The 72,089-nt window shown below is 38.5% G+C and overlaps 6 protein-coding genes and 1 long non-coding RNA gene across 8 annotated transcripts; 2 read left to right on the forward strand and 5 right to left on the reverse strand.

Annotated features, from left to right (window-relative positions):
• The first annotated feature begins 2,097 nt into the window (after positions 1 to 2,097).
• On the forward strand, positions 2,098 to 2,721 carry LOC149395025 (uncharacterized). Its single transcript, XM_089614186.1, has one exon. It carries the CDS (start codon positions 2,098 to 2,100, stop codon positions 2,719 to 2,721), a length of 624 nt encoding a protein of 207 aa, XP_089470312.1.
• Positions 2,722 to 12,464: 9,743 nt separating this feature from the next.
• LOC149395026 (uncharacterized) lies at positions 12,465 to 13,648 on the reverse strand. The gene is made up of 3 exons (XR_016297259.1): positions 13,057 to 13,648; positions 12,899 to 12,948; positions 12,465 to 12,562 (listed from the first exon to the last, which is right to left on the reverse strand). It is a non-coding gene; the product is annotated as an uncharacterized LOC149395026 (long non-coding RNA).
• An 8,994-nt stretch (positions 13,649 to 22,642) lies between these two features.
• On the reverse strand, positions 22,643 to 23,760 carry LOC149395027 (uncharacterized). Its single transcript, XM_089614083.1, has one exon. The coding sequence runs from the start codon at positions 23,667 to 23,669 to the stop codon at positions 22,692 to 22,694; it is 978 nt and encodes a 325-aa protein (XP_089470209.1). The 5' UTR covers positions 23,670 to 23,760; the 3' UTR covers positions 22,643 to 22,691.
• Positions 23,761 to 26,564: 2,804 nt separating this feature from the next.
• LOC149395028 (RING-H2 finger protein ATL56-like) lies at positions 26,565 to 29,046 on the reverse strand. Of its 2 annotated transcripts, none has more exons than XR_016296992.1 (2): positions 28,348 to 29,046; positions 26,565 to 26,877 (listed from the first exon to the last, which is right to left on the reverse strand). XR_016296992.1 is itself a non-coding variant. In XM_089614679.1 (2 exons), the coding sequence occupies exons 1-2, from the start codon at positions 28,867 to 28,869 to the stop codon at positions 26,844 to 26,846; spliced, it is 531 nt and encodes a 176-aa protein (XP_089470805.1). In that variant the 5' UTR covers positions 28,870 to 29,046; the 3' UTR covers positions 26,565 to 26,843. The 2 variants fall into 2 exon arrangements, 1 of the variants encoding a protein (XP_089470805.1); XM_089614679.1 differs by having other exon boundaries at positions 28,373 to 29,046.
• Positions 29,047 to 39,595: 10,549 nt separating this feature from the next.
• LOC149395029 ((R)-mandelonitrile lyase 1-like) lies at positions 39,596 to 41,021 on the reverse strand. The gene is made up of 4 exons (XM_089614187.1): positions 40,905 to 41,021; positions 40,326 to 40,330; positions 39,905 to 40,156; positions 39,596 to 39,824 (listed from the first exon to the last, which is right to left on the reverse strand). The coding sequence occupies exons 1-4, from the start codon at positions 41,019 to 41,021 to the stop codon at positions 39,596 to 39,598; spliced, it is 603 nt and encodes a 200-aa protein (XP_089470313.1).
• A 12,795-nt stretch (positions 41,022 to 53,816) lies between these two features.
• Positions 53,817 to 56,302, forward strand: LOC149395030 (uncharacterized). Its single transcript, XM_089614188.1, has 2 exons — positions 53,817 to 54,376; positions 56,251 to 56,302. The coding sequence occupies exons 1-2, from the start codon at positions 53,817 to 53,819 to the stop codon at positions 56,300 to 56,302; spliced, it is 612 nt and encodes a 203-aa protein (XP_089470314.1).
• Positions 56,303 to 57,861: 1,559 nt separating this feature from the next.
• LOC149395031 (uncharacterized) lies at positions 57,862 to 58,233 on the reverse strand. The gene has a single exon (XM_089614189.1). It carries the CDS (start codon positions 58,231 to 58,233, stop codon positions 57,862 to 57,864), a length of 372 nt encoding a protein of 123 aa, XP_089470315.1.
• Positions 58,234 to 72,089: the final 13,856 nt, after the last annotated feature.

Consider the following 72,089-nt stretch of genomic DNA (forward strand, 5'->3'; position numbering starts at 1 on the left):
CATATGTTCGTGACAAGTTCCAGAATCAGCCTCAACGGCAATTCAATAGACCAACCAGGTCTAATGTCAACAAACCTCGTTGGGTCTGCCATTAATGTGGGCGTATAGGTCACATTTTCCTATTTTGTTATCGTCTGTATGTGAGGAATCTTCAACGACATTAATCCTCCCACAAGCATCCTCTACCACGGCACATCCTCCCACCTCGAATGGAGTGGAGAGTGAAAAATACAACCTATCGCGCCAACATTGCGTATACCTCCATCCGTGCCTCCACTGGTAATGACTGGTATTTTGACAGTGGTTGTTCTCGTCACATGATAGGTGTCAAGGCTTTCTTATCCAACATAAAAATTTACTCTAATTGCCATGTCACTTTTGGTGATGGAGTCAAGGCCAAGATTATTGGTAAAAGTCAGCTTAACTATCCTGGATTATCTTGTTTAAATGAGGCGCTGTTGGTTGAAGGTCACACTGCTAATCTCATTAGTATTAGCCAACTCTGTCATTTGAACTTACGTGTTAACTTTACTCGTGATGAGTGTGTTGTGATAAACAAGGAACGTGATAAGCTTATGAAAGGAACTAGATCCTAGGACAACTACTACATGTGGTCTCCTATCAAAGATTCCCAGCTCACCAAATGTCTCCTCTCTAAAGCTAATGAAGCAAAGCTATGGCACCAAAAACTCGGTCATCTAAACCTCAGAAGCATGCACAAGATTGTCTGTAAAAAAGGTTATTGTCGGGCTCCCTGATCTTAAGATTATTGAAGGAAAAATCTGTGGTGATTGTCAAGTAGGAAAACAGGTCGAGAAGTCTCACAAGATGGTGCAACATCTTACTACCTCTCGTGTTCTTGAACTTCTACACATGGATTTGATGGGGCCGATGCAGATTGAGAGCCTTGGTGGAAAGAGATATGTGTTTGTGTTGCATCGATGACTTCTCCAGGTACACTTGGGTTGATTTTATTCGTGAGAAATCTGACACTTTTGCTGTTTTTGAAGCCCTATGCAAGCAAGTACAAAGAGAAAAGGGAGAAAGCATTGACAAAGCGATCAGAATCCGAAGTGATCATGAGAGAGAATTTGAAAATATGAGTTTTGCTAACTTTTGTACGGCAGAAGAAATTTCCCATGAATTTTCTGCTCCCATTACCTCACAGCAAAATGGGATTGTTGAAAGGAAAAAATCGCACTCTCCGGGAAATGGGTACATCCGTGGTGGAGTAGAGAAAACTCTATTCATAAAGAAAGCTCATGATTGCACAAATCTATGTTGATGACACTGTCTTTGGCGGAATGTCAGACAAGATGGTGGATCTTTTTGTGCGACAATGCAATCTGAGTTCGAAATGAGCATGGTTGGAGAGTTCAACTTCTTTTTGGGTTTTCAAATCAGACAGATGGATGATGGTATATTTATCTCTCAAAGTAAGTACGCTAAGAATATTGTGAAAAAAGTTTGGTCTGGAAAAATCGTCTCACAAATAAACTCCTGCTGCCACTCACGTGAAACTCACAAAAGATGATCTTGGTGAATCTGTTGATCAAAGTCTGTACAGAAGCAATATTGGCAGTCTTCTATACCTCACTGCCAGTCGCCATGACATTGGTTACTCAATTGGGGTGTGTGCTCGATATCAAGCCAATCCCAAAGTTAGCCATCTTTCTCAGGCTAAGCGCATTGTGAGGTACATTTCAGGAACTGCTGATTTTGGGCTTTTATATACCTTTGACACTTCCTCCACTCTTGTGGGGTACTGTGATGTTGACTGGGCAGGAAGTGCTGTTGATAGAAGAAGCACATCTGGTGGATGTTTTTATCTTGGAAACTGTAGAAAATAAGTAATTATTTTATCTACGTGTATATATAAATATATAGAGAGAGAGAGGATATACATAATATCAAATATTTTAGGTGGTTAGTTAGTTCCTTATTCTTCTCCAAGTAATCAGTAGTAGTTAGCATTATTTGTTATTTTGTTTTGTACTCTATATATTGCCAATTAATGGCTTAATGAGAATGATCGAATTCCAGTTTCTGAAACTTTCATGGTATCAGAGCTCTAGGCAAAAAAAAAAAAAAACTCCCATGGAAATTTCAGCAACCAGTACAAAATCCTCATCCTCTGTCACTCAGGCTAACGACATGGAGGTCACTCATTCCTCTGTTCACTCATCTATGATCATCACAGGATATAGACTGAATGGAAGAAATTTCTTAGAGTGGTCCCAGTCCGTAAAGCTTGCAATAAATGGGAGAGGAAAGCTGGGCTTCTTGACTGGCCAAGTGAAAGCACGGAAGGAAGGAGAAGAGGGCTACGCTACCCGGAGACCGGAGAATTCGCTCATCACCGCATGGCTGCTCAACTCGATGGAAGCATCTATAGCCAAACCCCACATGTTCATGAACAGCGCTAAAGAGGTCTGGGACTCTGTCCGAGAAACATACTCGGATTTGGAAAATCCATCACAAATCTTCGAGCTGAAGACAAAGCTATGGCAGTCCAAGCAAGGGGATCGAGACGTGACGAGATACTACAACGAAAAGGTGGCACTCTGGCAGGAACTGGATCAATGTCACGAAGACATCTGGGAGAGCCCGACCGACTGCGCTCGACAAAAGAAGCGAGAGGAAAATGACCGTATTTTCATGTTTCTAGCAGGTGTCAATCGCGATCTTGACGAAGTCAAAGGAAGAATCCTTGGGAGATGACCACTACCATCAATACGGGAGGTTTTTTCGGAGGTCAGGATTGAGGAGAATCGGCGGAAAATCATGCGAAGCAATGAAGAACCGGTTGACTCTACTCAAGAAACATCTGCCATGATTGTTCGAGGCAACGAAGATGGGAGAAAGAAACCCCGGCGTGATCACTGCAAAAAGTTGTGGCATACCAGGGAAACTTGCTGAAAAATTCATGGCAAACCAGCAGGACCCAAGAAGAAGTTAGAGAAAGCTTACCAGGCAACCACGACTGAGACTCCACAAGAGCAACAAGTCAAATCCGGACAGCTTCCTTTCACAAAGGAGCAGATGGAGCAACTTCTAAAAATACTTCAAACCACTCAACCTAGCCATGATATCCCAATCTGTTCATTTGCTCAAGATGGTAAAATAGCCTCAATTTTCTCTTATCCGTGTTCCAAAGCCAATAGCAACAACATCTGGATTATAGATTCTGGTGCTTCCGACCATATGACAGGAAACTCGAGCCTATTTTATTCTTATAAACCATGTGCAGAAAATAGGAAAGTAAAAATAGCCGATGGTTCATTCTCTGCGATTGCTGGAATAGGTGAAATAAAAATCTCAAATTCTTTAATCTTATCCAAAGTCCTTCATGTTCCGAAACTATCCTGTAACCTACTGCCAATCAGCAAAATAACGATCTCAACTGTAGTGCTAATTTTCTTCCTACTCATTATGTTTTTCAGGAACTAATCTCGGGGAAGACGATTGGCAGTGCTAAGGAACACGATGGACTCTATGTCTTAGAAGAAGGATCACCCTCAAATAAAAGAGGTCAAAAGAACTCTTGTCTACAGATTGTTTCTTTCCCTAGCAATAACGAAATTTACTTGTTGCATTTTAGACTAGGACATCCTAGCTTTCATTATCTTAAAAAGTTGTATCCTGCATTGTTCAATAATAAAGATCCTTCTTCGTTTCAATGTGACATTTGTGTGTTGGCTAAACATCACAAAAATAGCTACCCCACCCGACCATACACACCAACCTCACCATTTACACTCATACATAGTGACATTTTGGGAGCATCTAGGGTGTCTACGTTGAATGGAAAAAGATGGTTTATGACCATAATAGATGATCACACTAGACTTAGTTGGGTATTTTTACTAAAAGAGAAAAGTGAGGTCGAAACTATTTTCAGGAATTTTTTTAACATGGTTTTAACTCACTACAAAATTCATATTAAAATGGTTAGAAGTGATAATGGTCGTGAGTAGTTTTCTAATACTTTGAATAATTTTTTTTGCTGAAAGAGGGGTTATTCACCAAAGCTCATGTGTTGAAACACCATCTCAAAATGGTATAGCAGAAAGAAAAAATAGACACCTTCTAGAAGTCACCCGCTCACTAATGTTTTCTGCAAAAATTCCAAAATACCTTTGGGGGGATGCACTTCTTCATGCCATATATTTAATCAATCGCATGCCCTCAAAAGTTTTGAGTTTTAAAACACCTATCAGCATTTTTGAAAAGTATTTTTCTGACTCACGACCTATTCGATCAATACCATTAAAAATCTTTGGTTGTACTGTTTTTATAAGAAATTCTGATCGTTTTGCAAGTAAACTTGATCCTAAAGGCAAAAAATGTGTTTTTTTTTTAGGAATTTCCCCAACTCAAAGAGGTTATAAATGCTTTGACCCACATACAAAGAAACTTTTTATCACTATGGATACTATTTTCTTTGAAAATCATGCATACTTTGATTCACAGGGGGGAATATTGTTGAAGACTCGCATAATAATAACCTTGACAATCATCTAGATTTCTTAGAAACAAATGGGATAGGATCAAGAACCTGAGTTAGAACAAGAACATGACATGCATAATTCTGTGTCTAATACTCTAGAACCTGAGTTAGAACAAGAACATGACATGCATAATTCTGTGTCTAATACTCTAGAACGTGAGTTAGAAAAAGAACCTAAGTTAGAACAAGAATTTGACATAGTCACAAATGAAACAAATAAGCCTTGTGAATTGCAAAAGGAAAGAAGTAAACTGCAGCTAACTATTCCACATGACCAATTTTACAAGAGGGTGTTCCCAAAACGAAGAGAAGAGAAAGTCAGTGGATCCTCAGCACACCAAGAATCTGAGCTTGATTCAGTTCATGAACAAAGTTAGTTTCCTAGTGACCCTGAACTTCCAATAGCCTTAAGAAAAGAAAAAAGGTCTTGTGCAAAATATCCTATCTCATCTTATGTCTCACAAACTCGTTTATCACCAGCTTTCTCATATCTTACCACAAACATTTCTGCCATTACTATTCCCACAAGTATACAGGAAGCTCTATCTAAACCCAAGTGGAAAAAAGCTGTTTTGGAGGAGATGGATGCACTTGAAAAGAATCAGACCTGGACAGTGGAAAAGCTACTTCGAGACAAGCATATGGTTGATGCAGATGGGTGTTCACCCAAATTCAAAGCCGATGGACATCTTGAACGTTACAAGGCCAGACTCTTGGCAAAAGGGTATACACAAACCTACGGGATTGACTACACAGAGACATTCGCTCCAGTGGAAAAACTAAATATTGTAAGAATCCTATTATCAGTTGCAGCGAATTTGGATTGGCCTCTCAAACAGTTTGACGTGAAGAATGCATTCTTGAACGAAAAGTTAGAAGAAGAAGTCTACATGTGTCCACCTCCAGGTTTTGAAAACAGATATGGAACTAAAGTCTGTAAGTTAGAGAAAGCTTTGTACGGACTAAAGCTATCACCAAGAGAATGGTTTGATAGATTCACTCAATTTGTGAAGAAACAAGGCTATAAGCAAGCTCAATCCGATCATACTATCTTCACGAAACATTCAGAAAATGGAAAGATCGCAATTCTGATCGTATACGTGGATGATATCATTCTCACGGGTAACGATCGAGAAGAGCTTGGAGGGTTGAAAGACAAGCTTGCATCTAAATTCGAAGTGAAGGACCTGGGAGAGATGAAATACTTTCTGGGAATGGAGGTTGCGAGGTCAAAGAACGGGATTGTCGTTTCGCAGCGAAAATACATCCTCGACCTTCTGAAAGACACAGAGATGAGTGATAGTAAACATGCTGACACACCCGTGGATCCGAATCAGAAACTCGAAAATATCAACGACGGAGTTCCTGTCAATAAGCAACACTATCAACGCCTAGTAGGAAGATTGATTTACTTGTCACATACTAGGCCAGACATCGCATTTGCTGTGAGCATGGTGAGCCAGTTTATGCATTGTCCATATGAAGAACATCTTCAAGCTGCTTACAGAATTCTCAGGTACCTAAAGAGTTGTCCCGGTAAAGGCCTTATGTTCAAGAAGAGTAACAATAGAACAGTAGAGGCATTCACTGATGCAGATTATACAGGATCGGTCGTGGACAGAAAATCTACTTCCGGTTACTGTACATATGTATGGGGAAACTTAGTTACTTGGAGAAGTAAAAAGCAAAATGTGGTGTCTAGAAGCAGCGCAGAGGCTTAGTACCGATCAATGGCCAATGGAGTGTGCGAGCTGCTGTGGATAAGAAGAATTCTCAAAGATTTGAAGCTGGAAGAATTGTTGCCAATGAAAATGTTCTATGATAATAAGGCAGCAATGAGCATAGCCCATAATCTGGTTCAACATGACCGGACCAAGCATATAGAGGTCGATAGGCATTTCATAAAGGAAAATTTGGAAGCTGGGATCATTTGCATTCCATTTGTCTCAACTACAGATCAGACTGCAGATATTCTAACTAAGGGACTATTTCGACCGGTATTCGAGTCACTTATTATCAAGTTGGGCATGGATGATATATATGTGCCAACTTGAGGGGGCGTGTAAAAAATAAGTAATTATTTAATTTATCTACATGTATATATAAATATATATATAGATAGAGAGGATATAGATAATATCAAATATTTTAGGTGGTTAGTTAGTTCCTTATTCTTCTCCAAGCAATCAGTAGTAGTTAGCATTATTTTTTATTCTGTTTTGTACTCTATATATTGCCGATTAATGGCTTAATGAGAATGATCGAATTCTAGTTTCTGAAACTTTCAGAAACAATCTTATTTCCTGGTTCAGCAAGAGCAGAATTGTATTTCCATATCCACTGCTGAGTCCGAATATATTGCAGCTAGAAGTAGCTGTACGCAGTTGCTGTGGATGAAACAAATGCTTACTGAGTATGGTGTCGGACAAGATGTCATGACTTTGTTCTGCGACAACATCAGCACCATCAATATTTCTAAAAATCATGTCCAACACAGCAAGACAAAGCACATTGAAATCACACACCACTCTCGTGATTTTGTGGAGGATAAGAAGATTAAACTCGAATACATCCATACAGAAAGACAACTCGTTGACATGTTTACCAAGGCGTTAGATGCAAATCGTTTTGAGAGTCTCCGATCCTCTCTAGGTTTATGTGTTATTGATCAATAGCAATTACATGACTATTGTCAGTTGTTTTCCCATGAATCATATCTTCATTGTGGTAGTCTTCGTCCTCTGATTCATGTCTCTATTTGTTACAAATGTTCTCTTTCATGGGCCCATATTTTTGGTTGGCTCATTCGTCATGCTTACAGGGTTATAAGACCTTTATGTTCTCATTTGGGTTGGGAATTGATTACGGCCCACTTGGCTATACGTCGTCGTTGTGCTCTTCATCAGCTCCTAAAGCATGCAAGAGACAGTTTTTTTTTAAGAAAGTTTGGGAAGTTACTAATCTTTTTCCAAATTTGCTGAAGCTCTGATTTCCTATTTTTCTCGGCCTCTCTCTCACACAATTTCTTTGATTTGTGTAACCACCTCTCTTGACGGTTATTTTTGTGGTAGTTATCTTGGTATTTTCATCACAATGGTGGGAACAAGGAGTGGAATTAGTACCACAATCTCTGCAAAGAAAGAAAAGACGAAGATGAAGACGAAGGATGTCAAGAAGAAAGGGCATGTGCCGGAAAGCAACAAGCATGGTGTTCGAGTTCGTGAAATGCGACCTAGTAATCGCCGATGGTAAGTCCAAAGGTGTTATTGTTAGGTCGTCAATTCCGCATGCAAACCCTTCCCTCGTCGCCGCCAAAAAATCTATGCTCGAGAAATCTGCTCTCACCATCGCCTACATCAATGGAGATGTTAGCTCGAGCAGTTCCTCAGAAGAAAGGACCGATGATCTTATTGATGTCGCTAAAGAAGTTCTCACGGATGTCTCTCCCCTTGAAAGCCCGCATATCTTGATTCAAGGTAACCCTGTTCCTCTCACACACCCTGATCTTGTAGAGGAGAACCTAAAAGATAGTGAGAATCTGGAATAACTTCTTGTGGATCATGAACCCCCGCATGTGGATGATCTTATTGCTGTTGCTAAAGAAGTTCTCACGGATGTCTCTCCCCTTGAAAGCCCGCATATCTTGATTCAAGGTAACCTTGTGCCTCTCACACACCCTGATCTTGTAGAGGAGTACCTAAAAGATAGTGAGAATCTGGAATCACTTCTTATGGATCATGAACCCCCGCATGTGGATGTGATCGGTGGAATTTTAGGCTTGGGTCAACATGTCGAAAGTGTTGTTCCAACATCTTATGCCCCTGCCTCTGAAGTGGTCAACGACTGTGCTGACATTGAAGAGGAGATTCCTTCGTTGCCTCCCTCTCTTGAGAACAGAAGGTTTGTGGGAGGACAGAAGCTCCCCAAAAATGTCCCAGCTGCTCCCCTGGACAATCTCTCATTTCACAAGGAAGATGGGGTTCTTAAGTGGCGGTTTGTGTATCATCGTGCGATCTTTCCCGAGAAAGAGCTGTCTAGTGAAGCTCTAAAGACTGGAATCATCATGGAACTCCTGCATGATGCTGAGATGATCAAGACGGTCACTGACATATGGGTCTACTACTCACACTACTACATAAAGCACATTTTAAGACATCAAAATGGTGACTTAAAATACCTTCCGAGTCGTACCAGAAAACGACCTCTACGTGAGTGACTTAAAAAGTCTATAGTTTTTAAGACGTTTTTTTAAATGTCTTTAAATCACCTAAAAAAATGACTTAATATTTGAATAGAACGACTTAGAAAAGTGTCCACGTAGGCAAAGAAATACTGACGTGGAGGTGTCTTTAAAGACATTTTTTTATGTCTTTGTAGAATTTTAAAAAATGACTTAAATCTCTTTATAAAACACCTTGAAATGGTTCCACGTCATCAATAAAAGATGACGTGGACAAGTTATGAAGACGTTTTATAAGAGTCTTTATAATTCTTTAAAAAACGACGTAATAAACGTTGACATAATCAATGTTACTGACATGTACTCATTTTTAAGACATTTTTCTTATGTCTTAATTGCATATCGCTGACGTGGAATTATATTAAGACGTTATTATTTATTTTTTAATAAAGAAGACATTATTTTTAAATGGGTACAATTTAGAAGGCGTTTTTATTAGTCAATTCGGGATGCTTACGTGGATGCGCCAATTTATTAATTTTGAGAAATTCAAATATTTTCATAATATATTTAATACCTGATCATATTTTCATAATATTTTCAACACCTTATCTATAATTACAAATAGCATAACAAAAAAAAATCATTTATAGTCTCAAATTGGCATCAACAATCCAAAATGCAATATATTAATCCAAAGTGCAATAATGCAATATAGCATAAATGTAGTGACAACAAAAACTATAGTATTGGATTCAAATGGAAATAGTGTAAAAATAGCATGCCTTGGGAAGAAGCTGCATTCATTTTTCTTGCATAACTTCTAGTTAGACTTTAAGTTGTAATCCTTCAATTACACATTCCGCCCAAATAGCTCGAACTTCGTTGATTTCAGCGGCCGTATATAATGATCTTTTATCAAACTACATTTTCAAAATAACAAAAAAGGGTCAGGAAAGATTATATCAATAATAATACATATAAACTAAATTTATAACTGAAAAGGGAAGATTATTAGCAATCTTATTGTATAACTGTTAGAAACCTGGTAGAAACTAGCTAATTTCATTTTTATTTTATGGTAGAAACCTGTATGAAAGAAATCACATTTCTTAACGGTACCTCTGAGATAGACTAGCACTCAAATATACCTGGTAGTGCACTGAAGTGCAGAAAATGTGCGTAAGTGCAGCTTAATATATAGATATATATATATATATATATATATATATATATATATATATATATATATACACTTATATGTGAATCAACAACAGTGTAAAAGTCACGTGCAATTATAAGGTCATGCATGAATCTCAGTACATAATAGCCACATTCGAAAGTCGACGGTTGTCTTGGGCACTAAAATGAAAGCAAAAAGTATGTTAAAAAACATGCAGAACTACTACAATTTTTTTACTTACAAAACAGGCAGAGATCAATAACAAATTAAAGGTTTATAAGAAGAAAAAGTCAGCTATACTTACATTGCAATGTGTTAAATTGAAATACAAACTTTTTGGTTGTACTTTCCGCATTCATTTGAGCAATGCAAACTTCATCATGGCTCTAGCATGATTATATATCACGTGAGAAATAAATGTATGCATCGTCGCTAATAAGTGTAATAAGAAATGAAGAAAAACACTTACTCATCAAGTATATCATAAGTGTCTTTACTCATAGTTTGTCTCAGCGGGTCAAAGTAATAAGCCATCTTAGCTGAAGCATCAATCACAACTAATGTCCAATGACATCTACATGACAAAAAACGTAAATAACAATGTCAAAAAACGGTGGTATTCGTTTCATCTCACAATATTTTATTCACTTCCTTCATGAAAGACGAAGTGCGAGAGATTGTGTATGTTAGTGGTAAGGTGAGCTTCATAATATCATGTGTCATTTAATATATTATATATATAGAGAGAGAGAGAATGTTTTTAAAAATAGTAGCTTGTTCCTTGAATTATTTAAGTGCAATATAATCATGAAACCCAACAAACCGTACTCTACCATTGAGTAGAAAATAAGCTAAACTGTGGATGTTGATTTTGATGTTGCACATTCTGTTTCCCATGTTGATCTCCTTTTCTTTTCTCTCTTACCAATTTTTGTTGAGGACTTTCATATTCAATTACTCCACTTCATGGACCATTGAGCATAGACCATTGATTGACCAACTAAGAAAGGAAAAATAACAAATCACTTGATAAAGACTTACCCGGTGTTCAAATGGATGTATAATAATTGTCTCTCTAGTAAAACTTCCATCTTTTTGGTAATACATGTCGACCTTTGACTAGATGTTCCAATATCTTTTGCAATCTGTGAAGGCTCTATGAAAGAGACACAATTTGTCTTCCCTTCTTGGATCGTCCTCACCTTTGACAACTTTTTGAGGTTTCACTAATTAATTGGATACGAGACAAAAATATATAAATAGAAACCAAAAGCCTGGACCTAGAACTAGATAAGGATGCTAAGATATTTTCTAAAACTATAACTTAGAGTCACATAACGTGGGAGGAAAAATACTAGACCTATAATCCCTTGAAGATATACTAATTTACTTCTAGATATATTATATTGTCACATGTCACGTGGAGGGTAAAGACTAGACTTGTACAAATATCAACCTAGAATCTCTTCATACCACAAATTGACACCCTTTTCAGGCCATAGTGTGACTAGAACCCCTATACATGCTAAGGTTGAGAAACAAAGACTGATTCATCATTATATATATTCATCTTGAATAAGATAAAAATAACAAAACAAAGACTGACATTTAAGATTAATATTGAACATTAATAACTCGAGACCTAGATACTATAGTAATTATTTTAAACTTGTTTTGGCTATATCAAATTCTGAACAGACTCTAGCTATATACTCCAAGAACCCATTTTTTAAATGACGTATAGCTTTGATACATGTGTGCCGACATATTTGAAATAGTAAATGTAGTGAATTATCGTTTTAGGGACTAGAACTCAATGTTGTAAAGTTTTAGCACTACGACTTTTCAATTAGGGTTTTGCTTATAGCTACCTCTCACTCAACCTTGGTCTCTTTGCAAACCAACCATTTTAAAAGTTTTCTCGAAAGGAATACTGTTTTTTTTTCTGTTTGTTTGCTGAAGTTGAAGATCTAAAGCTTCTCGTTTGGGTCTGTAGAGAAAAAGGGTTCTACTCTACATATGAAATTTGATATTAATTTAACTGTTTCATAATTTGTTCTACTCCATAGCCTTTAATAAAGTAAACTGAGATAGTCAAACAGTTACTAACAACATCCTACACTGTACAATTAATTAAAGAGTACTTTGCAAAAAATAATGTGATCCACAACTCTTGTGACATAAAAAAAAAAGCTAAACGGGCTCTGGTGTGGCATTGGTAATAGAGTTTTAGCCACTTAACCCATTCATTTTTCAACTCAAAACCCCACATCCATGGAGACTAGCTATGAAAAAAAAATGGACATTTTCCAAGAATAAAAGAGGAAAATGGACAAAATAATAAAAGTGATACTCAAATGACTCAACTATATGCGAAAGAACCTTAATCAGTGCACATTAAACAAATTGGCACCAAGTCTGAAATTAGTGGGCACACATATACGACCACAGAAGATAAAATAAACAGCCAGAAACAAAGACTGATTCATCACAAGAGTCATATACAGAAGATAAAAAAAAAACCAGCCAGAAACGAAGACCATAGTCAAGTACAGATATATACTAACCACTGAAATCAGCAAATGTCGGCCGAAGAGAAACAATGTCTGCACGTACTTGACGAACAATGGGAAGGACCGAAAAAAAGCGTGAAGGACGGGGGCACAGTGAAGGCACAGAACGTGGAAAACTGTTTCAGAACAAAGAAAAATTAGGTTTCCCTTTTTTTCTCTATTTTCTGAAAGACTAATAATAAAAAAATTGAATATATATATATATATATATATATATATATATATATATATGATTTTAAAGGAAACTAATTACGTTAATAAAAAAAAAAGAACGTCATACAAAACCATCTTCAGAGAAAAAAAAGGAAACTGACCTTTTTTTTAAAGGAAACTGACTTACGTGGGTATATTAACAACACATCCGAATTGTAATCTTCAATTTAAATCGTTTTCATCAGAGTAAAGAAAATAACGGGTGATCAACTTCGAATGCATCAGAAGAATAAGTTTACCTCTTTACTCTTCTATTACGTTTGCTCAGTCAAACCTAGTTACTCCTGCCCTAGTCAGTGAATATTTTTGTTGAAGAAATAAAGAAGGGTATGATTGAATAAAAAAGTGTCAAAGGGGCAGGGGATAAAAATACAATTCTCTTTTCTAGGAAACAAACCTCTGAGTCTGAGAAACGTTGTTTTTTGTCTCAGACATTTTGTCGAGCACCTAGAGGATTCCATCGGATCACCATCCTGACCGCCCAATCCTTACCGGAAATTGCCTCGCCTGGATCACCATCGGATGGTCATTGATTTGCTGCACCAAAAAAAACAAGTAATACCGATCATACAGGGCATACATAGAAGAAATAGCGGAGTCTGTGCCGAGGGCCCCTGGTTCCACCGCAGCCGAGACAAGTACGCCGCGTTCCCCTGCGCCGCGCGTTGTCGTCCGACAGAGGGTTCTTCGGATTCATCGACCGCAGCTTCGGACGGGTCGGGTCGCCGTCGCTCAGGCTCCACGGGTAGGCTCTCTCACCGCTACAAGTATTCTGAGGCTCCTCCGTTTCTGAGAAGAAGATTGAGTTGGAGTGGAAGGAACTGATTGAAGGGCGAATTGGTGGTGGACAATAAAATCCTCGGCTTCGTCTTGTTCTGGATTGGAGCGAGAGATTGACGTTCGTGGTGACGGGGATTCATCAGTGTTCGTCGTGGTGAGCGAGAGATTCGAGGAGAATTGTTTTTTTTTTTGTTACAACAACAGGATAGGATAAGTATGTGTGTTTAAGAAAAACTGTTGTTGTTTTTAAAAGTAAAGCTACATATATTACGAATGGATACAATTGCTATGAAATCAAAGATTTGCTTTTAATAATTTTGACCTTGTTTTTATATGTAACAGCCCACATATATCATGCATGTGGAATTATTTTTTCATTGCCACGTGAGATTTATTTGCCTACGTGGAAATTACAAATAAATTTACAATAATTTAAAAATAATATATAAAAATAATTGTAAAATTATTTCTATATATATTACAAGACGTTTATTAAATGACTTAAATGATACGATTTAATTTATTAAGTCATTTAATAAATAACTTCAAATAAATTATTAAGTCATTCTTTAAACGTCTTAAAAATATATACGCCTTTCAAATCATTTTTTAAATGACTCAAAATATTTTTTATATATCTTTTGAAGATATTATTTTATTGACTTCAAAAGTCTGTTTGAGACTTTTTTTAAATGACTTGAAAATCCAAACGAAAATTTAGATTATTAAAGTCGTGCATTTTAGAGAACGTCTTAAATCTCATGTCTTCTAATGTACTTTATGTAGTAGTGTCAACTCCGGTGAGGGAATTCATAATCAATCTCTCCTCGTCCTTTGATGTTCCTGATGATGCTGAATTCAGAAAAGTGTATGTCAGAGGCCATTGTTTTGAGATTTCTCTTGATGTTATTAACAACTTTCTTGGTCGGGGAAAAATCATAACTGTTGACCGGGTCCCTTCCTTGGACATCATTGCTAAAGAAATTACTGGTGATGAGACCAAAGTCTGCCCTTCCAAGGGTACCTTGCCGTCTTCTGATCTCTCTGCAAAGTACTCTGTACTCTATCGCATTGGCATCCCTCCTCGCATGTGTCACGACCCGCGAGCCGCGACCGATTAACTCTCAAATCATACAATACATATTAAACAAGAGATCATAATACTTTTATATATTAAAATAGTTTGCGAAAATCCGGGGAATTTTTTTGCTTTTATTACTGAGAGTCTTATAACGACTCCTATACAATTACGTTTCGGAACATTTTAACAAAAGATACTAACCCCCGGTTAAGAAACCCCATAGCCCATAGGTCATGACAATACGCGCTCGGTCTCAGTCTTCAATCTTATTTCCCGCTTACAAGCTTTTCCCTTATCTACATTACCAAGGGTCATAAAACTATGAGTCGATTGACTCAGTAAGTGGGAGTCTAACTTAGGAAAAGAAAAACAACTAATGTCATGTGACATGAAAACAAACACATAGGGATGCATAATGCAGATGCATATGATCCTAGAGCCTGCCTAACGCGGGGCCTTGCTCTACGCTATCACTTTTCATTCCACAAGGTTATACAACATCCCCTGCCCTTGGAATGAAAAGAAGCCAATCTCAGACTTCGAGCAGTAGTCATCAGTGGCTTAAATGTTTTAAGACTGTCTGGGATCCACTAGTGTTACCATCTTCGTTTGGGCGCCGGCGTTACGTGCCGTCATGACATGGCAAATGGGCTCGCTGTGGCGACCTTTCCCATTGTAAAACGGGGTGCTCTTGGTAGCTCCTGTGGAGTACTCAGCGCCATTAGGACCGTCTTAGTCCTCAACACGAGTCGTAACTCGTGGGTACCACCGACAACGTTATTTATTATTTGGATACTCTAGCATATAGAGTACACAACTTATTACAAACATGAGAGCGTCTCAGGATAAATCCTGAAATAATTTTGGTTCCCCTTTTCATGCTCGTTAAGTATTTTAGTTTGAAGAGTCGGGACGCGAATCTCGGTACTTCTACCCTCGGCTCGAATCCGAGAGTCCAACATGCTCTCTTGTCACCCCACATCTAGCCAAACTCTATGGTTAGCAGATGGATCTAACTACAACAAAGTAGCAACGTGGCTGGTTCAAGTTAGCATTTGAACCTATGGGTAAAAACCCAACTAAATTTTCCATAAAGAGTGGCCGAAGCCTTAATCTTTGGTGTTTGTGTCTTTTAAGGCTTTTCATACTCTTTATTATTATTATAGCATGTAAATGCACGTAAACATGATTATTCCCTTGGTAAGTAGTTGACTTATGTCTCCACACTTAGGTCCATACTTTACACATTGTTCTATCATCAAGACAAAGCTGGCCTGTTTGATCTACCAAATAGGTACTCGCTCCTCCTTTGATTTTGGAGAATTTTTTTTTGATCACTTGGTAAAGCATGCCAAGTCATATGATGTGAAGCTTCCCATCGGCTTTCCCTCTATCATCACTGGTATTTTGCTCAAGCAAAACTAGAACATTCTGCGAAGTACAGACATAGCAGGGAAAAAGCCTAGCGTTCTTTCTTTTAGCCACAAGCTTTTCGAAGGGGAACATGGCCGTGACCTTGTTAGGCCTTCTATCGCAACATTTTTTACCATAGGCAGCACACTGAAGATAGGTCCTCTCTCAGAGGCTACGCAAAGCAATGTCTTGAAGGGACTTTATGATGAGATTGATGCCCTCAAGGAAATCATAGAGACCTCTTCTCGCAGGAAGTCTATTTGTGAGGGTCTTGTGAAAGAGATGATGTCTGGAAAAGATGGAGCGTCCACCTCGCAGCATGGTCAGGACAAGGATGCTGAAGTGCAGATGGTGATGAAGAGAATGGAGCTTCATGCAGTGGTGACTCTGACGAGCTTGAAGAAGAAAGTGATGACGACTCCTCCAAAAATGCTGCTTCCTAATCTATCTTTATGATAATCTGTTTCTCTTGAATTATGCTTGTATATCTTGTGTGTTCTGGCTGAAACACCCTGACTGCTTTTGTGTTCAGCTTATTCTACTTCTCTGGTATGTGTTTGTTCAGACTATGTTCGGGTTGTGGTATGTTGTTTATCTGCTGTTTCAGTTCTCATCTCTATTGCTCAAACGTTTTGGTTCCTCTCTTTGTCTTGATCTATCCTTGTCTTTGTTATGTTTTTGAGGTAATCAGGGGGAGAGGTAGTCTTGTGGTTATTTATTTTGACCTATTCTACTCATGACATTGTCTGGCTGAGAACTGCTCTGGAAGTGCTTACCTAAAAAATAGCCAAAGGGGAAGGTTGTTGGTACGTTCAAGTTGGCATTAATTTTTAGTGCAAGTTGTTGAGGAAAGATGTTGGTCTTCATGCTTCCGATTTTTTCGAGACATCCTTCTTCTTGTGCGTAGACTGTTTTTTTTGGCAAGTTTCATGTTTTGCCAGATTGCTTTGTAGAAGACTTTCCTTTGTGGTCTTCTCGTGTGTATGGGTAAGGAAACCCTAGATCTACTTCCAGAGATGTATGACCGCTATAAAAGCCGTTTGCTCCCCCCCCCCCCCCCCCCCCCCCCCCCCCCCCCTAGCAGTCTTGATGCTTTAAAAAAAGAATTAGGGTTCCTAGACGTGCACGATCGGCGGATTAGGAAACTAGTTGTTTGGTTAAGAGCGGTGTTATTCTTCAAACACTATTCCAGAAGACTGAGTGTTTGTGAGATTTGAGTTTTGTGTTTACGTGATTGAAGTTTTCACGTACGTTGAGATTGAAGTCAACCAAGCATAGACGAGTGCTTGAAGAGTAGAATTGAGAGGGGTCTCAAATTCAGGGTGAGTTCCTATTCTTGGTAATCACTCGTGGTAATAGTTTCTAGGGCATTGATATTTGTTGTATTCATATAAGTCCTATTTGTAATATTGACTACATTATAGTGAAATCATTTCCACTGGCTGTGAGCCCCCAGACGTAGGTGACGTTGCACTGAACTGGGTAACCAATTTGTGTGTCTCTTACTCTTACGTACTCTTTGTTATCTATTCATTATTTGTGTTGAAACAAGTTGTCGGACACATTTACTCAACATTGTGTACGACAACATTGTGTACGACATCTTGTCTTCCTTGCTAAACAGAATTTCAGCGTGTGTTTGTGTTAGTTAGGCCATATTTTGAATCAATATAATATAAAAGTTTAAATAAGCCATATGTTTAGTGCTCCTTTATTTAATTTTTTTTTTTTTTTTTTTTTTGCTCAGAATTCATCATCCTCTTAATGCTTTAATAATACAGGATAGTACTTCATTAATCAACCTTTACCCATATATTCAAGTGAAAAATTGTAACCAACTAAGCCATTCCAAACGTTAAGTTTTTATTCTAATTAGACAACATTTTAGATTCTTTAAAAAAATAATCATAGCATAGATATGACATTTTTTACGGCATATCAAAATATCGGTCAGGTCCTTCATTGAATATTACACGTTTTTTTTTATTTCCAAATTTTTTTTATTCATTAATCACAAATTTCTAGGTTTGTTTCCATATTAAACAGTTATTTCACTTTTTTAAATTGATATTCAATACTTGAGATACAACACTAACGACATATTTTTCAATTAGTTTCAATTTTGTAGGATGTAATTACATCAATATTAATTTTCGATGATTCTTTAGTTTATGGATTTAAAATTGAGCGGAATTTTTAGCCAACTCGTTCTTTGTCACCCACCCGTAGTTACATCAATATTAATTTTCGATGATTCTTTAGTTTATGGATTTAAAATTGAGCGGAATTATTTAGCCAACTCGTTCTTTGTCACCCACCCGCATTGTTTTTCTTTTATTGGTCTAGTTTTGAGTGAACTTCGCGATTTTGGACAAATGATCAAAGAAAAAAAAATACATATATTAATAACTGTTAATACATATTTGTTATTATATACTGTTACCAATTTCTTACTATTAACTATTACTAACTGTAAATAATATTATCATATTATAACTATTAACTATAAACTATTATCATATTACATAGGTTGAAGTTGAAGTTTGATTCCTTTTTATCTTGCGTTTTTTGTTTGATTCTTACGAGAAAAAAGAAAATACTTCACAGAGAAGAAAGAAACAAAATATTTTTTTTAGAAACTGAATATGCGCATTAAGGGTAGAGAAATATTTTTTTTAGAAACTGAATATGTGCATTAAGGATAGAGAAAATGTACGTTTTTAGAGATTGACTCATCAATCACGCACCTTCATTATTAATATATATTTTATTTGACTTTTTCTATAAATATTTCAACATGCATATGGACGGGAAACTAAGAGGGCAATAACGTCCATTACTAATAGTTGATAAACTATGATGACTAATTAACAATTATTAACAACACGTTGGCTACTAATTTGCTATACAAGTGGTGATCAATGATTATACCGGGTTGAATGTATGTATCATTTCTTGACTAATTCTATTTTTATTATTAAAACATGTATTTTAATGATCAATAGTTTATTTTTAATAATCAATTGTTGATTTATTCAGTGCCGCATCATACTTCTTGGAGACCTTTTTTTTTTTTTTTTTTTTTTTTTAACACTATCCAACCACACCACTTTACAATTTCCCTATTTAATAAAATGAAAACAATTTTCAAAGTTATGTGTTTAATTATAGACAAAGGTTTGAAGCGAATATTATTCTCCCACGAGATGAAACAGTATTTCAAATACAGTATAAAATCTTAACATTTTCTAAATACTGCGCGTATACCGTATATATAGCAAATACATCACAAATTGCAAACTTTTAAATTTTTTTATTTCCTCAATATTGCACATTTATCTCACATATTGCAGCATTATTATTAATTTAATATTTATATGTAATTCTATATATATATATATATATATATATATATATACATGCCATACTCTCCAAAAAGCGCGTATATTCCATACGATTTCCGAGTTACCAGTTAAATTAGAGTTGCGACGCAGTTATGGTAAGTGGAATTTAAATCTTGCAGAGACACAAAAGTTGAAGAACATAACAGTAATACATTATGATTTCTTACCATAATTTAATTTTTTTTTGTTTCTTTCATACAATAAGATGTAGTTTCATAGAAATGAGATTTTGATAACAACAAATACGACTTTTGGAACTGCCAAAAATTGTATTGGCAAAATTTGAAACTATTTTTCACGGTGCCGAGAATTTCGATAGTATAATTTACGGTTCCCGGCATCCCATATATATATATGTATAATTTTTTAAGTATGTTATAAATTACTTCAATATTAAAACAACTTACATAAGCAGTATATATATATATATATATATATATATATATATATATGTATATATATATATATATATGTATATATATATATATATTATATGTATAAAATTTTAAAAAACACTAAAATGGTACTAAACATGGATATTGGCTCCTAGATGGTATCGGGATAAAAGTTTAATATATTTTTTGTTCTCAATTCTCATATAGTAGCAATAATAAAGAAAATAGGATCATGGCGAATACTAACTTTATATATAGGTATCAACTCTTATTGTTGCTTCTTGAAAACTTTCAGGATCATTCAATCAACCACTTTAAATTAAAGTATAAATGCAAAGGTTGTTATGTAGTCAATAGAAAAAGCATGTATTGATTAATTTCGATGGAAAGATTTCTTTTCAATTTAGGAACATACCTCACATCCTTCAATAGTCTCTAAATTCCATCCTGAGTAGTGATTTTGTCATTGGCCTTTCCTTTGACTCTACAAGTCATGTTATTTCCAAGAAGCACCATTTTCCAATCCTCGGCTTTAAGTCTTCAAGCCAATTTATGTTTGTCATGTGAAACGCGCATTCTCTATCAAGAACTCAATCCTTGGTTGAATCTTCTCTTGAGTTGTTGAGAGCCTCAAAAATCTCATAGGCATCTCCAACAAATGGTACATTGCCTAGCCTTTTGTCGAACACCTTTGTCTTTATCAGGAAAATCCTTCTTCATATGCCCAGACTTGTGGCCGTGGTAGCACTTGTAAGTGAATTCCTTTTCTTCAAGGTCTTTTGGTCAAGGACGATTCTTGCAGTTAGATTTTTTTATTGCGCTTGTGTGATCTTCAGCGAATATTGAGTCTTTCATTGGCAGATTTTCTCTATGGCTAAGCTTTTCTTTCTTTGACTTAATGGTGATTATTAGGACATCTTCTAGAGTCCAAGAGGTATTCACGTACTTCATGGCATCGATCTATGTGGAGAATTCCTTCGAAAACGCGTTCAAGATCATAACCGCTTGATCTTCCTCTTCGACCTTGGCTCCGATGTTGGTTAGGTCAATCACCAACTTGTTAAAGTCATTAAAGGCTGTCAGAGATTGATTAACTCTCCTCCGACATAATGAACCCAAACAACTTTCCTTTCAATTCGATTCGATGGGATGGAGACTTGATCATCTACATATACTCAAGTTTCTTCCAAAACTGATGTGGTTTCTTTAGACACTTCGCACATTACCTTATCGTCAAAGTGAAGAATCAACATGATGTATGCCAATTCAAAGGCTTCTTATTTTCTGGCTCTTTCATATATTCAAGAAAGCCATCCTCGAGTGCATTATCGCGACTATGGCCTTCTTCCATTGGCTTTCATCGACTTTTGCATACCTCATCGTGTGGGGTAGCAACTCAAGTCACACACAGGAAGAGTAGGCAAAAATTGCCTTGGACATAAGAGTCTCACCAACTCCATTAGTATGAGACATTTTGGGAAGGAGCCCAAAAATAAAAACCGTGCAGGCTCAAAGCGGACAATATCATACTAATGTAGAGTTATGGTGATGTATCAGCCCAACAAAGTGAAGAACGGGGGCCCTACACATCACATACCAATTGTTGAGCGATGATTAAGAACCTGGTTCTTAACTCTTAAGCAACATACAAAACGGATAAGAAAATGAGGAAGAAGATGAAAGATACAAGTTTTATTTTGGTTCAGCAAATCAAGACCGACCAAGTTTAGGTCTCTTCCACTATCAATTGATCACAATATCTTCTAGTACAAACGCTCATACAAATCCTCACTTCCCCGATTCCCAATTACAATTCACTCGAGTGTTTCCCTTTGTCTCTTGTTTGTTCTCTCTCTCTCTCTCTCTCTCTCTCTCTCTCTCTCTCTCTCTCTAAGTGTTTCTTATTTCATCTAAACCCCCCCCACATGGCTATTTATAACACATTGCTCATTGTTTACAAGTTGCTTCACTCACAAGAAACCAACGGTAGATTACAGAGTAGAGTTCCAGGTTTTGCTGTCTTTAATCATTTTCAGCTCAATGCCACGTTATTGCCATGTCCTCTTAAGCCTTTCGAAGTCCTCAATGACTTCCAATCTAATCTAAATAAATTAATATTTTGTTGCAAATTTGAAAGTCCACAACACAAACATACGTTCGTGGTTTCTTCCAATTCAACTTCATTTCATGTACCTCTCGTGTAATACGGTTAAAAAGGATGGTTGTGTGTATATCGCATTTGTGATGATAGAGCTGTGCCTTTATCACAGCCACACTGTGAAATTTTTCCAATAAAATTGGGCTACAAATATTTTCAATATGGACTGTTGTTTTTGAAGATAGAAACGAACTATGTTTTAAATTTTTTATTCTAACAGAACGGTCTTATCAGATGGCACTCACAGACGTAAGGATTTCTAAAATATCAATTTTTTCATGCACAATTGAATCAAATGTAGAATTGAAAAGTATCCCACTGATTATGATATAAAGTAGCTTTACCATCCTCTAATCCTCATCCCTCATTGGTCTGCAATCTGAGCATAAATTTTTAGCCTCAAAAACATATTTCCTACGAGAAAAACAAAATACATAGGGGCCGTTTGGTTTAGTTTTCTAAACTCGTTTTCTGTTTTTAAATTCTGTTTTCTGATTCTAATTTTTAAATTTAAAAAACAGATTTAGAATTACATTTCGGAATATTTTAAATGTTGTTTGGTTATGTTTTCCATTCAATTGTATAGAGATAAAATAGAAAACAATTTTTCATTGTTTTCTGTTTTCTAAACAAATTTCAAAGAAAACAGAAACATGATTATAAATCTATTTTCTGAATTTATAACCAAACAGTTTTTTTTCTAGAATTTAGAATCAGAAAACAGGAATGAAAAACTTAACCAAACTGGGCCGTATATTCTCCAGAAATAGATAAGAAAAAAATAAAATTAATTACAAAAATCTAAACCGAAACCGCCTCAATCTCACTTTCATTCCTATTCCCGTACCGTTTCCTACTATTAGCCGAACTACCACCACCACAACACTCGCAGTAAAAAACAGTAAAAACAATGTAACTAAACAAAATCACGATCCCATACAAACACACCAACCAAAACTTCCCGCAGAGGATCTCAGCCGTCGATGCCAACGCCTGGGAAATAACCTGACCGTCCATCGCCATCGCCGCCTTTTCGAAGCTTCGAGAGATTAAGCCAGTCAATAACGCGAACAGACCAGACAAAGCCCACGCGCAGACCCTCCTTCCCTCCATGAGACCCGATCCGATCCGAATCGCGTCGAACCCGAATTTCTCCTCCGCGATCGAGACCACGATCGCGAGGCTCATCACGGCCATCAGATAAATCTCCACCGCAGATCCGACGGCTGGGATCAGCGCTTGCCCGGGAAAAGCTGAGGCGAGGGTCTGCCGCGCGTGGCAGTACGCGAGGAGGAGCACGTGGACGAGGACGGAGGTTAGCAACGGGCGTTTCCACGTCAGCGCCACCGCGGCGACGGAGGAACGGAGCGTAGGATGTTTTGCGTTCGCGGCGGTGACGGCGGTGACGGAAGCGAGTAGAGAGAACGCGAGTGACGGCGCGTGGAGGACAAGCTTCAGATGGAGGAGCGAGACGGCGTCGATGCGTGACTCTAACCACACGTGGCGGGCCTCGAAGCGCGTGGAGGCGACGCGCGCGAGGGTTTCGAGTCCGGCGACGCGCGCGCGCGTTGGGCGAGACGAGACGACGATGGATGCTTGGAGGGCGGCGAGCGGGAGAGTGGTGAGGGCAAATAGGGAAAGAAAAGTCTGTTTGTTTCTGAGCAAAATCTTGGCCGAATTGAGTAGGATTTTGGGGGTTTGAATGAGAAAAGTCGAGGAGGAAGAAGAAGACGACGACGAGGTTTCCGAGCCGAAAACGACGCCGTCTCTTTCGGACATTATTTTCTCTTATTTGTCCGAAGCTTTGGTGGACTATTTTGAGAATATTTGGGAAAGTTTTAATATTTGAGACTAGACCTAAAGTATTGTGGTTGGTGATTCGCTGTTTATTACTAAAATACCCATGCGCTGAGTTCGATTAGTTTCTTCTATGTTAGTTATTATTATTATTATTATTATTTTTTTTTTTTGCTGCAACTTAACTATGTTAGTAACTAACTAATAGCTTTGTTTTATTTTATGTGGGAAATTTGATAAATCAAGGTTAATATAAGACAACACATGACAATCAAGATTTCATAGTGCATTTTTAAAAAATCAAAGTTTTGATCCCTTAAATGGTCTAAAGTATCCATAAGTTAAAGAGGAAATGACGGTATAAGTGCCCAAAGTTTTCGGGTTTTTACACTTATGTACCCAAACTTTTTTTTTCGCGGCATAAGTATCCAATGTCGCTTCTCCGTCACGCTTTTAGTGTTTTTGACGTTAAATGTTGTTTTGGACGTTAAATGTAAACGGCGAGCCACGTGTCTTCATCCTACAATGTCTGAGTTAATATATGAGAGTAAACCATAACAAATTGAAAAAATAAAAAAAAATCAGCTCTCTTTGAATGTACCAAAAACGAACTCAGACACAATCAACAAACCATAAAAGCAAAGCAACAACAAATACAGTTTGTATAATTACTCATATATAAACAATAAAAAATAAAATAAAAATATTTTAAAATCTACAAATACAAAAATCATCAACACTTAACAAACACTACACGAACCTCATAAATATATTAAACATATATGCAGAGAGTATAAACAGAGCAGCAAAACCTCAGTTGGAAACCAGCAAGATCTCGGGCTTTTTGGCCTTGCTCGGAGTGTTCACATTGGACGATGAATTCCCCGTCATCGCAGTGGCGGCGACGTTCCTCTCGTCAGCCCTCGTCCGATTGTCCAGCTGGATCAAGCTCCGTGTGGCCAGGATCGCCTGAGGCGCCAGGTCGTGAGAGGCTCTGGCGTAGAGCCGTCGGACAGCGGCGGCGGCTTCGTCCTTCACCTCCAGCGGGCTCAGCGGCGCGAGAAGACAGTGGCCGAGGATCCTCAGAGCCGGCTGAAGAAACTCCCATGGCAACGGAACCCTCGATCCACTCACAGACCCGCCGTTCTCAATTCTCAGCTCGGCAAGGCCATCGGAAAGATCGTCCTCATCCTCATCATCGTTCTGATCGAGCTCTCTGGCGCAGGGACAGTCGCCACGCCGGCCCAGGATGCGATGGCGCGCGAGAAAGAGAGCTGATTTTTTTTATTTTTCAATTTGTTATAATTTACTCTCATATATTAACTCAGACATTGTAGGATGAAAACATGTGGCTCGCCGTTTACATTTAACGTCCAAAACAACATTTAACGTCCAAAACACTAAAAGCGTGACGGAGAAGCGACATTGGATACTTATGCCGCGAAAAAAAAAGTTTGGGTACATAAGTGTAAAAACCCGAAAACTTTGGGCACTTATGCCGCCATTTCCTCTAAGTTAAAATATGAACACAACTCCTTAACGATCTTTCTCTTATTCCATTTTTTTCATTTCATGGCCAAATACATTTCATAATCCTTATGAGAAACTCGAATTTTGAGTGTTGTTTAAAATATTGACGATTTGAGCATGCTTTTACAAATTTTATACTTTCTAGCGTACTAATTTGTAAACTTTGTAAACAATTTGAATTTAAATTTTTTGGGAAAAAAATTGTGTTCATCCAAAAATTAATAATAAAATCTTCGAAATAAAGTGAAAAATTTCGAATTCATGGGTAAAAAAATTACTAAAACAAAAAAAATTCCTAGAAAAACTAAATATATTTTGGTAAAAATAAAGCGCTAAACTAAAAAAAAAAAAAATTAATAGCATGATCGAAACACACCCATATTGAAGAAAATTTAAAGATCTTCAATAATATTTGATATACTAGCTTCTCATAGAGAGAAAGAGACTTATTTGGCCATGAAAATGAAGAAATGAGAGACTTATTTAACAAGGTTATTTTTTACTTTTTAGTTTTTACATATCAAAAAATTTGGTTTTCTTAAAGTGCACAACATGAACCTTGGTTTTTCAAATGTGAAATTACTTTAAACTTGGTTATTTTGGACCTTTCAAGTGTATAAAACATTGGTTTCCTAAAGTACCCGATAGAAACCTTAGTTTTCAAATGTGTGCCTCATGAACCAACGTGGTATTTTTTTATTTCCAGATTTAAATAAATATATAATAATGGAGGAAGCTTATGTAGTTGTGATCCATTCAGTATGAAGATGCTCACTAATTTTGACCTATGAATTACATCCGCTATAAACAATTTTAAAGAGATTTGTTATAGCTATTGAAGTTAAAAAAAAAAAATTCAAATGCTGAATTTAATCCTCGAAGTATAAGTCCAATCAGTATCCCAACCAATTTTTTTTGTTTCAAGTTCATGTGAAAAAATCTGTAACCAATTCTATTTGGAGCGTCAAATTACATTTCTGCCGTTTTTTAATCATTTTTTAATCTTTTTTTTTTGCTTCGCCTGATTATGATTTAATTAGGTGAGCGGCCTGGAACAGGAAACAGTTTAAATAGAATAAATATAAAAAAAGACTTCACCGCAAAAAAGGTAAATTAAAATGTAGTTTATTTAACAGTATTTTCAAACTGATTGCTAAATTTCAAAATCCCTGCTAGATTCATTCCGTGTCTGCGGATCTGAGACAAGAGCACAAATGCATTATTTTGCACCAAGAAAATTATCTGTATTTTCTTTTTATCATTTATCAAAACCGACCAAAACCCAAATATAGATATTCATCTTCTATTGAGCTTAAAGAGTGTTGAGAACACAAAACGCCATCAATATAAGATCGAAAACCATCACTCGGAAGCTTTCCTTATTTTGAAGTTTCATTTATTCCGACAGAGCCGAGAAAATCAAGAGCCTTATAAACTTGGCGTTGGCCATTGAACCCGGTTGCGAAAATGACATTTTGTTTCAAGTTTCTACAGATTTATACAGTTTTACAAAAATATCAGCTTTTCACTCACCATGTGCGACCATTGAGGCCAGCTTGTTGAGGCCACTAAGATAAATAACGACTTTGTTAAGTCTACCGGCACTTTTGGCCTTGAAAACTGAAGTTATTTCAGTTGAAGCCGATCCTGAACACACCACCTGTCGAGATACGAAAACAATATAGTCATTTCTCCTCGAAAGATACCTAAAACCGTAATCAAGCGCTCATAATCCACGATGTTTTCACAATCAAAAGACGTGGAAAGTCATTTGCCATGTTCTTTATAAGTGATTTCTCATTTTCGTTCAACAAGTTCACTAATTAGCTACATCATCAATATAAGAGCAAATCGAAAATTGAAATCACACTATCACCTAATCCAGTGTAAACTACTGATTTTTAGGAAAATTTTACAATATAAAATGTCTCCATTGACGGTTCGGCCAAGGCTATATAGTAAAGACGAAAAGCCATTGAACGAGCTGGCACAAAAAAAATGTCTCAGACTAGCAAGGTCTCACAAATCAAATGTGCCGTGTTTTTAATCAGTGATTCGTCATTGTCATTCAAGTGCACTAATTCGCTGCATCGGTTTTAAGAAAAAACTGAACTTTGAATCAGTCATGTGTTACCTCAAAAACCTATGAAAACAGAGCCTATTGAAATCTAAACTGAAACTAAAAGTCTAAAACCAAATAAATTTCTTTATTTTCTAACGCATTCAGAAAATAACATGGTCATGAACTTCTGTACCTGGGAAAGCTAAAAGCTTCATCTTCTCATTTCATTCTCAGATTATCAATCAAAATAATAACCAGTAATATCCTAAATCACCACTAAATCAAAGATACCCAGCAATGAAAACAAAAGAGACTATTAAACAAGATACCAAAGCTAGGCTATAAAAACAAATCGAAAAACAAATATTTATACCAGATACGCATTTATAGATATTCAAGTTTAAAACTTGAATTACTGAACATATCCCCAAAAAATGCAGTATTCATTCAAGTCTAATTCAAACTATAGGATTAATGAAAAAGACTAAACAAAAAAATAACAGCAAAGCTAACGAAACAAAGCAATAAAAACTATATATATACACACACACAAACAGAGACATAACACAAGTATGATCAAACCTTATTTACTTGTGCTCTAGATTTAGAAAAGTTTTTAAGTAAACAAAAAATAGGCTCAAACCCCTCTCAGTAAGGACTTAATTATTGATAGCTACTTAACTACTAAGTACCAACGTGTTCAAGTCTAGTTCTTCAAACTATCATAAAACCCCACTAAACAAAAAAAAAAAAAAGCAGACAAAAAACAAAGGAAGAAGCTAAAGCCAAGCTAGAGAAACAAACAATTGAAAACCAAAATTCGAATACAAATACAGATAAAACAAACAAGTAATACAGATAATATAAAGTCACCTATACGTTATCATAGCCATGGATGTTCATGAACTTCTGTACCTAGGAAAGAACCTCCACTTTTAATTATTTTTTTTCTTCTTTCCCTATTTCATTCCGAGATTACCAATCAAATAATCACCAGTAATATTCCAATCACCACTAAACTATTTATAACTTTTATATATATATATATATATATATAAATTGGCTTACGTTATAGAGATATGAAGAATCCTACCAAACCCTAGAGCTCCACCACCACTTGGCCTCAGCCTCCTCCGAATCCTCAGCGCCGCCGGAGTCGAGCCTCACGCGCGCGCGGCAGATCGGGCAAGCGGGGACCCTGACAAGCCACGCGTCGACGCAGCGGCGGTGGAACGCGTGGCCGCACGCGCCGAGAGCGCGGCACCACTGGCCGGCGCGGAGGGTGTCGAGGCACACCGCGCAGTCGACCGACTCGGCGTCGGCGTCGGAGAGGGGAGGGAATCGGAACTGAGGGAGGCGGCGAAGGGCGGCGCGTGGGGAGAGACGGCGCGTGGGGCGGCAGCGACGGAGGGAGGCGGCGGCGAGGAAGACGAGGAGGAGTGCGGCGACGCCGAGGAAGAGGAAGAAGAGGGATGTCACGAGGGTCATTACGACGGATTTTAGGATTAGAGAGAGTAGTTTCTGGTCGGGTTTCGGCGGCGGTTGTGAGACCACGGGGGTGGTGCCATGGTCGCCTGTGTTCGAATCCATTTAGAGAGAGAGAGAGAGAGAGTACTATTTTGGGTTGGGATGGAATTGGACTTTAGAACTATGTATTGTTTTTGATGGATTGTTTGTTTTGGTTCGTCGTATCAATTGAAACGGTGGGCGATGATGTAATACATTAAATTCGGAAGTAAAGGGAAAAAAAACATTCGCGCGAGTATATTCCTCGAATTAAGATGCCTATCCCTATCTTTAAAAGAAAAAGTGCACCGATATTTCTCAAAAAAAAATAAATAAAAATAAAGATCTTTAAATTTGGGCCTCCTTGTGATCTTATGGGCCGGGTTTGTCGCAAAATAGAAAACTTGGAAGGTTGAGAAGGGAGTGAGGGAGAGGAAGAATGAAATGAGAATATAGCAATAGAAATTGCCACTTTCCACGTTATTATCTTTTTTGAAAAATTGCACATTTTTAGGATTTTGACTTTGCCTTTGACTTAGTTAAAGACCTTAATACCCTCTTTTCCTTTTTTTTTCATCTTAATTTTATCAGATTCATTGACAAAAAAGTAGGCTCCTTTCTTTCTCTCCGATCTTAAAGAACCGGACTCCGCTTGGCGGAATTCGCGAGCGCCGCCGTGAACCCGAAGGTGATGGAGGATTTCACGGCGGAGTTGACGTTTGGTCCTTTTAATTGTTTTTTTTTATATTAATGAAATTGAAATTGTCATTGCTTATTCTCACTTAAAGAAATCACTTTTCAGGCGATGGCACAGGTCAGAGGCATAGTGATGTTTGAACCCGAAGTGGGACGAGAATCTCGGGCCACAGGCAGACCCACCGCAAATACGAATCAGGATCAAGTGAAAGCGAATTCTGATGGATCGGCCTATCGTAAACTAAGTTAGCTTATCTTAATTTTGATTTTCTTTGTGCTTTAGAGTTGAGACTGAACTTGATTCGACTTTTTCTTTGGTTTACGAGTTCTTGATTGCACTTGTGTACTTTGGAAGAAAAAAATAGTACCTAAAATGGTGTGAGTTCGAATTATTAAGAACCTCCATTGAAAAGAAATATATTGGATTGAAAAATATTAGTTTGTATTTCATGACATTTAACTTTGAAACGGCGGTGGTTATTGTGGAAAGTTTTTTTCCAGTTAAGAATGGATGACTTTGAGTAATATGATTTTCATTTGTATGGGGTTTGTTGCTAATGGAGATCTTTGGAATTCTGAGTTTTATAACTCAACTCGTGGGAACTTTTTTTTCCGATTTTTATAGGTATGCACAAGAGGACTTGGTGATGATACTTTGTAAATCCTTGTATCGATTGAGAAATGATCCACTGAAATGAATTCCTTTCAGAGAAAACCCATCTTCGATTAATAGTGCTTATTTTTTTAGTGACGGATTCTTTTGCATGAGAGACAACTTTGTAACTTATTTTGATATAGTTAGTTATAAATAGTGCTTAGTTATAAGTTTGTCACTAATTCCATATAGTTAGTTACAAATAGTGCATATACATAGGTTGGTATGGAATTCTGGGCAAGATAGGCTCATAGAGCTACAAGTGAGTAACTAATTCAGTGAAATTAGTTACAAATGCGTAACTAATTCAGTTGAATTAGTTACTTACTACTCACTAAATAAAGTGAATTAATTACTTAAAAGTCACTAAATAAGATGAATTAATTACGTACTAGTCACTAATTAAAGTGAATTAGTTACTTAATAGTCACTAAATAAGATGAATTAGTCATAAAGTTACGTATTCCTTTGATATATATCTTATTTATTTCTCTGTCTTATTTATTCCTATGATGTATACCTTATTTATTAAAAAGTTTGTCTTTATTACTGCTATTTATCACCGGGTATTAAGCCTTGCACATGTTGTAATCCTATAACTAATTAAGCTGGAATATTGTAATTAATTCTAAAGAACTTATGACAAACTGGTGTTTAGTTACACGTTTGTCAGTTATTTATGTTCTTTTATTTCAGGAGAGATTAACAAACTTGGAAAAAGATAGTTCAGTAGCATGCATACTGAGTTCATTGCTCTTCATCGAGAGGAGATTCAAATTCAAATTTAATACATATGCCTAGATTATTTCTCTTCACGTGCATGTTTTATTCGTCAAAATTACAGCCCATGAGCATGTCTTAATCGTCAAATTTGTAACGAATTCACGGATTTATGTTCTTTTATTTCAGGAGAGATTGACAAACATGGAAAAAGAGTTTAGTAGCATGCATACTGAGTTCATTTCTCTTCATCGAGAGGAGATTCAAATTCAAATTCAATACATATGCCTAGATTATTACTCTTCACATGTGTGTCTTATTCGTCAAATTTACAGCTCATGAGCGTGTCTTAATCGTCAAATTGACAGCTCAGGACTGACTATCCCTATCAATGACCTCAAACTCGTGCACCGATGACAGTTGCCCCTATACAACAACAACAAAATTGTAACTAAAAAACAGATTTTAGTTATGTATATGTAACTAATAAATATATATTAGTTATGTGTTCGTAACTAATAAATATTTATTAGTCACATATACGTAACTAATACACAAAATTTCATGCTTGTAAATATATACTAGTTACGTGTATGTAACTAATATACATATTTTAGCAACATGTTTGTAATTTATTCATCACCGGCCGGAGGGGTCCTCAGTTAGCCGCCAACTGGATCTTCGGTTCCCTGAAAATCACTCTCTTCGGTGCTCAGAGTGGACCCAACATGCGCAGAAGAGGGTCCACAAAGGATGAATTAGTTAGAAGTAACTAAATAAGATGAATTAGTTACATACTAGCCACTAAATCAGGTGAATTATAGATACTAAATACTCACAAAATAAGGTAAATTAGTTACTTAATAGTCAAAATAAAGTACATTAGTTAAACGTCAGTAACTAATTCTCATAACTTAGTTATTAATTCAACATTACTTCATGCTTATTAACATATACGTAACTAGTACACAAAATTACATACTTGAAAATATATATTAGTTACGTGTATGTAACTAATATACATATTTAGTTACATGTTTGTAATTTATTCACCGGCAGCTGGAGGGGTGCTCGGTTCGCCGGCAACTGGAGGGGAGTTACTCTCACTTGTGCCCGATCTGTTTCTGTCGTGGGGATATGAGATGGTTCGCCGACATGCAGTAGGGACTCTTCAGAGATATTATCGGGATTTCAGAATCACGATTCATCACATGCGGCAAAGGAGCTGCTCCTGGATCATTAGTTCCTGAAAAACGATTGTTTCCGGTGCTCAGAGTGGAACCAACATGCGCAGAAGAGGGTCCACAAGGGATTAATGAAGTAACTAAATAAGATGAATTAGTTACATACTAGCCACCAAATCAGGTGAATTAGTTACTAAATACTCACAAAATAAGGTAAATTAGTTACTTAATAGTCATTAAATAAAGTAAATTAGTTACACGTCAGTAACTAATTCTCATAACTTTGTTACTAATTCAACATTACTTCACGCTTAGTAACAAATACATAAATAATACACTATGTATATATTAGTTAAGTGTATGTAACTAATATACATATTTTAGTTGTATGTTTGTAACTAATTCACCGACGATTGGAGGGGTGCTCGGTTTGCTGGTGACTAGAGGGAACTCACTCTCACTTGTGTTAGATATGTTTCTGTCGTTGGTGATATGAGATGGTTCATCGGAAAGCAGATGAGACTCTTTAGAGATATGTTATCGGGGATATTAGAATCACGATTCATCGCAGGCGGCACAGAGCTGCTCATGGATCTTAAATTCCTAGAAAACCACTCTCTCTGGTGCTCGGAGTGGAACCAACATGCGCAGAAGATGGGTCCACAAGGGATGAATTAGTTGAAAGTCACTAAACAAGATGAATTAGTTATGTACTTGTCACTAAATCAGGTGAATTAGTTACTTAATAGTCACTAAATAAGGTAAAACTAGCTACACGTCAGTAACTAATTCTCATAACTTTGTTACTAATTCATCATTACTTCGTGCTTAGTAACATATATGTAATTAATACACAAAATTGCATACTTGTAAATATATATTAGTTATATGTATGTAACTACTATATATTTTAGTTACATGTTTGTAACTAATTCACCGACAATTGGAGGGGTGCTCGGTTCGTCGGTGACTAGAGGGGACTCACTCTCACTTGTGTTAGATATGTTTATGTCGTTGGTGATATGAGATGGTTCGCCAGAAAGCAGATGAGACTCTTTAAAGATGTTATCGGGGATATCCGAATCACGATTCATCGCAGGCGTCACGGGAGCTGCTCCTGGATCTTCAATTCCCGAAAAACTACTTTCGCTGGTACTCGGAGTGGAACCAACATGCGCAGAAGAGGGGTCCACAAGGGATGAATTAGTTGAAAGTCACTTAATCAAGATGAATTAGTTATGTACTTGTCGCTAAATCAGGTGAAATATTTACTAAATAAGGTAAATTAGTTACTTAACAGTCACAAAATAAGATAAATTAGTTACACATCAATTACTAATTCACATAACTTATTTACTAATTCAGCCTTACGTCATGCTTAGTAACATATACGTAACTAATCACGATTCATCGCAGGCGTCACGGGAGCTGCTCCTGGATATTCAATTCCCGGAAAACTACTTTCGCTGGTACTCGGAGTGGAACCAACATGCGCAGAAGAGGGGTCCCCAAGGGATGAATTAGTTGAAAGTCACTTAATCAAGATGAATTAGTTACGTACTTGTCGCTAAATCAGGTGAAATATTTACTAAATAAGGTAAATTAGTTACTTAACAGTCACAAAATAAGATAAATTAGTTACACATCAATTACTAATTCACATAACTTAGTTACTAATTCAGCCTTACGTCATGCTTAGTAACATATACGTAACTAATACACAAAATTACATACTTGTAAACATATATTAGTTACGTGTATGTAACTAATATACATATTTTAGTTACATGTTTGTAACTAATTCACCGGCGGCTGGAGGGGTGCTTATATATTAGTTACTTATATAGCAAAGATAGTGATATTTGTGTTTATTTAACTTTATGACACCCCGGAAAGACCACACAAGTAAGTCGGGCTCTAATATTTTATACTCCAACACATGAGATGAAGATATTCTAAAAGGTTACAAGATGATTTCCCAATCCATCAAAGCATCCTCATATACGTAATATTTGTTGTTAAAAAAAAGAGCTAACATTATGTACAACGAAGCTGAAAAAGAATTACGACCACCTTTCGATTTTCGTGTTGAAGTCATTGCACTGAAGAATTGGTTCTACAAGATCTGGACAACGGTCGAGTGGCCCACTAGATAAGGTGGATTAGTTACTCAATAGTCACTAAATAATGTGAATTAGTTACGTACTAATCACTAGATAAGGTGAATTAGTTACTTAATACTCACTAAATAAGGTGAATTAATTACGTACTAATCACTAAATAAGGTGAATCAGTTACTTAATAGTCACTAAATAAGATGAATTAGTTATGTACTAATCACAAACAAAACCATGATTTAAAAAAAAAAAAAATTGAATTTCGTTTTTCAGATTTCAAGATTTAAAACAAGATTTTATAAATGTATTTTTCAGATAAAATATATGTACAACATTATCATGATTTTTTAAAAAAATTGAATTTCATTTTTCAAATTTCAAGCTTTAAAACAAGATTTATAAATTTATTTTTCAGATAAAACATATGTACAACAGTAGAAAAGAAAGAAATAGCAAAAAAAAAACTGCTAAAAAGAAAGAAAAAAATAAATAAGTAAAAAAAATAGATAAAAAGATGGAAGAATAGAGAAATAGAAGCATGAAGAGGAAAAGTAATGTGGGAAAGAGAGATGATGAGAGATAAATGTGTTAGGAAGAAGAGAGAGAAAAAGTGGCGGGGTTGAATAGAGAGAAAAATATATTTTATGGTTTGTTTTGATTGGTTGATAATTTTTAAATATTTAATATTAAGTGAAATAAAATAGTAAATAGACAAAAAAAAAAAAAAGCAAGGGTACATTGAGTAAGTTTTATTTATCTTTCTTTTTTACTATGTTTCTCTTTCATTTGAACACTCCTAGATGTGTCATTTTTCAAAAAAGATAGTAATATGTCCAAACACCATAATTTACTCCTAGAAATGTCAATACCCCAATAAGCAATAGGGTTGAGTTCGATGGATTTTTTTTTGTTTGTTTATTAGAAAACACATATTCTTAATATTTTTAATATATAACATATAGTAATTGAATATGCATAATTTCACACATAAAAAATTGAAGTTTCTCAAATCATTGTATAAATAGATATAGTTGGTATTTATTGCCGGGAAAAGTGTCCAAACAAATTTATTCGGATAGGATTGAGCCATTTTTTAAAAAATTTGCAGTAATAGTCTCATAACGATTTTGTAACTTCTGCGGTCAGTGAACTTTTCTAATCCAATTTGAACTTAGATTTCAACATTTTTTTTTTGCGTAGATAAGATGTTATACTTTTGACCTGCTTTATTTTATTCAATGTGTAACTGCAAAACACGTCAAACATCATGCTCCGCAAATGTTATGATATCTTTGTCGTTCTGACTAGATCCCGAAATATATGATTTGGTTCAATATTTTAAATTATTATCGTTTCATTGGAGATTTTCTTTCGAACAAAATTTGCATGAAATATCTTCTACGTACGCATCTCATTTAGAAACCCTAAAGATACATTTAGTTGGTCAGCGACTATAAAAGAAATATATATGTCCTTAGTGGTTCTTCTATATTACACTGTCAATTTTTTAGTTTGAGGGTGTTAGAATTGAAAACAATTATGTGAGTTTGTCTATTCAGTTACGCCTTGTTCTTCCAACTTATTTGTGAGTGACATAGTATATTCATGGATTATTATTAAGAGTAATAAGAACTTGGGTGAGTGTTTGAGTGGAAGTAAAAGAATATCAAATTCAAGTGAAACATGAGTTCAAATTTACTGGTAGTATTAGAAAAATAGCTCTAAAAACACGATCATTCAAATATGATCGTACTTTTGAGAGATTTTTTTTATGAGAGCTTGGAAAGATTTTTATTCTTACTTTTTTGAGTTTTTGTTATTCTTCTCTCAGGGTTTCTCTATACGAGTGCTTTGAGCATATTAGAAACAACGGTTAAATTTTAGTCGTCAGAGTGATTTCTTCTGAGAGAAGTATTTTTGGGTTTAGTGCTCACAAGTAGATGTAGATGGTGTATTAACTTAAGATATTAAGTTCTTTTGTAATGCAGCATTATGTAAAGCTGAATTCAAATCGATAAAATGAAACATTCTTTTTTATTCATCTAAGTATTTGTTATGATTAAACAGTCTTTATTCTGAAACATTTGACAAGATGTGAATGTGAATCAATATATAAATTTGCATAACATCTATTCCGAGGTTGTTTAAAAAAAATCATATTTACAATTTTAGGAACAAATTGACAATTGATTCCAATAGATGATTGTTAGTAGAGCTCATAATGTTTCGTTAAATGATGAGTGCACTTTCTAAATCTGCAATACAAAATAGTTTAACACTTAAAGTCTTATGTCACTGTATATGTACGCACTCAAGTTAACCTAAATCATGAAATGGGACTAAATTTATTTTGGGTATTCATATTCATTTGATGAATAAATGATTAATGTTCTTCTTAATGAATCTTTAATTAGGCAGTTAGTGAAATGACTTAGTTATGTTAGGGTAATGAGTTCTCATAGATATAGACTTCATAAACAAGATTGCTGGAATATAATGTATATCGCCTCATACTTTATTTGATATTGTGGATAAATTAACTAGGCCTAATGTTCGATTGAGAGAACTCATTAAATCGAGCATCATGATGAGGTAGCCACATCTTACTGAGCAAACAATAACTAAAAGGGTAAAATGACAATTTTGTAATACTAATATAGTTAATTGTATTCATGAAAAGTAAACATTGAAAAATATTCAATGGATCCAATGTATTAAAGTAGTAGGACATAGAGTAAAAAACTAAAACATATGAACCGAGAGATTTGAATCTCAATTTTTTAGTTGAGTAAATTGAAATTATAGTGCACATTGAAAAACGTATCGAACTTTTGAGTCCAATAAATCAATCTTAAACTTTGTTCATATAAGTACATGAAGTCTCTCCATATAGCCAAAGAATTATGATACGTTTAATTGGTTAAATTGGACCAAGTTCAAAAGTTGAACTTAGTCAATTTTAGAAATTGAACTTAAAATTCACTTAATGCTTACACTAGTTTTCTACGAAAATTGTCAAAATGCCAAAATGTGAATTTTTTAAAGCTTATCATATGTTGATAAATAAATAAAACAAACTACCATAAATTATAATTGGGATTAGGACGGTTATAATTTTGAGAAATATTAAACTTAAAAGTCTCTAAGTTTATTCGCACCTAAAACATTGCCATTTAATGATCAGTATTAAGTATACCTTAGTCTTACACAATCATTGAGTAGTTGTTTTACTAAGTTTACTAAATATAACCTTCTTGAACTAAATACTATATGAACATAAATACTTCACCCTGTTTTTCAGTATTTCCTTGTGTTTTGTGGAAAAGCTCTAACTGAACATGTAGCCTTAGCTCTTTAATATTCTATAAATGAAAGTGACAAAATGAACTCTTTCGAAATAAAGCCCAACCCTCGCATGTCACAAAATCTATAAATCCGTTAGAACATGTATTTTTTTTTTTTTAAACGACTAGATCGTGATTCTATGACTAGTGTTTAGCATCTGATTTGAATAAAGTAATGAACAAAAACAACTAAATTATATTTTGCTAATTAAATCACACGTAGTGGCACAAGATTCCATCCAATTCTCTTTATTACTTTATTTGAATTCAACAGTTTTGACATCACAATTGATCATGGAGCTCGAACATAGTCAGCGGTTGAAGCAAATGTGCTAGGATATTATTTTTACTGGAAGTTTATAAATCCGATCATAAAAAATGGAACAATTAATGCAACAGATGAATTGGGCAGTTCTATTATTCCATTAAAGTCTTACGTGAAAAATTGACAATAATAATACCAATTATTTGTCAATTACAAAAATTCAATCAAAACCCAAATATTGACATATCTAATACCAACTGAATCGATTTGGACATTGATCACGAACTGGTTGCAGTTCATGACCAATTTGATACTAAATATGTCAATATTTGAGTTTTGATTGATTTTTTATAAGTGATAAGTAAATGATATTATTGCTGTCAATTTTCTACGAAAACATTCTAATTATGATTTTATTTTCTCCGTTGCAACATTTTAACGCCAAAATACCTGATTCAACAAACCATCAAAGCAATGTAAGATTAAAGCATTTGAAAGAGCTAATTAAAAACGAAAGAAATTTTCGCTAAAGACAATAGCATGTTACTGACGTACTCTCTATTATATGTTTTGTTGTTTGAAAAAAAAAATTAAACTGTTAAAAAAAACACTAGTGTTTGAGTGTCATGTCTATATAAATTTAGCATATTTACTAGGGTTGTGCAATGTTCGGTCGGATTCTAAAGCAGTATCAAAATAAGATTCAAGTTCATTTAAAAAAAAAAAATCAAGGCTAGATCGAATCAAATAAGAAATAAATTCAATTGTTATAGATTGATCTTGTTCGATTTGGTCTGATTTTAAAACCTTTCATAATGTATTCATGTTACAAGTTTATCAAGAAAAAAGCCTTAAAAAGTAATTATCCTTGGTTGGACATATATATATCATATCAATTATGTTTAAGTAGTAATTATCAAGGTTTAAAATATCACCGATGTCTCGCGATATATCGAAATATTGAGAGAAGCGGTATTAAAAAAACTATAATCGCCAAGATATCAATATACTCAAAATATCGGTAAAAATAATTTAAATTAAAAAAAAAACAAAAACTTATATCGGGCCTAAATGGTATAATATAATACCAACCCATAGTCTATTAAGGACCAGATGAGCGGCAACTTTTAGCATAAATTTATGGTTTTTTTTTTTTTTTTTTTTTTTTTTTTTTTTTATATATAGAGTTTTGTTAAATGCTTTATTTCACAAATGATGTGTGACAATCGTGTCCCAACATCACACTATTACTTAAGCAGCTTTTTTCATTTTTTTATGCAATTTAATACTCTTAAGTCTTAAATAATACATCAATATCCATGCAAGTAAGCAATAGTGCATTTTGATAATAATAATAATAATAATAATAAAAACAATAATGCAACATCACTATCGTTGCAATTTTAATAAACCACACACAATTATATCCATTCCACACCAACACAATTATATCTATTCTACACTAACATATTAAATATTATTAACTTTAATTTTAATATTTACTATCTAAAATATGGTTGTTATATGTATCATTAAATGGTAAATACATAATATGTATTTATTATAAGATTTTTGTCGATTTATCCGTCGGTAGTCGATATATCATCGGTATTATCGATTGTCGATATTGAAATTGTTATAAGATACTCGTCGATATATCCGTCGATACTCGATATATCAGTAAAATCAGAACTTCAATAGCAGTATCGGTATCGATATTTTAACATGCTCAGACAGAAATCCTTCATCGCCGCACCATTCGAAGTGTTGGCCAGCAAAGACGTCTCGTAGAACAAGAAATCCTTATTTTCCCATTTGAGTCCGCGTTCTTAAACCCTTCCATCGCTCCGATCTCGAGCATCTCCCCCGACATTCCTCATAGCCGAGACGCAGTTCTTGGGGTCCGACGGGTGGTTGAAGTAGTTGAACCGCACTCGCAGGGCGGGCCTCTGCCCATGGGCCGAGCTCAGAGAGAGGTTGCCGCGGGACAAGTGGTCGGAGAGTTTGTAAGCGAGGGTGGCGATGTTTAGGATCACAGATGGTTTCTTGACAAAGTAGCTGAAGGGAAACGGGGCCGAGGACAAGGGGAAGAACAAGGAGACGGCCTCGAAGTAGTAGTTTTCGTTGATGTCGACTACTTGGAAGGAGGAGGGGTCGGTGGTGTGAAGGGGAGGACGAGGTTGATGTTGTTGCGGGGATTGTTGACCAACAAGAAGGACGAGAGATCCGAAGGTGCTCCGATTCCGCTTAGTAGAAGAAGTTGCGGGCTCCCAATTAAGCCCGTGTTTATGTTTACCTCTCCTTTTGGCTGCACGAACGCTTTGTGCAGTTTTCCGTTGGAATCCGTGTAGGAAACCCCGATTCCAGTTGGTTCTGCCCAATCAAGAACACTGCTTTAAAAAAAAAAAAGCGGCAAGATACTCCCAAATATGTCACAAAAGCAATGTAAGCTAGGTGGAGGGGTGTGTCCTCCAACAAATGTCACATATAATATACATTTAGAAAAATTATTTTTGTTAAATAATTTATTTTAAAATGATATATTTATTAATGACTTACAAAAGCTATATTTTTTTTAATTAGAATATACAAATATACATTTTTTTTATTCTTACTTTATACAACGCAATAAATATTATTTAGGGGAATTTATAAAATAATAATTTTTAAGTGTAACATTTTTAAAATAGCTGCTATTTTAAATCCTTCCAAACAATAGATATTTTTCAAACTAGAAACAATGATATTGTTTCTAAATTAAGTTGTAAATAGTAAAAAAAATTTAAAAATGGTAAAAATCAAGGAAAAAAAAAACAACGAGATTCAACTTAAAAAGAGCTATTTTCACAAAAAAAGTTCTAAACATGGTGTTTTTGAAAAATAGCTACTAGAAGCAATTTCCACTATTATTTATTATTTATGTTGGCCAACAAAATTATTATATGTGGACCAAAAGGTAATTTTGTCTAGCCCGCTCTATAAGCCACTTCACGTTACTAGGCTTTTGACTTGGTGCCATTCATAAAACCATCTTATGCTAAATTTTACTTGAGCTCGTGGTGGAGAAGAGAAATTTCTCAACGGTGGCGCGGACGACGATCACAAGTTCTCAAACTCTCATCTTTTCAGAAGCTCCACATCTCTGTCAATCTGTCCTGTTCGATCAAACGTCGAACCCGAAACCTTGATCTCAATCAAGTGATCTAAACTAAACCCGTTGTTAGGGTTGTGCCCGAGGCCCAACACGCCTGGCATGGCACGAGCTCGGGCCATGACACGAGGTCCATCGCGAACCACCGATACGCCTCATTGACAGATTCCATATAACGAATCGAAATTTTAAGATAAATGTTGTGAATTAAGTTTCTCAAAAGGATTTGAATAAACCGAGAATAAAAATTATGGATATTTAAAGTCTACGAAGTTTTGGAATATTTTCGAGAATTTGTGAAGAACAACAAATGTGAAAATAAATTCCAACGACCTTAAATAGATTATGTGAAAGAAATTTGAAAGGGAAATTATTTAATTAATTTTCCGGACATATTTTCCATCTCCCGAGAAAGAAATAGAATGAAAATGATTTATTTGGAACAAATAAAGCAAAGAAAAATTGTTTTGTGGTGAAAATTAGAAGAAGTAGAAAATGAGGGATTTAATGAGCAAATATGGAGAGATTTTATTAGCAATTTTTTGAAACTTTTCTTCAGCCTTATCCCTTTTGATTGCTGACTTTCTTCTTCATCCTGAAAAGAACGAAAATGAAGATAAGATCGATGAGAAAATAAAAGAAACGCAGCAAACACGTAGAAAAGAACGGGAAGGAAAGAAGAAGAAGGTGAGCGAGGGAAAGAGCTTGAGCGCGAGAGAAAGAGAGGAGAGAGGGATTCCCAGACATAGAAGGACGTAGTGTTAGAGGTAAAGCCAGCTCACCAGCCACGTCAGCATCGTCAAGTGGCTGAGCTGTTATGAGTTGGTTAGAGAAAGGAAGTGTGTATATATACTGTTGTACAGAGCATTTGAGGAATTAATGAGAATTGAAAACAGAGAAGATTTTCTCTCTGGAAATATCCTAAATCTCATTCTCTATCTTGGTATCAGAGCAATTCAATGGCGTCTGAAGATTTCTCTTCATCGCCATCGCAAGTCAACGATCTGTCCATGCGTTCTGCTATGATGTCTCAGTTCACACCAACGCTCAACACCGCGATCTCTGTGAAGCTGGACAGGGACAACTACTCGGTGTGGCGATCTCAGGTGCTTCTAGCCATCAACGGCCACAATCTCCAAGGCTTCATCAATGGAGTCAAGAAGTGTCCACCGGAGTTCAGCGAAGTGATTTCTACCACTGGAGTCAAAGAAATGGTACGCAACGCTGAATTCGATCGCTGGATGCGAGAGGACCAACTGCTTCTCTCGTGGCTGCTCTCATCCCTCTCCACAAGGATTCTCAGATCTCTGACGAGAGTTAACACCTCGCGAGGAGTGTGGAGCTCTCTGGAAGCTCGCTTTGCTGTTCATTCAAAGGCTCGAATCATGCCGCTGAGAATTCAACTCCAGTCAACTAAGAAAGGAAGTCTCTCGATCTCTGACTACTTTGCGAAGATGGAGGACATCGCCGATGCTCTCTACCTCGCAGGAAGCGAGATCTCTGAAGAAGACCTCATTACGTCGATCCTGATGGGCTTGCCAACGGAATACGATGTAATCGTCGCCATGATCAGCAACAAACTCCAGATCTGCGAAGGAGGTGAAATCACTGTGCAAGAGGTGTTGTCAATGGCACTCTCGCAAGAGACTCGGATTGATCAGCAAAATGCTTTTCAAGAACTGAATCTCCAAGGCGCAAATGTCAATTATGCGTACTCAGATGCTCGTGGAAGAGGAAGATCGGGTCGTGGACGCTCTGGAAGAGGACGCGGCTATGGTGCTCGAGGAAATGCCAGGCCGACTTGCCAGATATGCAACAAGCAGGGTCACATAGCCTCAGCTTGCTGGCATCGACTCGATGAGACGTATCAACCTCACTCACAGGTCTCAAGCTCTCCGTCACAAACTCAGGCTCACTCTAAGGCAGCGTTCTTCGCTGGATGTGAGACGGTGATGGATCCATCGTGGTACATGGACTCAGGAGCGACCAATCATGTCACCGCGGGACTTGAAAACCTGAATCCGAACACGCCGTACAAAGGAAAAGAGAAGCTGATGGTTGGAGATGGTAAGTGCCTACACATAACTCATACTGGTACTGTGTCTATACCTAGCCAAAAATCAAAACAATTAAACCTTAGAAATGTCCTTAGAGTACCTAAAATCAAGAAAAACCTCATAAGTGTTTCAAAATTTACCTCTGATAATTCTGTAAGTGTTGAATTTCTTCCTGATATGTGTTTGGTGAAGGATCTGAGAACAGGTGCGACTCTGCTTCAAGGAACGCTTGATAATGGTTTGTATGCTTTGGAAAAATCTGTAGCTGTTGATAGAGACCAGTTCAGTCCGTCCAACCATACTGCCTTGTGTTCTGTAGAACTTCCTCATAGTGTTGTCAATAAGAGTGCTAGTAATGCTCAGTGTTTTGTAGCAAGTGTGTCTGATTTGTTCCAGCTATGGCATAGACGTTTGTGTCATGCTTCTAGCAAAATTGTTGATGCTGTTCTCAAACAATGTAATGTTCAAAATTCTGTGCAAAACAAACATGATTTCTGTGATGCTTGTCAGCTTGGTAAAAGTCATTCTTTGCCTTTCAAATTGTCTCAGTCAAATGCCACAAAACCCTTACAACTTGTTCATAGTGATGTTTGGGGTCCTGCACCTATGGTTTCTAGCAATGGTTTCCGGTATTATATAAGCTTCATAGATGACTTCTCTCGATTCACTTGGATCTATCCTATGAAATTAAAATCTGAAGCTCTAGAAATCTTCAAAAACTTCAAAAAATTTGCTGAAAAATCCTTAAACACGTCCATCTGTGAAGTACAAAGTGATTGGGGTGGTGAGTATAGAGTGTTCCAACCTTTCTTGCTAGAACATGGCATTCATTTTCGCCATCCTTGTCCTTATGTACATGCTCAAAATGGGAGAGTAGAACGCAAGCATAGGCATATTGTAGAACTTGGGTTGACCATGCTTGCTCAAGCAACTTTACCTTTGTCTTTCTGGTTTGATGCTTTTTCCTCTGCAACCTTTGTGATAAACACTCTTCCGACCCTTGTCTTACACGGTCTTAGTCCTTATCAGAAATTATTCAACAAAATTCCAGATTATTCCTTTCTCAGAGTGTTTGGTTGTACTGTGTTTCCTCATCTTCGTCCCTACAATTCTCATAAGCTACAATTTCGGTCAGCTAAGTGTGTCTTTATTGGTTATAGTCCAAACCACAAAGGGTATAAATGCCTTGATTCCACAGGTCGTGTTTACATCACTCGAAACGCTGTGTTCAATGAGCATCAATTTCCATACACTGATCTGTTTCCTGCGTCAAACACTGTTGCTGTTGATCAAAATCCAGTGGTCCTTCCCTCGTTTCAGTTTAGCCCGCTGGTCTCTCAACATGCCTTTGAGTCAGATTTGCATTATCCAGGATCAAGTGCTTCTCTTGCTGCAGATTCCGCGCAGGTTTCAGTGACGTCATCAGGCTCATCAGCCTCCTCACCTTTACCCAGTGGACCACAAACTGATCATCAGCCTCCTGATTTGACCCAGCACACTAGAGACCACAGATTGTCCTTTGTCCCTCCGCTTATCAATGCTTCTCAAGCTATACAACCACATATTCAGCCTTCTACTCCCAGTGAACCACAAATTGTTCCCTCAACTGTCAACCCTCTCAATACTCATCCTATGGCTACTAGATCCAAGTGTGGGATTGTTAAACCCCGGGTTCTCAATGTGTCCAAACATCCTTTGTCTATTGACCTGGGTCCCACTGAACCTGAGTCCGTTCCTCAAGCCCTCAGCGATGCCAATTGGTCCTCTGCCATGAACGCCGAGCTGGCTGCCCTGGCTGCGAATGACACGTGGAGCCTTGTTCCACCTGCACCGTCTCAGCATGTCATCGGTAATAAATGGGTATTTAAGTTGAAGTACAACTCCGATGGGTCGCTGCAACGCCACAAAGCGCGCCTAGTGGCGCAAGGTTTTGCCCAAACCCCGGGTGTGGACTTCTCGGAGACGTTCAGTCCGGTGGTTAAGCCCTGCACTGTTCGGGTTGTGCTAACGCTGGCTCTATATCGTGGTTGGGATGTAAAACAACTGGACGTGAATAACGCCTTTCTCAATGGCGTGTTAACTGAGGATGTTTACATGTCTCAGCCATTGGGGTTCGTCTCTTCTCAGCACCCTCACTATGTGTGCAAGCTCAAGAAGGCCTTGTACGGGCTCAAACAGGCCCCACGGGCCTGGTTCTCACGCTTGTCTACTGCCCTACTTAATTGGGGGTTCACTGGTTCGCGTTCAGACTCGTCGCTGTTCATTTATGCTGTTGGATCGGTGTACATCCTGCTTCTTGTGTACGTTGACGATATTCTTCTCACGGGCAATGATGATGTGGCTATTGAGAAGCTTACTGTGGATCTGAATGACTTGTTTGCCCTCAAGCGACTTGGATCTCTGCACTATTTCCTTGGTGTTGAAGTTTTTCGAGATCAGTCTGCTATGTATCTCACTCAGGCTAAGTACATTGGTGACCTGCTCAACCGGCTACAAATGGAAGGGGTAAAGCCTTGTTCCACTCCTGCAGCTCCGAACTCCACTTTGTCCAAGGAAGAGGGGGAGCCAATGGAGAATCCTTACCAGTACAGGAGTGTAGTCGGAGCATTGCAGTATGTCACCATTACTAGGCCAGACGTCTCGTACATAGTCAACAAGCTGAGTCAATTTTTACAAGCTCCAACTCAGACTCACTGGTTGGCGTGTAAGCGAGTTTTGAGATACTTGAAGGGCACAATAACCCATGGCGTCACGCTCAGACCCACTAAGAGTGTCAACCTCGTCAGTTTTGCTGATGTCGATTGGGCAAGTTGTCCAGATGATAGGCGATCCACTAGTGCCTACTGTGTATATTTGAGTGGCTGCTTGATAGCTTGGAGCTCAAGAAAACAAGGTGTAGTAGCTCGCTCGAGTACTGAGGCTGAGTACAGAGCGCTTGCTCATGCGTCTGCAGAAATTCTCTGGATTAAATCGCTGCTAGGAGAGCTGAAGGTCACGCTGCCACAAGCACCAGTAGTGTGGTGTGACAATCTTGGAGCGGCAGCAATGGCAGCCAATCCAGTATACCATGCTCGGACAAAACATGTAGAGATAGACTTGCATTTTGTCCGAGACTTAGTGATCCAGAAACAGCTGGAAATTCGATATGTGCCTACTGTCGATCAGACTGCTGACGTGTTGACCAAAGGCCTATCAGTGAGCAGATTTCTCAAGTTTAAGAACAAGCTGCACGTGGAAGAATCCCCGTTTCACTTGAGAGGGGGTGTTAGAGGTAAAGCCAGCTCACCAGCCACGTCAGCATCGTCAAGTGGCTGAGCTGTTATGAGTTGGTTAGAGAAAGGAAGTGTGTATATATACTGTTGTACAGAGCATTTGAGGAATTAATGAGAATTGAAAACAGAGAAGATTTTCTCTCAGGAAATATCCTAAATCTCATTCTCTATCTCGTAGAGCAAGAGAAAGCCAGAGGAAGAGTGACACGAGAGGAAGAAAAATCAGCGACGAGGATTCCGGGCTGGAATTTTTGCTCGGTGCAGCTTTTCTCCAACGTTGAGTTGGTAATCCGAATTCGTGTAAGGTAATTTCGGATTTCTTCTCCTTCATCTTTGAATTTCATAAACAAATTAAAGGAAATCAATTTTTCTAGGGTTCGGAGAGTGGAGTCAGAAATTTGGGGCTTTTAATATCTGGCTTGTTTCCGTGATTGTTGCGTGATTTTGGACTCGGATTTGTGATTAAACTCTGCTCGAATTCGTGGATTTTTGTTGCTTTATTGAGTTTTCATGATGATTTCTTGAACTGATATGGTAAACGGACGTGGGCAGTTCGATATGGTCTGAGATCATTTTTGTTAGTATTTTTCCTGGATTTTAGACTGAATGGGTTTTTTAAAACGTCCAAGAACATGAAATCCGTTAAGAATTGAGTGAGTTATGAATTTTCGAAAATTGTGTTTGGGAGCTGGATTTCCGAATTTGTGCGCCTGTACTACGGGGTATATATATATATATATATATATATATATATATATACATACAATTTCCGAAAATTGTATTTCTTACTATAGATATAAATTTTTATATATATATATATATATATTACTAGGAACCCCAAGGGGTTGGTCTAGTGATAAGGGCGATTCTTGGGATCTTGCACATCCCCGGTTCGATTCCCCCTGGATGCAACAATTGGGGCCACTGGGGTAGTCTCCCGGTTGATAATGCCAGGGCCTCGTGGATATTAGTCGGGTCACACCCGGATACCACGGTTATCAAATATATGTTACTAGGAGCTGGAGACGAAGCCTGAATCTGTACTGGACTTCTCAAACTAGTAAGAAAAATGAGGCTAAGAAGAGATGAAAAAGTGCCATTTTTGTGAACTCACTCATTGTTTGAAAGATCAGATAGCGTCTGGCTATTTATAAAAGAAAAGATGTGAAAAAAAAAAAATGTGCATTATAGTTCTTGTCTCTATCTATATGTCATTGTTTTTTTTTCCTAAAGATAAAATATATTGGTCTTCTTTCAAACGTGGCGATTAAATATAATTACGAGGTGGGACCTATTTACCATAATCACTCATTGAGAAATAGCAGAGTCCAAAAATTTAACAAAGCAAAAAAGGCGATTGAGTATTGATCATATAATATGGAAATAATCATAGCTTTTCCAATTATTATTATTTTATTTTTTGTCGAAATTCGTAATTTGTATAAATTCTCAATGAGAAATTTCATTTTGTAGACCTCAAAATTATTAAAATATCAAGATTAGACTTACTAGTTCAAAAATATATGAAATTAGATTTTTGATCAAATTACGGACAAAATACTCTTTCAGTCCATATAACCCCTATTGTATTCATTATCTTCTCGTTCTCTTCTCAAATCTCTCATTCTCTCTCATTTTCTCATCATTTCGTGTCTACAATTGGCTGAATTCGGTAAAACAAAAATGGGTAAGTTTGCTTCTTTATTCATCTTTATAGACTTAGTGATATATTTTGAGAAAAATTAAATAAGTAGGTAGATTTAGGTTAAACCTTTCGGAATTTTACGTTATTTCCGATGAAATAGTTGAGGATGAAATGCAACTACTTTTTCTGATGAAATTCAAGGTTAAATTAGGTAATAATCCGATAGCTTTATGAAATCCGACAGAATCTGACAATTTCCTACAGAATCCGACAATTTCTGACAGAATCCGACAATTTCTGACAGAATCCGACAATTTCCGATGGACTCTGACAACTTCAGATAACTTGTGTAAAAAATCGATGGAATCCGATTGTTTTTTTTAATGTATTTTTTTTTAATGTATTTTTTTGTTGTTGTTGTTTAACAGCACATGGGAGATAAAAGAACACTTATGAGTGTTAAAAAATGCTAGAACATTTCATATCGTAGTTTCGAAAGACATGACCTACATTAAGTTAGTGGATAAGGTCTATAAGAGAATCGATATATAGACATATTCAAGTATGACTTAAAATTGAAGATCCATATGCAGTGGATACGATTCTGATTGAGCAATGCTTTGTTGAAGGACGATGTTGACGTTTTGTAATATACGAAGTACAAAAGTCGTAAAAGATTTCCACTTTGTGTAATCTTGGTGTCGAAAGAAAATCATAAAGTTAAGTGCAAATCGAGGAGTTGATAAAGGGAAAAATGTGATGAATCAAGAATTGCCTCGCGTTGAACTCAATAAGAGACGAAATAATCTGATTATCAACTATTGACACAATGTTCCTATCATCAACAACCGACAAGATGTTCCAATGTTCAAAAATTGATAATATGTTCCTATCACCCATCAACACAAAGGTATCGAAGATGAGTTGTATAAGGGTGATGAAGTATACATGCGTGACAGAGGTGATTACCACAACAACGACTGAGATCATGAACTAAACAGTGACGAAGGTGATGAAGACAACGGTGATGGAGATGATAGACACTAAGTTACAAAGGTGAAGAGTTTGAAGAATTCGCGAACCCTGGAGAATATGAGGATTTTGTTGAACATTTTACAGTACCATCGGGACACTGTCAACCGTCACGTGAGCCTCCTAAAGTAGTATCACCAATGGATTACGTGCCTTACTAATGGAAAACCCCAGATTTCACAGCCGATGATGTTTTCAAGGAAGAACCTAGTGAAGGTCCAAGTCTATATCCAACTTCTTCCACAACTAATATAAATGAGATGTATTTACAGTCGCAAATGAAAAATGTTATGTTATCTGTATTTTAACCGTTGAATGTAATAGGTAGCACATAAGAGATATATATATATATATATATATATATATATATATATATATATATATATCTTGGGAAGGAGTTTGAGTCCAAGAAACAAAGGAAGCAAGAGATTTATGCTCTTAAAAATAAATTTGAATTTATAGTGAAATCTTCTTCGAAAAGGAGATAGTATATCATATGCAAAAAATGATATGTACACTTGGAAGCTGACGGGTATGGTGCAGTGGTCTGATATGTGACAGACCTAGGGATGGCAACGGGTACGGGTAAGGCCGGGTACACCTATTCCGTTACCCGTACCCGTTATAATTTTTTACCCGTTACCCGGACCCGTTTACCCGGATTTTGAGACGGGCCGGGTAACGGGGATACCCGTCGGGTAAACGGGTTAAAAATGTTGGACCCGTTACCCGTTTACCCGGTTTAAAAAAAGGGTAGCGGGTCGGGTAGACCCGCTTACCCGTTTATAAAATAAAAATCCATCTACAATATAAAGTTTAAAAATAATATATCATCTTTAGGTAAACATATGATTTATTATATTTTTAAAAACAATGTTTAAAATATATCATCTAATTAGGTAAACATATGATTTATTATATTTTTAAATATTTAAAAGTTAACGGGTCGGGTCCCGGGTAACCGGGTACGGGATGACTATTCCGTTACCCGGACCCGTTAAAACCTTAACGGGTATTACCCGTTTACCCAAAAAGAACGGGTATTACCCGACCCGAATAAATCGGGTAACGGGCCGGAACGCGGGTAACGGGTCAAATTGCCGTCCCTAGACAAACCATCGGATTTGGTTGGAGACCATTCGAAAATCCTCACACCTTCGGAGATCATCGGATTTAGTCGGACACCATCGGAAATTTCTGAATTGAATCTCATCGGATTTGATCGGATTTCATCCGAATCTAATGAAATCCAATGAGATTCATCGGATTTTTACCCAAAAATTAAAAACCCTAACTTTAATTTTCTCTTCTAAATCCGATTTAAATCATCCAAGAATCACTAATAATCACTCAAACCATTTATTATACAAAAAATTGGCTACATAAACCACCTAAACTATAGGAATTGTAAATTAGCCAACCTTTAGTAAATACTTTGTAAATAGCCAACTTGCATACGTGGAAGCCTATTAATTACCTTTTTTATACATGTTTGGTTGGATTAAATAAGTCTTTTATTAATCTGTTAATAAGTTAACTTGGCTATTTACAAGAAATTAACGAAAGGTGGGTCATATCTCAATTCACTATAACCGTGTGACTATATAACTTAATAACCCATTATTATATCTATCCTACACCAATAAAAACATGAAATAAAGATAAAAATCTAATATTCTTTTGTCATTTTGTGCTATGGAACCTTCGACCATGAATGAGAGCTTGGACAACCTTGAACACCGGATTTATAGTGTAGAAACTCGTCGGGATAACTTGGTGACGCTCAGAATTGGTCGGATTTTGATTGATGTGATCGGATTTTGAGGGAATCGGTCGGATTTGGTGGGTTGAGAGAGAGAGAGAGAGAGAGAGAGAGAGAGAGAGAGAGAGAGAGAGAGATGAAGAGTTTTGAAATGAGAGGGAATGAGAGAGGTTTCTGTGTATATTATTAAATTGTCCAAAAATTGTCCGAAAATTGTGTGCATTTTTGTCAGAAAATTGTCAAAAAGTCCAATTTTTATAATTTTGATTATTAAACTAGTGGGTTTAGTCTTGATATTTTGATAATTTTGAGGTCTATTAAATAAAATTTCTCTTCCCATTTTCATGACTGTACATAAAGATGAAAAAATTGCAGATGCAGACGGATTGCGCAAAATGTGCGTAGTTCACAAAAATCTGACTCAACAGTGACATAAATCTATCACTCAGTGCATAGTTGGCCTGACAAATTTATGTCACACATTGTTCACAAAAATACAATTGAACTACATAAACAGACAGACCAATTAGAGATTAAAAAAAAGTACAAGCGAGACAAGATAAAATTGAGTATCAAAATGAGATATTCTAACATTTATTGGAGTATATCATTCATTTATATAACCAGAGATGGAGTTAGAAATCAAATTTAGAGAGATCGAATGTAAAAACTAAATATTATAATGCTAAAGGTAAAAAAAAAAAAATTAGAAAGGATCAAAATTCAATTTAAGTTGAATATTGCATAAATTTGTAAAAAAAAAAAAAAACTTTAATATAATCTAATAAATATGTGTTATGTAGGTTGTTGATGATAAAAATTGGTTGTCTCGGCGAATAGTAGTGTATGCCTAACACGCTCGGTAAATACGTTGATAATCTAGGCCGGATTGTACTTATATTAGGCGAATCTCAATACAAAAATCAAATAAAACCTAATGAAGATGAGGGTGCTAAAGAGATAGATGAAGTTTAAGATGATAGGATTCTCTGTCGTGCTTTAATTCCAAATGAGTGTCTAGAGGATTAATGTTGGACTCGTTTTGCATTTTATATGCATGGACGAGGTTAGATTGTGGGCTGATCATTTATTAAAATAATAATTCGCGTCATGCGATGCTAGCTATGATAGCTATTTGATAACCGAGTAGTGTTTACGTGACAGCTATAAAAATTCAATTAGACTCTAATCTTCTTTTGATTTTATTTAATAGTTTTTTTGGACCTCAACTTATAATCATATATGTTTCTCATTCTATATTATTTTGAATTTTTTTTGCGTTTGTCTTGGCGATGATTTCCTGGTTCATTGATATTTGAAACCTTAATAATAACTATGAAAATACATCTAAGATATACTCGCGACAAGGTGAAATGCTCTCTAGCTTCTAGAAGAGCCCTTCCTCTGTGGACCTGTCTTTTCAGACACTTTCTCGAGCTATTATTTTGGACGAGTTGTCTCTGTCATCCCTTTCCTGTCCTTTGTCGCTTTTCGTGGAAGAGTACTGGGCAGGTAGAGTGTGACGGCGGCAACAACGGACGTGGAAGAGAGTAGCCAGCGTTAAGAGGGCAAGATGAGCAATGAAGAGGTAGACCTTTTGGTGGACCTTGCTGAGGGGCTCAACATGGATGAAGAAGACTGGGGAACGGAGTTAGAAATGATGGATGGGAAGGAGCTCTCCTCTTTCTGTGGGAATGCGGCGGTAGGGAAGGTCGTGGCGACTAAGATTGGATCCACCAAACTCCTCTCCTCAATCCTTAAACGACTTTGGTGGAACGAGACGGAGTGACGAATTAAACTACTAGAAAAGACAGAAGGAAATATGACGGTAGGCCTGGAATTCAAGTCTGAGGAAGTCTGCAAGAAGATGATAGATAAGGGCCCTTGGGTGTTCAACGGGGGTGTCCTACTGCTGGAGAAATGGCCGGATTCTCAACGATGGGAGGAGTGTCAGTTCTCATCGGCAAAACTGTGGCTTAGAGTGTTCGGGGTCCCGGTTCAGGCCAGGAGTGAGGCAAATCTCCGAAGGTTGGCGGCGTCTGCAGGGATGGTGGTCGACTTCAAATGGGACAACGCTTACCGGTCGGTCCTCAGCGATTTCTTTCGCTGTCGAGTGGAGGTGAAGTTCGATCAACCTATTAGCCCAGGACGCTTCATTCCTGTGGGAGGAAAACCGGTTTGGATAGCGTTCAAATATGAGAAACTCCCGATGGTGTGTCTTAGATGTGGAAGGCTAAATCATGGGACAGAATCCTGCAATTTGCCGGTGGTGAGGGTCAAGGACTCGTCGGGAAATATCCATGCCCCGCTGGGATCGTGGCTGCGAGCAGAGGTGGGGCGGCGCTCATGTTTCGAAGGGGAGGTTTCAACACAGAACCCCAGACAAGCCGGCGGGCTTGGGAACGATAGTGGATCGGGAATCACAGAAGAGGTGGAAGGTCCCGAGGCACCCAAGAATATCATTAATGAGTCTCCTGGGAAGTTGGAGAGAGAGAAGGATGATTTTAAAATTCCCGAAAAAGAATTAATATCCCAGGATCAAAGGAGACACGTGTCAACGGGGCGGGTTCCATTTTCTCGGAGCCTAATGTTGAGAAACCTCCAGTATATGGGCCTCGGGCTCCCAGCACCGCCAAGCCCAAAGAGTTGGGTTTTAAAAATAAAAATGGGCCGACTTTCCACCCAGACCCAAATAAGGCTGTTCCTGAAAAAAGAATCAGCGATGAGCTTGTTTTTCCCACGACTCTGCAACCATCGGAGGGGGAAAATGCGATCTGTTCGTCGGGAAGCCTGGACGGCGCTGGAGTTAAGAAGAGACGCCTGGTGGCTCAGTCTGAGGACACTGAAGGAGAAGGGAGTCGGGAACAACCTCAGAACCGGAAGAAAATGTCGATCAAAAAGGCAGCACGGCGTAGCTTCACGAAGAAATCAACTCAGGCAACTAGCTTGGTGGAGAATAAACCAAGCACAGGCCTCCTCCACGGCCTGGGTATTACGGAGGAGGGGGCATCCAGATCGGAGGGAATCCAGACAGGGAAGGAAGAGGACAAATCAGAGAGAAATGAATCGGAGAGCGGTGCCTCTTCGGGATCGGCGGGGACTGGCAAGGTGGGCCAGACCCGCCGGTCATTATGAATCTCCTCTGTTGGAATGCCCGGGGACTGGGCAACCCCGGTGCATTCCGCGACCTTCGGAGGCTCGTTCGGGACGAGTTTCCCGAAGTACTATTCCTGTCCGAGACAAGACTGAGGTCCACGCAATGTAAGCAGTGGAGGGCAGCTCTTGGTATGTCTGGATTATTTGTTGTTGATAGTCGGGGAAGAAGCGGAGGCTTGATGCTTCTTTGGGCGGAGGGGGTATCGGTTACGGTCCATTCCTCTTCCACAGGGCACATCGACACCACCATCAGGAAAAAGGAAAAAGAATGGAGATTTACGGAATTCTACGGGAACCCAAAATCTGACGAACGACGGTTTTCGTGGGAACTTCTGAAGAGACTGGCTGGGGCTCACGGGAATAAAAAAATTCCGTGGCTTGTAGGAGGAGACTGGAACGAAATCTTATACGACGGAGAGAAGGAGGGGGGAGCGCGGAGGAGCTGGAGTCTCATGAGTGAGTTCCACGAGGCCCTTAACGAGGCGGGGCTGGAGGACTTGGGCTACAGAGGAGAGAAATTCACGTGGGCCAATGGGTGGGCTCCCCCGGGTTTTATCCAAGAACGACTGTCACGACCCGCAAGCGATAGCTCGCCCACGAACCGCGACTGATCAACTCAAATCTGTACATAACTCATAATATAAACACATAAATTAAACATAATAAAATAGTTTGCGAAAATTCGGGGAAATTTTTCGCTTTTATAACTTAGAGTCTTATAGCGACTCCTATACAAATATGTTCCGGAACGTTTTAACAGAAGACACTAACCCCCGATTAAGAAACCCCATAGCCCATAGGTCAAGGCAATACGTGCTCGGTCTCGGTCTTCAATCTCATTTCCCGCTTACCAGCTTTTCCCTTATCTACATTACCAAGGGTCATAAAACTATGAGTCGATTGACTCAGTAAGTGGGAGTCTATCTATAAAGTAAAACGACTAATGCCATGTGACGTGCAAACAAATACACAAGAATGCAGAATGATTGCTAGATGCAGCTAGATTATATGACTAGAGCATGACTGACGCGTGACGTCACACTCTATCTACACACTGGCCGTCCCGCAAGGTTATACACCCCTCACTGCTATAACCTCCGGTCCGACTAGAGACCAGCTTCAGACTTCGAGCAGCAGTCGTCAGCTGATCTAAGTTTTAACATCTGTCTGGGATCCACTAGTGGTACTTCCTTCATCATGACGTCAGCGCCACTGGTCTCTGGCATAGTGAGCTCGCGAATCGCGACCTTCACCCACTACGCCCCGGGGCGCTCAAGGCAGCCTCCGGTGAGTCTTCCAGCTAACAATGAGCTCGCGATGCGCGACCTTCACCCATTGTTTCGAGTACTCGGCGCACGGACCGGCATGGCCCGCCAAGAACAAGTCAGGGACTTGTGAGTACCACCGACACGAGTTTTAATGTTTGGGTACGCTGCAGCTAGCAGCGTACACGTTAACTTATATACAGAAGAGCGTAACGGGATAAACCCCGAAAGAAATTATTGTTTCCCTTTGAAGCTCGTTAAGTGTTTTAAGTTGAAAGCTCGAAATGCGACTTCCGAACTCTCTACTCTCGATTGAATTTGAGAGTCTATCGCTCTTCCGTCCTCTCGATTCTAACTTACTTCCTAGAGTTAGAAGAGAAGTCTAACTATGCACAAAGCAAACGTGGCTGGTTCAAGTTAGCGTTTGAACCTACCGGGCGTACCCAAACTAAGTTTTCAAGCAAGAGTGGCCGAAGCCTTAACTTTCGAGTTTATTCATTTTAGGCTTTTACTTACTCTTGTTTACTAGCAAACAAATGCACAAACAAACAAGATTATATCCTTGGTAAGTAGTTGACTTATGTCTCCTCACTTACCCGGAAAAGATCGTCTGGAAATTTGTTGACTTCAGGAGTTTCCTTGCTTTTCACGTTTTACGAGACTCTACACGTCCTGAAGCGTTAACACGTCTTGAAGCGTCGAGAACTAAAATCTGAAGTTGAAATCTCATTAGTCAATGATTCGGGAGAAGCTGACGAGCTTAAGGTTCGTTATCGGGATTCACTGCGAGTTGGTTCAGGAGTTCGAGAATTTAATTCACTTATTTCTCGGCTTTTCGGAATTTAAACTTATTCAAGACTCGTGCGAGTTCGTAATGAAGAACAAGTACGAAATAAAATTCAAATCATTATTTGACGAGTCTTAAATAAATTAAATGAATAATCCGAAAAATCATACAAACCGAGAATTTTGAATTAATTAACCAGAATTTAAATTCTCGAACATTCTTAAATAAATAACTGATAATCCTTGAATACAAATCTCAAATCCAAAATTGAAACTTGAGTCTAACACTATAAAGCGATAAACGACTCACGAGTGAGATCGAGCTTTAAACACTTTTTCTGAATTCACTATACTTCAGCTTCGACGCGTTCAGTTCTGCCAGCTCTCGCCCGATTATATCCGATCTGTGACTGAGCTGTGAAATTCAGAAAACAAACATCTCGATCAATTCCCAAAATCAAGTTCCCGACTCGAAACGAACATCTAACTCAAACCTCAACTAGTCACAATTTCCAACTTGTCATAAATTCTTAAACATGTCAATAAACCATATACTCAAGACAAGTCTCACGGCCAAGTGACACACGGCCAACAACGAATTCCAAATCAAACCACATCAATACCCAAAGATCATCACAGCCTCCATCAAACCAGCATCAACAACACAGGATTCACAATTCAAAACACACGGCTAAAAACACACAATTCACCATTCAAAACACACGGTCATATCAAAATTCACACCAACACTGTCAAACTCTCAACTCATCACAGCCTCTACTTCTAGCACAACAATGATCATCACCAACTCAGAATTTCAAATCAACATACACGCTGAGCAAGAGAAATTCATTCGGCCAAACTCAATGACACGGCACCAAAACCAAATCTCAACAATTCAAATCCAAACCTCAAAATCAAGTCATACTTATCAAAAATCGAATCCAAGGAACTACTAACAACAACCCAATTCACCAATTACATCCTGGAATTACAAAACCCCCAAATCGATTCTCCAACCCTAATTTCGAAATCAATTTGGGTAAAAGGGATTTCACCTTGCTTTTGGGAGAAATCAAACTCTTTGGTGCTCACTCTTCTCTTCACCGGCGTCCTCTATAGCTCGCGGCGGCTCAAGCTTCACGGCGGTCACTCGGTCTCAGCTGGACGGCGCGCGCGCGGCTCGGTGACGGAGCGCTGGGCGAGCGCGAGCAAGGAAGAAGAAGAGATAGAAGGAGTGGTGCTGGGGGGTTGAGCGGCCGGAAAGAAAAGGCTTGGGTGGTCGTTGCCGATTGAATTTTTTTTTTCTTTGCTCTGGTTGTGTTTGAGCTCGCGCGGGTGAGAAGAAAAAAGAAAGAAGAAGAAATAAGAGAAAGAGAAATAGAGAGGGTGAGGTGGCCGAGAGAGAAGGAAAGAGAGAGGATAAGACCAACCGCGTGGCAGATCCTCATCGCGCCACATACGCACAGGTGGCCCACCCGATTTGTGACACGTATCTCTTAAAACAGCCTCTCTTTACTCTTTTCTTTCAAATAGCTCCAAAAACGTTACAATCACGTCCTTGTCACAAAATTTTGTGACTAAAACCCGTTCTCGCTTGAACTTTTAATTAAGTTATTCAAACCGATACTTTCTTCGTTTGTTCTTGATTAATTTAAATATATTTAAGGTTTCTCGGAAATAATTCTCATCTTTGAGAATTTATTTCTTAAATTAAATTCCGGCATATTTCCTCGGAAAATAATTTATTATTCGAGACGAACTCGATAAACCCTTTATTTATTCCGAGATTTTCCATTACCTTAAAATAATTTAAATTAACTCTCTAAACTTCAACGTCCATAATTCATTCAAGAACTTACTTGTGTGACACGAAAGCTCATTTATTAACCGTAAATTACAAACGGCGAGATTCAAAAGTTTATCCTTTACAATCCCTACCCCCTTAAAAGAGTTTCGTCCTCGAAACTTAAAACAGAGTAGGGTACTTCTTTTGCATCTCACTCTCGAGCTCCCATGTAGCTTCTTCTACAGCATGCCTCTTCCACAAAACCTTGACCAAAGGAATGGTCTTATTCCTTAAAACTTTATCCTTGCTATCAAGAATCGTTACAGCTGGCTCTTCATATCTGACTTCAGGAGAGATCTCAACCTCTTTCTCTTGTAGAACATGAGAAGGTTCAGACACGTACCTCTGTAACATGGACACGTGGAATACACCATAAAGGTTGGACATAGACGGCGGCAATGCCAAACGATAAGCTGTCTTGCCTACACGCTCAATGATCTCAAAAGGTCCAACATACCTTGGACTGAGCTTTCCTTTCTTTCTAAACCTCATAACTCCTCGCAAGGGTGAGATCTTCAGAAAAAACATTCTCTCCTGCTTCTAAACTCAAGAGGCCTTCTACGCCTGTCAGCGTAGTTTTTCTGATGACTTTGTGACGTCTTCATTCGAGCTTGGATCTTCTTAACTGCTTCTATGGTTTGTTCAAGCATATCAGATCCAATAAACTTGCTCTCACTAGCTTCATCCCAATGAATTGGAGAGCGACACTTCTGTCCATACAAAACTTCATACGGCACCATGCCAATCGTCGCTTGGTAGCTGCTGTTGTATGAGAATTTAGCTAGCGGAAGAAAACGACTTCACGAGCCCTGGAAGTCTAAAACACAAGCTCAGAGCATGTCTTCCAACACTTGGATCGTTCGTTCGCTTTGACCATCGGTTTGCAGGTGAAAAACAGTACTAAACTTCAGGCGAGTCCCCAGGTTCTCTTGTAATCCCTTCCAGAACCTGGATGTGAAGCGAGCATCACGGTCAGAAACAAATCGAGCTAGGAACCCTATGAAGACGTACAATCTCCTTTATGTAGAGTTCAGCGAGCTTATCCACGGTGTGAGTGGTTTTGATGGGCAGTAAATGAGCTGATATGGTCAATCTATCGACAATGACCCAGATTGAGTCGTGGCCAGCTGTGGTTTTTGGCAAACCTGACACGAAATCCATCGTTATCTGCTTCCACTTCCACTGTGGAATCTCAAGTGGTTACAGCATTCCAGCTGCCTTCTGATGCTCTGCCTTAACTTGTTAACAAGTTAGGCACTTTTGGACGAACTCAGCTATGTCTTTCTTCACTCATGGCCACCAATACACCTTTCTCAAGTCTTGATACCTCTTTGTCACACCTGGATGTACCGAATATAGTGTCCCGTGGGCTTCTTCCATTAACTGCTTCCTGACTTCCTCGTTGGACGATACACAAATTCTTCCATTACACCTTAGAACCTCATTCTCATCCAACTTGAAGTCACCCTCTTTACCGTTATGTGGTCTGTATAGATGTCTCAATAGACTCCGTATAGGTAGTGTCGCCATATCTTGAGTGCAAACACTACTGCAGCAAGCTCTAGATCATGAGTAGGATACCGGGTTTCGTAATCATTCAGCTGTCGTGAGGTATAAGCAATGACTTTCCCATGTTGCACCAAAACTGCGTCCAAACCTTGCTTAGACGCGTCACAGTAAATGGCGAATCCATCAATTCCTTATGGAATGGTGAGTACTGGCTCGGTTGTCAACCAATTCTTCAGCTCTTGGAAGCTCTTTTCACACGTCTCGGTCCAAAGGAACTTCTGTCCTTTACGGGTTAATTGAGTCAGAAGCATGGCAAACTTAAAGAATCCTTCTACAAACTTCCTATAGTAGCCAGCAAGACCCAAGAAACTTCTTATTTTAGTGACCGTCTTCGGCTGACTCCACTGCCTCACGGCTTCCACTTTAGCAGGATCTACCATAATACCAGCGCTACTGACAACATGACCGAGGAATACTACACGTTCCAGCCAAAATTCACACTTTGAGAACTTTGCGCACAGTTGTTTTTCCCTCAGTTTGCCTAGTGCTAGCTTTAGATGCTGCCCATGCTCTTCGTTAGTTTTCGAGTAGATTAGAATGTCGTCGATGAACACGATCATGAACTTATCCAGAACTTCTCAAATACTCGGTTCATCAGGTTCATGAACGCTGCTGACGCGTTAGTCAATCCAAACGACATAACTAAGAACTCGTAATGACCATATCGAATACGGAAAGCAGCTTTCGAGATGTCTTCATCTCGAACCTTCAGCTGACGGTATCCCAAACGCAAGTCAATCTTCGAGAACACTGTCGCTCCTGACAGTTGATCAAAGAGATCATCGATCCGCAACAATGGATACTTGTTCTTGATCGTTACTTGGTCCAATCAACGGTAGTCAATACAGAGCCGTAAGGAATTATCTGCCTTTTTAACAAACAAGACAGGCGCTCCCCAAGGCTAATGGCTTGATTGTATGAACCCTTTGTCAAGCAACTCTTGTAGCTGCGTCTTGAGTTCCTTCAATTCTGCTGGAGCCATACAATATGGAGCTTTCGATATCGGAGTTGTGCCTGGAATGAGCTCTATATTGAACTCCACTTCCCAATCAGGAAGTAGGTCTGGAAGATCTTCTGGGAAAATATCAAGGAAATCTCTAGCAACTGGAATCTCCTGCGGTTGCGGCTTGACCGTCCTCGTGACGTCTACCACGCTTGCAAGGTAACCAGCACGTCCCTGATGCATCATCTTCACGGCATTCAGCGCCGATACGATCGAAATACTCGATTTCCGAGAGGAACCTTGGAACTGCAGCGGTCCAAGTCCTGGGTCCTGGAATAGAATTGATTTCTTTCGGCAATCAATGATTGCATGGTGGGTACTTAACCAATCCACTCCGAGGATTACGTCATAGTCCACCATTTTCAATTCTACCAAGTCTGCTTTCATTATCCGATCATGAACTCGGATGGTTACATCTCTATACCAGTATAACGACCGGTACTTTTCTCCAGAAAGCGTAACCATAACAAACAGGTATGAGGATTCTTTCTGATGCTCACCTAACTGATCAGACTTCATAGATGCGATGAATGAATGCGTGGCTCCTGAATCTTTTCCTTGATTCACTCTGCTTTGGGCCAGCAGCTTCAGAAGGTGTTGTGGCAGTTGGTTTCGGTGCAGGAGTCCGACAACCTCGCACCAACCGGCAATCCGCAAAGCTCTTCTCACAACGTTGGCGAAAGAGCAAGGTCAATCATCGCCGATATCCACTTGGCTCACGGTATCCACGTTAAGCCCATGCATGTACTTCATCTTCATAGCCTGATCAGTAGGGACTAAGAAAGAAGCGAACCTTGCTAATCGTGTCGAACTTTGTCGTATATTCTAATACTGACATTGAACCTTGTCGTAGGCTCATAAACTCGCGTACCTTTTCCGACAAGTTAGCTTCACTCAGGTATTTCCCATGGAACAGATTGAGGAAATGAATCCACGTCATCGAGTGGACATCCTCAGACGCCGCCACCACCTCCCATCAACGCCTAGCCTCATCTTCCAGCTGATTACGACGCAAGCCACTCTCTCTGTATCAGATAGCTGCATAAAGTTGAGGATTTGCTGCATCTTCTTGATCCAATTCTCAACTGCATCTGGATCAACACTGCCTCCAAACGTCGGAGGCTTTTACTTACGAAACCTCTCGTACACCGGCTCGCTCACAGGAGGAACGACGTCAGGGATCTGGAAGTTGAGCTCCTCGGGAGAATCCACATGCACTCGTGGTGGCTTCTCGCGTCGTTCTTCCTGAGCTGGAGGTTCAGGGTTTGGCTGGGGTGGCGCGTTCAATTTCATCAAGACATCCGCAATCGTGCGGCTATGCTGCTCTATCCATTGAGCAAAGCTTGATAATTATTGCGTTCTTTATGCTCGTCTCATCGAGCAGCGTCAACTCAAATTTTTCAGGATGCGTCTAATCTCTGAGAGATCCGCAGCTGAAACATTCTCGGCATTAGACGTATCTTGTATAGACCTCACTTCCTTCTTATTTTCACATATAAGAGGATGGGCATGGTTGAATATCACAATCAACCATAACGAGAATGCGTAACCAACATGGACTAGCCTCTCAAGGCCTAGTCAAACGAGATTTAAACACAAAATGTTAGTTCTCTCGTTACACACACAAAGCAACCACTCTCGTGGTTGACACGCAAACATCTACGCAGCTGGGTCATCCGAAGGCTCAACGGGATCCTCCTCGGAATCTCCCTCGTCACAGTCAACCTTCTCGTCATCACGCGGAACAACCACCGGAAAAGCAATATATCATCGGGGGTAAGGTACTCATATACCACAACGCGTCACGACGAGGAACTCAGTCTGCATTCGCAAGACAGCGAACGAGGGACAATTAGATCCCAGCGTTAGATATTGGAGCTCTACACACAACTCCCAATACTTGATACCTCGCTGGAATCTATCCTTGAGCACATCGGACATCGGTCCGCAATCTTCTGGACAATCGATTTCCATATCGGACAACCGATTCCATCCCGAGCTGGTAGAATTCGTAAGCTTACTCCTCCCACTCGTCCCTTTCCCCTGGTCCCAAACGTGTATTGTATCACCTTCTAGAACATCTCACAATTTCGGCTGATATTGCCGTCAGCGGTGAAATGAGTCCATCGACTCAACGTTGGCCACTAAGGAGGGGTCATCGCGATACTCGTACGGGAGCAGTAAGGCGTCGAGATAACACTCATCCACTCACAAGTCAGACTAATTCACCGGCCCCTAAGCGATGATGCCTCACACGACACTGAACGTACTTGCGGTCGAAGGAATTCACGTGATCGCATCGCGGTACATCCGAATCTCATCGAGGAGGAGAGATCTAACTCTTCGCAATTCATTATGCATCATGTCGAACCTATCTCTAGACAAGTCGACTCTAAGCACAACATTATCACATGGCATACTCGCGACCTATACCGAGAACACGTATCCCAAGTCTACAGAAACGGCTAAACCTGGGGCTCTGATACCACAAAATCTGTCACGACCCGCAAGCGATAGCTCGCCCACGAACCGCGACTGATCAACTCAAATCTGTACATAACTCATAATATAAACACATAAATTAAACATAATAAAATAGTTTGCGAAAATTCGGGGAAATTTTTCGCTTTTATAACTTAGAGTCTTATAGCGACTCCTATACAAATATGTTCCGGAACGTTTTAACAGAAGACACTAACCCCCGATTAAGAAACCCCATAGCCCATAGGTCAAGGCAATACGCGCTCGGTCTCGGTCTTCAATCTCATTTCCCGCTTACCAGCTTTTCCCTTATCTACATTACCAAGGGTCATAAAACTATGAGTCGATTGACTCAGTAAGTGGGAGTCTATCTATAAAGTAAAACGACTAATGCCATGTGACGTGCAAACAAATACACAAGAATGTAGAATGATTGCTAGATGCAGCTAGATTATATGACTAGAGCATGACTGACGCGTGACGTCACACTCTATCTACACACTGGCCGTCCCGCAAGGTTATACACCCCTCACTGCTATAACCTCCGGTCCGACTAGAGACCAGCTTCAGACTTCGAGCAGCAGTCGTCAGCTGATCTAAGTTTTAACATCTGTCTGGGATCCACTAGTGGTACTTCCTTCATCATGACGTCAGCGCCACTGGTCTCTGGCATAGTGAGCTCGCGAATCGCGACCTTCACCCACTACGCCCCGGGGCGCTCAAGGCAGCCTCCGGTGAGTCTTCCAGCTAACAATGAGCTCGCGATGCGCGACCTTCACCCATTGTTTCGAGTACTCGGCGCACGGACCGGCATGGCCCGCCAAGCACAAGTCAGGGACTTGTGAGTACCACCGACACGAGTTTTAATGTTTGGGTACGCTGCAGCTAGCAGGGTACACGTTAACTTATATACAGAAGAGCGTAACGGGATAAACCCCGAAAGAAATTATTGTTTCCCTTTGAAGCTCGTTAAGTGTTTTAAGTTGAAAGCTCGAAATGCGACTTCCGAACTCTCTACTCTCGATTGAATTTGAGAGTCTATCGCTCTTCCGTCCTCTCGATTCTAACTTACTTCCTAGAGTTAGAAGAGAAGTCTAACTATGCACAAAGCAAACGTGGCTGGTTCAAGTTAGCGTTTGAACCTACCGGGCGTACCCGAACTAAGTTTTCAAGCAAGAGTGGCCGAAGCCTTAACTTTCGAGTTTATTCATTTTAGGCTTTTACTTACTCTTGTTTACTAGCAAACAAATGCACAAACAAACAAGATTATATCCTTGGTAAGTAGTTGACTTATGTCTCCTCACTTACCCGGAAAAGATCGTCTGGAAATTTGTTGACTTCAGGAGTTTCCTTGCTTTTCACGTTTTACGAGACTCTACACGTCCTGAAGCGTTAACACGTCCTGAAGCGTCGAGAACTAAAACCTGAAGTTGAAATCTCATTAGTCAATGATTCGGGAGAAGCTGACGAGCTTAAGGTTCGTTATCGGGATTCACTGCGAGTTGGTTCAGGAGTTCGAGAATTTAATTCACTTATTTCTCGGCTTTTCGGAATTTAAACTTATTCAAGACTCGTGCGAGTTCGTAATGAAGAACACGTACGAAATAAAATTCAAATCATTATTTGACGAGTCTTAAATAAATTAAATGAATAATCCGAAAAATCATACAAACCGAGAATTTTGAATTAATTAACCAGAATTTAAATTCTCGAACATTCTTAAATAAATAACTGATAATCCTTGAATACAAATCTCAAATCCAAAATTGAAACTTGAGTCTAACACTATAAAGCGATAAACGACTCACGAGTGAGATCGAGCTTTAAACACTTTTTCTGAATTCACTATACTTCAGCTTCGACGCGTTCAGTTCTGCCAGCTCTCGCCCGATTATATCCGATCTGTGACTGAGCTGTGAAATTCAGAAAACAAACATCTCGATCAATTCCCAAAATCAAGTTCCCGACTCGAAACGAACATCTAACTCAAACCTCAACTAGTCACAATTTCCAACTTGTCATAAATTCTTAAACATGTCAATAAACCATATACTCAAGACAAGTCTCACGGCCAAGTGACACACGGCCAACAACGAATTCCAAATCAAACCACATCAATACCCAAAGATCATCACAGCCTCCATCAAACCAGCATCAACAACACAGGATTCACAATTCAAAACACACGGCTAAAAACACACAATTCACCATTCAAAACACACGGTCATATCAAAATTCACACCAACACTGTCAAACTCTCAACTCATCACAGCCTCTACTTCTAGCACAACAATGATCATCACCAACTCAGAATTTCAAATCAACATACACGCTGAGCAAGAGAAATTCATTCGGCCAAACTCAATGACACGGCACCAAAACCAAATCTCAACAATTCAAATCCAAACCTCAAAATCAAGTCATACTTATCAAAAATCGAATCCAAGGAACTACTAACAACAACCCAATTCACCAATTACATCCTGGAATTACAAAACCCCCAAATCGATTCTCCAACCCTAATTTCGAAATCAATTTGGGTAAAAGGGATTTCACCTTGCTTTTGGGAGAAATCAAACTCTTTGGTGCTCACTCTTCTCTTCACCGGCGTCCTCTATAGCTCGCGGCGGCTCAAGCTTCACGGCGGTCACTCGGTCTCAGCTGGACGGCGCGCGCGCGGCTCGGTGACGGAGCGCTGGGCGAGCGCGAGCAAGGAAGAAGAAGAGATAGAAGGAGTGGTGCTGGGGGGTTGAGCGGCCGGAAAGAAAAGGCTTGGGTGGTCGTTGCCGATTGAATTTTTTTTTTCTTTGCTCTGGTTGTGTTTGAGCTCGCGCGGGTGAGAAGAAAAAAGAAAGAAGAAGAAATAAGAGAAAGAGAAATAGAGAGGGTGAGGTGGCCGAGAGAGAAGGAAAGAGAGAGGATAAGACCAACCGCGTGGCAGATCCTCATCGCGCCACATACGCACAGGTGGCCCACCCGATTTGTGACACGTATCTCTTAAAACAGCCTCTCTTTACTCTTTTCTTTCAAATAGCTCCAAAAACGTTACAATCACGTCCTTGTCACAAAATTTTGTGACTAAAACCCGTTCTCGCTTGAACTTTTAATTAAGTTATTCAAACCGAGACTTTCTTCGTTCGTTCTTGATTAATTTAAATATATTTAAGGTTTCTCGGAAATAATTCTCATCTTTGAGAATTTATTTCTTAAATTAAATTCCGGCATATTTCCTCGGAAAATAATTTATTATTCGAGACGAACTCGATAAACCCTTTATTTATTCCGAGATTTTCCATTACCTTAAAATAATTTAAATTAACTCTCTAAACTTCAACGTCCATAATTCATTCAAGAACTTACTTGTGAGACACAAAAGCTCATTTATTAACCGTAAATTACAAACGGCGAGATTCAAAAGTTTATCCTTTACAACGACTCGACCGATTCTGCGCCAACGAGGAATGGGTGCAGACTTTCCCGGACTTCGAAGCCTTCAACCTGGACTTCAATGGATCGGACCACCGCCCGATCCGTCTACGGCTGGGAAGGGGATAGGAGAGAACCAAGAGACGACCCAGACGTCGATTCCATTTTGAGGAAAAATGGAGGCTAGAGGACGATTTCAAAGAAAAGATTCGACAAACGCGGGTCGCAGAGGGAGGCGGAATGCCAGGGGAAGTATCGGCTGATCTTCTTCGCACGAGTCACGCCCTTACTGAGTGGGACCGAGAGTGGTTCAAGAACCTACCCCGCAGAATAGTTCAGCTACGGAGACGGGTCGCGAGTTTGAAGACGGACCGGAGGCACGCCTCGAACATTCCCCTCATCAATTCTCTCAATGCAAAACTCGAAAAGCTTCTCTCAGCGGAGGAGATACATTGGAAGCAACGGGCCCGGGTCAACTGGCTTGCTCATGGAGATCGTAACACCAAGTTCTTCCATACCCATGCCAACCAGAGACGCAAAACGAACACCATTACATCGATTATGGACGCGGAGGGAGTCAATCGCTCAAGGAACTCGGAAATCATGCGAGTGTTTTCGAGTCACTACAGCGAGCTTTTCACATCGACCGAGCCGGGGGAGGCTGATCTTGTTGAGGGGATACCGAGCTCAGTCCCGAAGCTGCCAGAGGAGACAAAAGAGAAGCTGGAGAATCCCTTCACTCCGGAGGAGATTGAAAAGGCCTTGTTCGACATGCACCCAACGAAATCTCCGGGCCCGGATGGCTGGACAGCGGGTTTTTTCCAGACCTGCTGGGATTTGGTGGGGAAAAGAGTAATCCAAAGTTGCCTTCGGATTCTTAATGATGGGGTGAGTGTCGCGGCTTGGAACGATACTTTCATATCTCTAATCCCAAAGAAAGAGAAGGCCACGAACGTCAAAGACTACCGTCCTATCTCCCTATGTAACATTCTTTATAAAATAGTGGCGAAGGCTCTTGCTAACCGCCTTCGGGAGGCTGTAGGCTTCGTCGTAGACGACAATCAGAGTGCGTTCATCGCAGGGAGGAACATTGGGGATAATATAATGGTTGGTTTTGAATGCAACCATTGGCTCCGGGCTCGCAAGCGTGGTCGAGTGGGTTACGCCGCCCTCAAGCTAGATATGAGCAAGGCATATGACAGAATAGATTGGATTTATGTAAGAAGAATGATGGAGGCCATGGGGTTTGGGCCAAAGCTGGTCGGCAGAATGTTGTCAATGGTGCCCACAAGAAGAGTAGTAGTGTCTATTTGTGTACATTTGATTTCATATAGTCTTACGAAGACTCTTGCTTGTAATTGCTTATTCGTTAATAAAAAGTTGAAACGTTCATTCAATCTTCCTTATCTGAAGCTTTATGATAAAACCTTAGTCTTTTAGTCCATAAACAAACTTAACAACTTACGAAGAGACAAATGTAGATTTGCATGAACAAACTCTTCGTAGTTTGCTTAAAACGATATATTCGCAATCTTAAGGTCAAAGGACTATTGACCTCAGTATGATTGTTAGAAGAATCTATGATGTTTGGTTATGAGGCATTGAGAGTTGGGGACTCTATAGTTCTTCTAGGTATCTTCCGAAGATACTGAATTGACCAGTGCACTTCTAGAGACAATATAAGAACAAACCATTTAACCTCTTATGTCTCGAAGTCACTATGTATGAATTGCATCATGCTTACCTTAATCCTGAAATGAGACATGCCATTTCACACCTTAGTATTCTCATTTGAGAAAGTCAAAGTTCGGACTCACTATGTGATTCCGAACAAGGCCTATTGGTGAAGTACTAAGTTGTGAGTCTGTCATGAGTAACTTTGTGAAGTTCTCATAGATATGGAATTCATGTACAAGATTGTTGAAATGCAATGTATGTCACCTCATGCTTTGTTCCTTGGAGTGTGAATAAATGAACTGGCCAGTGTCCAAATTGAGTCCTGACTCTTTTGGATGAAACAATGTGACTTGTTAGCTCCTCGTCAATACATTGTTTCTAACTTATTCACAAGCGACAAAGGAGTTGAGGAAATAACAGCTAGAAGGGTAAAATGGTAATTTAGTAAATCCCGACTAGCTGATGACATTCATGAAGGGTAAACATAGATAATATTCAGTGGATCCGCTCATCATAATTAGGTCGAATTCTTGAGTAGAAAATAAATTCATTTGAACCGAGAGATTTTCAGTGTCAGCTCTTTAGTGGAGTCAGTTGGCATTAAGCTAAACTTGGAAAAGGTTTGTGAACTTTTGAGTCCAAGTGTTTAGCTCAAGCTTTGTTCATTTGGGTCCATGAGGTCACTGTCACGAATCACATCGATAGGAATTGTTAAACTGGAAGCTAAGTCAAAACAAGAACGAAAATTGTCGAAAGGGTATTTTTGTCTTTTGAGACATAAGGATGAAATGGATGTCAATAAATTTTGACAAGTTCATTTGATGACTTAATGTCACTCGGCCATAATATGATTAACTGGGCCTTGTGAATTAATTTCATTTCATAAGAATTTTATTGAAAATTCTTAATGGGCCTTTCTCATGTTGTCATGAACAAATGAAGAAGCTTCTAGAAGCTCCTTCTAGAGAGACTTGGGCGCCTACCCTAATAGAGAAATATGAGAGTTTATTTTGTGCATAAATGTATTTAGATACTTGCCAAAAGAAAAAGAGGAAACAAATTTCCTCCAAGAGGAAAGTGGGAATCGGCCAAGTGAGAGACAAGGCAAGGCCTTGAACAAAATAGGAAACAAATCAAGGCTTCTAGAAGCTTTGAGTTGGCCGAGTGTCTCAAAGGGAAAAAGAGGAAATTGCTCATGAATATGTGATATTCTATAGAAGAGGAAACTACCTTATTGAAGGTGAGACCTCTCCTATAAATAGGAGCCTCATTTCCTCACATTTGATTCATCCAAAGTTTTAGAGATTGAGAGCTTCTCTCTCTAGACTTGGCCGCCCCTTCCTCTCTCTCTCTAGATTATATTTTCGATTTTTCTTGTCTTGGCACCTAGGTCCTCACTCGACCTAGTGTTTAGCTCTGCGACTTCGAGACTCGTTCTTAAGTCGTAGTGTTTAAAAGTGCCCACTCACTGATTCCTTCTTTTCGAGTGATTTAGTGATAGAAACTTTCGTGGTTGCTCGAGGTGCCGAGGAAAGAAAGAGAGACGTGCTGCGAGGGGAGACGAGCGTTGAAAACTTTCCACAAGCTTCTTCAAAGTTCAAGCTTCAAGAAAGGTTAGTAAACTCCTAGCTCATATTGGTTTTTAATTACATGTACTTGCACTTGTCTAGGTTAGTAAAAACCGTTTTTACTTGTAAAAGAAAATTTTTAAAATTCCGCCGCTTACCGAAGCGTTAATTATTTTCTTAAACCCTAGATCGATTCCAACAAATGGTATCAGAGCTATGGTCAAAGATTAGCATGTACATGTTTTTAAAATTATGAGCTTGAAATCGTTTTCGAAAGTTTACTAATTTTGTGACAAGTTAGAATTGTTATCTTAGATTTTTTTTAATTTAATGCTCTTGTCTTTAAATTAAAAAGCATGTTGATTTTCTATGATTTTGGGATGTTTGTAAAACACATTAGAATCAGTTCTAAAAGTTTTTAATTTTTTATATTGAAAAACGTGTTTTAAAGGTTTGAGAAATTTCGGTAAATTTTGTGACTAGTTACTTTGTCTTTCTAGTTTCTTTTATTTACCGTATTCGTTTTATGCTTGTTGTTATTTCTTTTATTATATGTTATTACCCTGCTAATAAGACACAAATAAAAGCTTTAAACAACATCTTAAAACGTTCCGTTACACTCGATTCTTTTTCGCACCTAAAAAGGACCAAGCTTTAATTTATTTCTTTTTCTTTGAGCTGGAGTAAACCCGCATTAAAAGTGGCATAACTCTCTGCTCAGAAATCTAAATTTGATGATTCTTGAATCAAATTAAAGCTCTGTCTGTCCTCTGTCCAATGCCACCGGTTTCGGCTGAAAAGGACATCGGAGCCGCCAGATATGGCGATTTTACTCCGAGGTGCGCGGCTGTCTGAAACTCCAGTTTTTTAGAAATCCGGATTTTTAAACCCCACTACCATGAGTTATAGAACTCTAATGAGAAAATTTTCTTGAGCAAAAATGTTTTTCATATGATTATAAACATGATGTGTAAGATTAAAATGTTTTGTTTTTGAAAGTTTAATTGAAATTGAATTTTTACAAAACTAGTTTGAATTTTGAAAAACCGTTTTCACTTTCAAACTTGAAAAATATTTTGTCATCCAAATCAAATAAATTTTCAAAATGTTTTCAAAACTATATCTATATCACATATGTTCAAAATCTATATGCTCTTGAAAATTTGAGTGGGAGGTCTCCTTGTAGACAAGCCGAAAAATAAAAAGATGTGTAATCTCAAACTTTCAAGTGTTCGAGTGAGTTGAAGTTCACACTTCCCTCACGCACTTTCCCGAAATAGAAAATAGGAAAAGATCGAGTATGTACCTTGTGCCTTTATGCACTAATACTGCTCTGAGCATGTTGATCTAGGATTCTCTTCTAGTTGTCCGCTCTGTCGCTCTCTAACTAGGAAATTTGTTTCCGAACTTATAAGAGTCGATGAACCAACTCCAAAAACTAAGTGGGAGGGTTATATTCGTTGTTTGTAACCCACGATCCCCAACACTAGTGAAAGATGCAATAACGTGGGACTAAGAGCCGCTCTTGCGAACCTCACTTAAATGTGAGTACTCCAAGGCGTTATTGCTTCGATCATTGCTCGATGAGCTACGTCCGAGAGTGATGCAATGATGACAAGGCCTCCCCTTGGGGGATTGTTTTTCAAAGCTGATCTTTTGGACTAAGTGGTTGGTTGCACACTTAGGCTCAATCCCTAGTATCCTCCCTTGAGGCTCTGCGAAAGGATGTGAGTGATCAAACCAATTTACAAGGTGGCTAGTCAAAGCTGATGTATTGACATCTTGGCTAAGCATTAATGATGTGTCATTTACTTATAAAAGGAGATTTTTTGTAGCCTTCTCTTGAGGGAGTAAATTATCGTTTGGTTTATAACACCTTTGGATTTTATAAAAGTCTTAATAAAACTTAAATCCTAAACCAAAGACTAATCGTAAACTTGTTTCAACTTATATAGGCAATATGTCTCTCAACCATCTCTCAATCTTCAATCCTCGATCAAACTCGAAAACGAAAACTACGTAGATTCAAAACATAACCTCGACATAATCCTTACCAAGCACAAATGGGTACTCACCACCCCGTGTCCTCCTCTGACGAATGATGATTCAACTCAAGAGGACAATGACGCCTTAGCGGCCAGGCTTCGATCCGATGAGATTGTGAGGTTCTATATCTTAGGATCTATGAACAATATGCTGAAAAAGCAACATCGTGACATCGAGACTGCCGCCGAAATGCTCTACAATCTCTTTGAGATATTTGGAGGGCAAAGGCATCAAACAAGGCAACAAGCAGTCCGACAGTTTATGAACTGTCATATGAAGGCTAGGACTCCTGTTAGAGACTTTATGATACTGATCATTAGTTTTCTGAATAGAATGGAAATCCTAGGATCTGAGATTGATGGGAAGAATGTCATAGATATGATCTTAGAAACTCTCCCCGCGTCTCTTGATACCTCCAAGATGAACTACTCCATTAACAAGCTAGAGTACACTGTTACCAAGCTTATGGAGGAACTTCACACTGCTGTAGGTCTCACTAAGAAAAAGAGGAATCAAGGAGAGGCACATGCTACTGAGCAAAAAGCCTCCGCCTCTGGAACTAAGAAGAGACTTTACAA

The sequence above is a fragment of the Urtica dioica genome, chromosome 5, assembly GCF_054948205.1.
Source record: "Urtica dioica subsp. dioica isolate 48M chromosome 5, U.dioica_male_clone48M_v1_H2, whole genome shotgun sequence".
NCBI classification, from domain to species: Eukaryota; Viridiplantae; Streptophyta; class Magnoliopsida; order Rosales; family Urticaceae; genus Urtica; species Urtica dioica.

Coding starts and splice junctions, on each gene's coding strand:
- LOC149395029 (XM_089614187.1), bottom strand. CDS start 41,021: ATGCCAGGCGTGTTGGGCCTCGGGCACAACCCTAACAACGGGTTTAGT. Junction 39,825..39,904: donor CCGACCCCTCCTCCTTCCAA/GTAGTCGACATC, acceptor GTTTCCCTTCAG/CTACTTTGTCAAGAAACCAT.
- LOC149395027 (XM_089614083.1), bottom strand. CDS start 23,669: ATGTCCGAAAGAGACGGCGTCGTTTTCGGCTCGGAAACCTCGTCGTCG.
- LOC149395028 (XM_089614679.1), bottom strand. CDS start 28,869: ATGGATTCGAACACAGGCGACCATGGCACCACCCCCGTGGTCTCACAA. Junction 26,878..28,372: donor TGGTGGAGCTCTAGGGTTTG/GTAGGATTCTTC, acceptor GTATCTCGACAG/GTGGTGTGTTCAGGATCGGC.
- LOC149395030 (XM_089614188.1), top strand. CDS start 53,817: ATGAATCTCCTCTGTTGGAATGCCCGGGGACTGGGCAACCCCGGTGCA. Junction 54,377..56,250: donor AAATTCACGTGGGCCAATGG/GTGGGCTCCCCC, acceptor ACTATACTTCAG/CTTCGACGCGTTCAGTTCTG.
- LOC149395031 (XM_089614189.1), bottom strand. CDS start 58,233: ATGAGGTTTAGAAAGAAAGGAAAGCTCAGTCCAAGGTATGTTGGACCT.
- LOC149395025 (XM_089614186.1), top strand. CDS start 2,098: ATGGAAATTTCAGCAACCAGTACAAAATCCTCATCCTCTGTCACTCAG.